General features: G+C 39.6%; 1 protein-coding gene across 3 annotated transcripts; it reads right to left on the bottom strand.

Moving 5' to 3' along the window:
- Positions 1 to 27,601: 27,601 nt before the first annotated feature.
- Positions 27,602 to 63,677, bottom strand: LOC139675506 (SAM domain-containing protein SAMSN-1-like). 3 transcript variants are annotated; one of them, XM_071563248.1, is made up of 8 exons: positions 63,502 to 63,677; positions 45,982 to 46,053; positions 45,230 to 45,385; positions 43,123 to 43,243; positions 41,586 to 41,737; positions 39,144 to 39,350; positions 38,017 to 38,167; positions 27,602 to 28,848 (listed from the first exon to the last, which is right to left on the bottom strand). In XM_071563248.1, the coding sequence occupies exons 1-8, from the start codon at positions 63,646 to 63,648 to the stop codon at positions 28,643 to 28,645; spliced, it is 1,212 nt and encodes a 403-aa protein (XP_071419349.1). In that variant the 5' UTR covers positions 63,649 to 63,677; the 3' UTR covers positions 27,602 to 28,642. The 3 variants fall into 3 exon arrangements, with proteins under 3 accessions (XP_071419349.1, XP_071419368.1, XP_071419358.1); XM_071563267.1 differs by lacking the exon at positions 63,502 to 63,677 and adding an exon at positions 61,346 to 61,365; XM_071563257.1 differs by lacking the exon at positions 63,502 to 63,677 and adding an exon at positions 58,270 to 58,289.
- Positions 63,678 to 72,089: the final 8,412 nt, after the last annotated feature.

Below are 72,089 nucleotides of genomic sequence, written 5' to 3'. Positions count from 1 at the left end.
CATAGTGGAAGAAAAGTTAGACAGTTCTATTGCTGTTACCTCCATAGCACCTGTTTCTCCTAAGTGATGGAAATACACATAACCTAAAATTTATTCCCAGGAGCTTGCTTCTTAAAAGCTTCTTCTATATACAAAAAAACAGACAGTACTTTAATTTAATAATATAAAATATATGCATCTTCCACTTATGGTTAACATAGTTATAGTGATGTGCTTCATTCTCAGCACGTGAAGGTGGAAACTCCTTGGTAAGGGCAGAGAAGGTTAAGCCATTCAGCCTCCTTAATGACATAATCTGACTGTTTTCTAATTACTTAAGTAACTAATTTCTTTTCTATATGTAAGAGTTGGATACTTTAATCATGTTTCTTGAAGTGGGACCATTGTAATTGTGCTCATTCTTAAATGGGGGGAAACTTTTAATCATTGCTTACAGTATTTCTTTACCCATATAACTCATGAGCAGGCACTTTTTGTTTTATGCAATTCTCTGTGAATGGTGAGCAATAAAAAAAAATGTTTAATATAAGCAGGGCATACAGTCAAACGGATTTTGCTCATAATTTTGATGTTTATTGGCAACATTTTTTGATACATAGGGGCTATCTGAAATACCATGCTGCACAGTGTGGATACATAGAAATATTTTTTAAAAATTATGAATACAAACCTCATTTCAGAGATTTATTCCTTTTCTAAAGCTTAGGCCAGGCTTTGTTTTTGGCCTTGAGGTTAAAACTCTGAAAGACCTTGGGATCACTTGATACCAACTGGAGTACAGAACTCAAATGCCCTTTCCTATATCATTTCTATTCTATTTTCTCCAAAGCAAAGCTGCTTAATGAATTTAGTGTATCAGTCAAGGCCTCCCCACCTGACTGACTCCCTGGAGGCCTGACTCCTCCCTGCAGGATTATGCAGCACAGACCACCTGCCTGGGAGTCAAATCAAGGAGAGCATCTCGGCAGGCTTTCTGCCCTGCAGCGAAAGTGTTTCACGCCAGAATCTACTTCAGAAGCCACTGACTTCCCTGTATTTGTCTTGAGGTTTTGTGTAGTTTGAAGGCTCAATCCACCATACTTACTCTGTAGTCCCTTGGAGGCACCATTTGGTCTTCAGTACCTGTGCTTAGATGAAGTCCACAAGTGCCTATTTTTTTTTCCCAAAATCTTGTCCATGACCTGTTAGGACCTGCTCCTGGATACTCCTAGACTCTGCAGAGAGATGCCAGACTTCTCTTGCATCTGCACAACTGGCAGAACTAATCCTACTGAGCTTGACCTTGTGTTTCTGGGCATTGCTGCAGTGTCCTCTGTATCAGCTTCTTTCACCTGCCCTCAGAGAGCTCTCGTTCAAGAGAGCAAGACCTGTTTCCATTTTCCTCTGTTATTTGAGGGAATGCTACACCCAGGAGTGGGTTGTTCAGGAGCAGAAAGGACCATTCAGTGTTTCTGGAGAAAATGTATTGATTTTACATAGAGTATTCATTGGTCAATAGACAGAGAGGCTTATTTGACTGTGAGGGGAAAGTATGGGTATCCCCTGCCCCACAGAGTGCCTCATGGGGAAACAGAAACGTGGTTAGGGACAGACACCGGAAGGCTGGTCTTTTTTTCCTGAAATAGTGTGCTCTCTCTACTTCCCTGTATCAGCAGGCAAGGCACACACAGCCATATTGAGTGTCTTTGCCTGAGGGTGGGCAATGCAAGTTCAGCAACTTCTCTGGAAAAGCCCATCCCTGTGATGAAGCTTCCCTGGATGCAGCAGAGTGAGGGCGAGCAAGGTGCAGCAGTGGCATGGGCTGCTGGTCCTGCACAGCCTCTGCTGTCTGCTGGCCTGGATACCTGGGCTGTGCCAGCTGTGCCACATCAACTGGCCCTTGGCCACCACCCACCAGGCCCTCAGCCCTCGCCTGCCACTGGCTGGAGCAACGGGGGTGTGCAGCTGATTCCTTCCGAGGGTCTTGGCCAAATGCTTGTTTATCCTCCTTCGTGCATCTGTTCACTCTGGTGGTAAACTGTTTATAACATTTCAAACGGTTTTCAGGGATTAATTTCCTTCAAGGGGCTGTTCGTTTCCCCTGGTGCTTTGATAGGTGGAGGTAAACATGTTTTTGTCTGCAAGTAGCTTCAGGGAGAGAGTTGTTCCTACAATGTAAGAGCAGAGGCTGGTTTTAAAACAGTCTCCCATCAGATGTGAACTGGTGTCTGCAGGAAAAATCCTACTACACTGGGGAGTATTGCTCAAACCATAGACCTGTGATGTGCTAAACATAGTTCAAGCATTCAGTGTGTGTGGAATCAAGTACAGCTTGTTTTCATTTCTAGGATGCTTTGCGTCAGCTATAGCCTCACACTTGGAGAAAAGGGAATTGAGTTTGCAAAACATCTCTTTCCTGCTGTTGTACAAAACTGGACTTCCTCTTTCTGTGGTTTACTCAGTAAGTGCTTTCTGCACTGCCTCAATCATCTTAAAGCCAGTGTCTAAAACTGAAACACAGGGTTCTGGGATATGGTCAAAGCACAGTGTGATCCCAGCAACGCAGTATGATCAAACTGTGCTTTCTCACTGTGAAGGAGGAAGGGAGAGAGGGATTTGGATCCACTTTGTAGGTGGAGAGTGGAGTCAAGGTCTGTCTGAGAAAGGAGGTGATTGGTGCTAAGAATTTATGAGATGACTAAACCTGAAACCTCATTTTCAGTTTTTAGCTTAGGTAATAAGAGGTTCTTAGCCTTAGTGCAATCGCATTGTCAAAATTACAGAGGCCACTGATAGTTCTTTTCCCTAATTAAAACATTGATCTTCCCCTGGTTGGGAAGGGAAGGATTTCACCCGTGCCCAGCCTTCCTCTGACAGTTCAATGTCAGACAGCTGGAAGAGGAGTATAACCTTCAATTTAGATGCAAAAGTTTCCATTTAAATTCCAGCATATAGCCTAAAGATTTTTGGCTCCCGTTGAGTGGCTGACTGGCCATTCCCAGGCAGATGTGTGCTGAATTCTTCATTAGCCAGAGACCCACTCCCGAGCCGGAGGCAGCAGGAGCAGCTCGAGGCTGCTCCCAGGATCCGCAGCCCCAGAGAGCTGAACCAGGAGGCGTGAGAGGAGTGCGAGGAGCGCCCAGCAGATGTCTCTGCTATGCAGCAATGCTTCCCCAGAGCGTGTTAAGTGTATGACAGATACCTGCAGATTCATATAAAGCATATTAACCTTTTGCAATAGTTATCCAAAGTCTTGTAAAGGCGTAAGTCATGAAAATGGTGCCTCATTTTTCATTACAGTTTATTTAATTGCTTTAACATATCCATTTGACTGAACCCTCATGAAATAATTTTGAGGTTAACAAATTATTATTTCCTCTTTCATGAATACAGTTGCAGCAATACCAATATAATGTAACCCAATAGATGTCCAGTCTGGAAGAGAAATGAGATTTTCACAGGTGTCTCTGCCACTTCTCTACTTGAATTTCAGTCTGTTTGAATGCTGATACAGATTTCTGTAGTATGAATAATAATAAAAATTTTTAAAAAACCCGACAGACTTTTTATTGAAGAGACAAAGCATTTTGGCTCTTACTAGTCTGGCAATTGAGAGTTACTCTTCCTGCTTCACAATAGTGAGGTGGGAAGATGTTGCAAGGCCAAATGGCAGCTGTGAGATTGGCTGAATTCTCCCCAGTCACGACAACCTGGGTTAGTGGGGCTGAATCGTGGCTTGGCTTGGATTTGTGCTGATGTCTGGAATACATCATCCACCTTCTGCTCAGCTTGGGTGTCCTGTGTGGAGGCAGGGAGAAGGGTCCCACAGGGGGTGACAGGAAAACTGATTGCTCGCAGGACTGTTTGCAGAACTTCATTGTACAAGGTGCTGCAGAGTGTAAGTTATAGCACAGGGAGGATGGTATGGATGGGAGTCTCATCATCTGCACAAATCATGACAGTGATAATGATAATAAACAAGAGTCCCAGCAATCTCTCAAGAGGCCATTTTCTCATTCACATTGTTGCTGTGCATATGAAATCCATACAGATGTCAGTCAGGCTTGTCAATTTTGTCTATTATAAATGACAACAAAAGGATAAACAGAAGAACTCAAATGTGGCTTCCTTAGCAGTGAGCTCCCCAGGCAAACAAGAAGAGGTTTTGCATTATGTGTGGATAGAGAAAAGTCTTGGGTTTTTTGGTTTAATTTTTCTTTTTCTTTTTTTTTTTTTTGTGGAATACTGAGGATGAACTATCAGAGTATCTATTTCACATTTGTACTTTTCATGAAGGTATCACCTCCAGTATTTCAGTGGGTTTGTGCAGTGGATAAGAACTTTTGGACCTTTACAATGAGTCTTTTGAATGGCACAGAAGATCTGTTTCAGTTACCACTTCAAAGTAGTGTTAGGGTACTCCAGGAGCAACTATGCTATGCTTATTTTCCTAGAAAATCTAGTCGCTGACCCAAATTATTTCTAATCCAAGTATAAAGGAGAAATAGTAGTTTAGAGCATACATTCCTCTTTCCACAGTCTGAAGCAGAGGAACACAGAAGGTCAGTGAATCAAGACTAGATAACAAGCCTGGAGGGCCAGTACAGTTTGAAGCAAGATTTCTCAAGCACCGTTCCAGAGCACTCACAACAACATCAGCCTTCCTCCATTATTTTAAGGTAAGAAATCTCTATTAAGGAGGATCAGCAAAGATCTGATGGGATAGAAGTGCCCTCATTTATAATTGCTCTTTGGGCAAAGTGATAGTGACATTTCCCAATGATCTTTAGAGTACATATCTGTCCTGCAGAAACCAGAGTTGCCATTATTGTATAAACATCCAATGGATATGTAGTTCAAATACAACTAAGATATGAGCAAGCTCATCCAGCATTATACAAACTCAGGTTTCATTTCTGAGTGCAATTTGTGAAACCAATAGCACTTGACAGCATATCCCACTATGCTTCTTTCATACTCTAGTCCATCTGAAATAGGGAAAGAAATGTTGAGAACATAGAAGAAGAAAACTATGTCATCAGCCCAAGTCAAGGTCCTTAGTGTTGCTTTGTACCGTCCCAGAACCTCTGGTCAATTGGCATCCACTTCGCATTAGTCGTTGCCTGTGCCAAGGCTTGCAACGTACCTGGAGGGCTCTTAAACCTATTTCTGACAATATTGATGGAATCATTCCGACATTAGTCAGATTACTCTTACAAGACAAGCAAAGATGTTAGCCACAGAATGTCTTCTTTTCTCAGCATCACTCAGCCGTGCACTGTCGTGTGAGTAGCAAGTGTCTGTTTAGCCTGGAGAGAAGTTTGTTGCAAGCAGATACTGTAAAGTTAGAGCCATTCCAGAAGAAGTGTGCACTGCTAGGGAAAGTGATCCATCCACAGAAGCAGAAATTAGTCTTTCTGTACAATCACAATAAAATAAAAGTCCCATGCCAGCTTTGTCTCTCTTTCTTGAATGATTGCGCTGTGTGTAGGTCTGCTGGACTGTATCATGCAGCAAATAATTCATTGCCATGCTTTTGGCTCAGTCCTGCTGCTCAGATATGCAAGTGCTTGAAAAATCAGCTATTGCTTATGCACACCCCGGCACAGTCGTAGACTTTACAAGATATGTGAAATCTGCGTGCCAGCATATTTGTGGGCACTGAGCCCTTAAGCTTCAGAATATTTTTACCAAATACAAAATACTGATAAAAATGCAACAGTATGTTTACGCTGTGTTCTACGAAACATTTCTGGCTGTGTGCAAACAGTCTCTTTGGGCAGAACTGGTTTGTGGGTTTTTTCCTGTATGCAGCACATGGCACAAAGGGCGCTGGGGCTGTCAACATGCTGAGGTGCTCCCACAGTGCCCATAATTGCAATTAAACAGCAGTGTGAAGGAGGGATCTCACAATCTCAGAAAGATGTAGTAGAAGGATATTAATTTCTGCTGAATTCTTGGGGCAGAGAATGCATCTCTTCATATGTTCTGGAGAAGCCCCAAATGTTTCCCATCTCAGTATAATGGCTCTTTTCTTGCTGTCAGTCAGGCCCAAAGTGAGCAGAGCTGACAGATGTCGATTCTCTCAGATTTCCCCTTTCCTAAGGACCTTGACAGCTTCAGCTGCTGGAACAGCAAACTTACTCCTTTTTTTCAGTTCATACCTGTTTACTGTCACTGTAGCTGTCCCCTCTCTCACAAGGAGATGTAGATCTGGTTCATATGCAACATCAATACTTAACCCTCACTTTGCTGAGAAGGATCCGAGGCACAATAAAACATACTACTTGTCCTCTGTCTGACATTTACTGCAGTAACCATCTTCCATGCTTTCGCTTCAGAAGCAGCTGGGTATGACAGAAGAACTGTGGGATAGATATATATTACATATTGATGTGCCACTCTTAAAGAATATAGTTAGGCAACTCCCACGCATCTAAAAAACCTGCAGTGTGCACATCAGCAAAATAAAACAAAAATTTCAAAGAAAGCTTTTGCAATTTTGGTGTTAATGAATAATCCATATTTAAGGATCTGTGTCTGAATCTGTGTTGCTATTACATTCATTTAAAGCAAAATAATAGTTGTGTATCATCCTATGTATGGACACAGTTACTAACATGACATTTTTGAAGCTGGATTACACATTCTGGCTCAATATGTGGAAAATATAGGATGTCCGGAGAGTTCCAAGGACCCAAGTAGTTAAACCTCTCTGATAATTTGATTTTGTGCACTAGATTTCCTATAGAATAACACTGAGTTGATGGTTATCTGCAGTTATTGAGGGCTAGTTATTTACTAATATTATGTTTCTTCTTTCTGATTCCTGTATGGAGGTAAGAATTCTCTGGGTAACCCTCTTTCTATGTGACTTTTATATATTTTAGTTTTGAATTGCATGGCCCTAAAATCTGACCAGGACAAGTAAAGCCTTTTTTTTCCTAATGTTTATTAGACAAAAAGCTTTACTAACCTTCCCCAGTTCTCAGAACTCATCTTTATGGTTTTTTAGTGCAGATTGATAGATTTTAGCTCAAGGGTGTGATAAACAGTAGCAGAGCTCTTCCTGTAAAAGGCAATCCTAAGAAAAATGCAGTTTAGTTTGCAGTCTGCAATAATGAGATCATTCATAGAGGGCCTGACAGGAAAATCAGCTTGCCATCTCTATGCCATTTTTAAGCAATGTGTATTATCTATGTTCTTTTCCCTTCACTTTTGACATAAATGAGAAGCTTTCTCTGTCCTATACTGAAGAACGGCAATGGAAATAGCAGGGAGGGGGGAAAGCATTTTTCTTGTTACACACAAACATTTGGATTGACTTGGAGGAAGTGATTACTGTTGGGAAACAGATACACATGTCTGCTCCTCCTGCTGCTGATCTCCATCCATCTGGGTGCTTTGAAGCTTCCCTTGCACTCATGCTGTGTGGCATCACTGGCTTTTTCAGGTTGTGGAGCATCAGCAGAGTCCTACACATGGAACACGGTGAATCATGCGTCCCTCTGGGGGGGATGCACAGTCCAGTAATGGTGTCTGGGAACATAGTCTTCGGGGCTGCTTTTCAGCAGTTAACCAAAAAATCCATTGCAAACACATCTATGCAAGAATATTTACTGCTAAACAAAATTGAGAAAGTCAGGATTGGGAAGAAAACTATTCATGATGAAAGAAAAAGCATGCATTTGTTGGATAGTGCTTTAAGCAGCTGAACTGTTTGTTTCAACCTGCTCTCACCACTGTTGTGCATTTTGAATGTCTATTTTCCAGCTTTTATTTTTTTATTATAGAATAAATGTTCTGTCTGTAATCACTTTTAAGTTATTCTATGTGACTATAACATTCTGCTTGTCTATCTCAGCAGGCTCTGTTCCATCTGAATGGCAAAACAGATAGAGGATCTCAGTTGTTAGAGAAGAAAAAGCTGCATTAGACTGGAGTTCATCATCCTGTAAGGGTATGATATAACACTGTGCCAGAGGCAATATCAGATATTAAACTGCCATAATACAGAAGTGTTTTACACTGTCTTAAATTATAACGAGAGAGAGCAGCCCAGGAGTGGATTTCTTGTTGGTGCAATATCCGGGTTACCTTAAGAGCCAGAGGTAATACACAGTCTAAGGAACAGACCTCTGGGTTAGTTCATGCACTTAAACCTTCTCCAGCATCAGCCCTGCACATTTGGGACTGCAAGACCCTGGGCCACGTATTCTTGCACCACTGGTACATGCTGTGATCCCATCAGCTCTGGCCAGCCGAATGGAAGAGCCTGCTTCAGTCCTTGGGTCTTGAAACAAAATTCATCAAAGCCAAGGGGGTTGTTTTACAGCAAGGTGGTGCCAGGCTCTGCACAGCCCCGGAGGAAGGACTCGGTGTCGCGGTAGGTGGCACTCTGTCCCCAGGCAGCCCTGCTCGCCCACAGGATGCACTGGGCAGCTGGAGGTGGTGCGTTTGTGCTTAGTATCTAAAGGCAGCCCTGGTGTCTTGCTGGGAGGATGAAAAATCCCATGGTATGTTTGCAGAAGAGATATGGACCTTTTGGTATCCTGGCTTGTCCCAAAATTAAATAGGTCTATTTCTCTTAGTTTCTCCTGCATTTTAATTGACACAGCTCTAACTGTTGCCTTACTTCTCCCAGGCTGAAGCAGGCTTTGAAATAGCACTTTAAACATACATTCCCTAACCCCCACCCCCAAATGTGAAATAAAACAATATTGAACAGTGCTTGTTAATTTGTACTGCACATTAATGCAGTTGTGTAAACTGGCACAGTACAAATATCCTCTCTCATAACTTTATTCTGTAGATTTTTTTCAGTAGAATATGAAATCCTGGAATAGAAATGCTTTTATAGTCTTCTGCTACTGGATATTATTGAGAGACAAGGAATATCTTTAGTACATGCTTTAAACTCTCACAACAGGTTTTTTTTTATCTCTCAAAACACTTGTAACAAAAATACATTGCACCAGGTGCCCTGGTTTCATTTCTGCATGCTCTCTTCTCAGAGGTTTCACATAACTCAGAAATGGAAAGTCAAACTACACAGCGTGAATTTGCTGCTGATGGGCATACACAGGGGTAGACTAATAAAAATACTACATTTCTTTTCAATACAGTGTACATTTCCAGTGCTGAGTAAATACTAAATACTAAATACAATGTCTGAAAGATCCTGTTACTAAGGCAACAGCCTCCCATGTTATCTTTAAATATATATACATAGTCCTTCTGCTACTTGAAAAGAAAACTTCTTGTCAAGATTTGGTGAACTGAATTCTTGATGAGATCTGTCTTATAAAAGGCTAAATACTGTGGATGCCTCAGACTGGACTTTTGCATTGACAGTAAGAGCAAGAACAGAATCTGATGGAAAGGATAGTGATTTTCAAGTTGCAGAGTGATGGCCAACTTGTACAAAATGGGTGTTACGACAAAACTTTTCTAAGACCTATGTATGCCATAAGTGCCTTCAGAGAATTAATATATGTAAATATTTCATAGCACCTCCTTCTGAGACAGCTCTTTTAGCTTGCTTCTTAGGCAGACCAATATATCTGTATGGTAATTCTTGTACCTAATGAGCCTAAGCAGAGAAACGCCCAGTGGAGTGTGGTGTGTAGACTGTACATCTTGCTGTTAGTATTTATTTCCATATACATATTTTCGACATATACGTCATATACTATAGCTAGCAAGTGTTCATAACTCAGTGCCACTCCAAAGGAGTAAGAGTGAAGAGTGTTCTTGAGGCACTACATGCACAGTAGTTCTCTTCCTCTTTCTCAGCCACAACTGACTGAATTTTGTCACAAATGTTTGTTTTGAGGGTCACTCAGCTGTACGTTTTACCCAGTGTAAAAAGAAGAGTCCCCTCAGTGAAGGTTTAGTTCTCATGCTTATGCTGCTGCAGTGGCAGTTTAATTCAGGATTTAAAATTACCTCAGTAGCAACACCCCAGCAGAGACGGTGTCTGAAAGCCCAGAAATTCATGGCTGACCTAAACCATCCTTGGAGGCAATCTGATCTCATGACATGTGGCTTGAATAGTACATATACATCAGTGGACCTTGGACTGGACAAATTTGCAGCTTCTTACACCTCACCATGCTTTCAGCAAAGTACTACACATATTAATAAGGTCTATATTCAGGGTTTAGGAGTTACCTTTTAAAATAAAGAATATCTAATTAAGTCCAACTCAGTGTCTTATCCCAGTGGCTTTGGACACTAAATTAAGTGCTCTATGATGGTGTTAATCAGCCCAACATTTTTCTGTAAAGCAGGTATGAAAGCAGGTATAAAGGGAGTCACAGAATATGCTTGAGAAACATTTAAATGGTATTAGATGAGACTTTCCCTTCCAAGTGAAGTCTTAACCCCAGTCTGTCTCTCATAGATGTAAGTTGTGAGGCAATTTAGAAATACTTTTCCCATCTTCTTCATTAAATCTAGGAATTTTTGGCCAGAACTGGGGAAAATCACCTGGGTGGCACAAAGATCTCTCACTGCTTTTCATTCTTTTTTTTTTTTTTTTAACATTGAGAAAAGCATCTGTCCCTTCTCTCATATCATGTAATAAGGTTAGGAGGTCCTTATCCATATCCCTCAGCTGGGTTTCTCTCTCTCCATGGGTTGAGTCCAAGTACTTCCAGCTCTTTTTGGCGTCTCAGAAGTGACACCATTCTGTTCCCATTTTTAGAAAATACCAGGGATACACTGAGGCTGAGAGAAATCCTTACTCCTAAATAAGCTGTTCTGGATGAAACTTTTCTTGTCTCATTTCCTTCCCAGTCTTTTCAGAGGTTTCCCTAGTGTGGTCATAAAGGCGGTGCTTGTAATTGGGGAATCTCATCATTCCAAGCACAATTGACACAGTCCTTTTGTCAGTTATCCCCCAATAGGGATAATAGTATTTTATCCTTAAATCCAAAGGTTAAATGCGTTTTAACCAATGTGCCTAAACCCGATGCTTAACTGCAATGGAAATGAGGTCTGTCCATACAGTCTTCTTCCTGGCTCACCAGCAGATGCTCGAGGAATGCACCCTCCCCTTGGAGGCCTCCATCCATCTGGAGTTCCCAAGGAGCCCTTAGGCTTCACTTCTCCCTTTTCATCAACGATAAGCTCCTTGCTCTCAAACCCTTCAGGGAATGTGGATTACACAGGCATGGAAATGGGATTTTTAGTAACAAGTGGCCAAATGTTCAGACATCTCCTCTAAAGACATTTGTGCTTCTAGTGAAAAAAAGAGTCTGATTCCAAGGAATGTATTTCTAAATTAATAATAATTTTTAAACCCCCTCAAGTCTGAGATGCATTAAAATACAAGGTGACATTTGAATATGTACTGTGGGTCAGACTCTGATGCTCTAGGGCACATAGAGTACTGTTTTACTTGCAAGTAGTTCCATTAATTTCAGTGACCCAGTTACGGAGTAAGACACCACTCAGCAGGAGAAAAGATGTTTTAAATTTGCCCACAATATTTGCTGATAATTTGATTTCTGTACTGCTTTTGAGATGCAGTCACCTCATTCTGCTTTTACCACAGTGCAGCATCTCTTTCGTAGATACTGACATCTCTAGATGGCTGTCAGCCTTTGTGATGAGGAATATTAGAATAACATTGTAGCTGTGTCAATAAGGCAGATATACATCCTTTTATGAGGAGGGTATTTTTTGAGTGATTCTTGTAAATTTCCTTGGATTTTTCACTTTTAAGTTGATATTCTGGTTTCTGAGACTATGGTAACTTCTGTATATTTGCTTATTGTAGGCTCTGTAGTCACAAATGGAGATAATTGATTTTCTCCCTGACTAATTTGGTGCTGTTAACTTCAGAGATCATCCTTTGGATTATCGACTCCTTATTATTAGTCATTTGCATAATTATTGCTATGACTATGAGGTTCATAGCCCTGCCAGACTTCTGGCTTCTTCTCTGTGAGGTTTTCTTCCTGACCAGGAATGTTTTAATCCTCATGTACTTGAAAAAAAAAAATGTCCAGCTAGCTGTGCTGGCACCTTCTTCCATAGGGCTGACATTTCAAATCAGTTCTTTATCAGCACATGCTTCTTGCTTGCCTTTATGATAGCCTCAAAAAATGTTACGAAGAGCTTGGTCAGTGATGATAACCTCTCCAGAGCACTGACCTACAGCAAAGATAGGAGTGTTTCCCAATGACTGCAGTATGGTAGCAAATAAGTAGTTTGTGCTTGCACCTGACTACACTGTCTCCCTTTTCAGTGTTTTACAGGTAGACTAACACTTCACTCATGATAGCTCTGCCTATTTATTTTTTTTTTCTGTTTCAAATAAATTATAACTTCAGCATAAACCCTTGCTCCAGGCTAAATGGCACAACAACATTAATTGTGTTATTTAGTCCAAGATTTTTGAAATTAGCAGAATAGCTTTTGAAGATCCAGACTAGACCTAGTGTGGTTTGGATTGGATATTCTTTTAATGACAAAAAGTGAAATTGATGTTTTAGAAAAAATTCACTGAATGTATTGATAGCTATTAAACTTTTGAAGTACAGTGGCTGCTTGTGTTGATTTTCAAAGCACTTCACAAAAATTTTAGAGATAATCTAGATATAAGGTCACATTTGAGTTTCAGATATGGGTATTTCTGTTTGTACTCTATTTTCTTAGCAATAAAAGTGGCATTTCTCGGGTTCTGCAGTGTTCTAACATGCAGGTTGTAGTAGGAGTGACTCAGTGCTTCCATTACCATCTGTGGTTCTCAACTTGTGCTTGCAATAATATCTGGCTTGTAGTTAAGGTAACCATTGAGTAGGAAGGACGTGGTTTTAGTTGTGCAGTTATATCTGAACTAGGGAGAGAGGTGGAATGATGGAGCTGTCATGGTAGCATCCATGGCTGTAGCATGGTTGGCCATCCATGGCACTTCCACATTATTCTTTTGGTTGTCAATTAAGCTCTGTGAGCTTTCTGCCAAGCTCACCATCCTGTGGGAAAAATAATGTACAACTGGAACCCAAAAATGTATATACGGTTTTGCTGATGTACCAGTCATAACTTCCTTAGTGTTGGAGAAACACTTATGTGGACACATGGTGTTTTGGGACAAAACATGGGATAACAGTATCAGTGACTACTGATAGCATTTCTTATGTTTTTTAGTGTTAAGTTCAGCAGTATTCATGTACATGCACATCATGTGTGAATACACAAGCCCCTCATTTTCTGCTGAATTTGTGTTTATTAAGAACCCTGTGAGGGGCTCAGGAACACCTCTATGCAATGAAGAACAGTTCTGTATTTCCTTAGTCTTAGCTTAGCCCCAATAGACAAGTCTTTCATCTCAGCCACATATTTCACTGGTAAAGATGATTCTGCAAACTTTACTGTAAACTTGTTCCATCGCCTAAGTTTTCCAATAGTTATAACATTTACCTAATATTTAATCTAAATTCCCCCTTGCTGCATCTTAAACCCATTATTTCTTCTTCTGTCCTTGTTCTCTAATGAGAATAATTGGTCTACGTCCTCTCCATAACAGCCCTTTGCATATTTGTAGACAGTAATGCTTCCCCTCAGTCCTCTTTCCTCCAGACTGAGCAGCCCCTGCTCTCGTAACCTTTTCTCAGAGGTCTTATTTACTAACTCTTAAATCATTTTTGTTGCTCTCCTCTGAACTCTCTCCAATTTCTCTGTCTGTTTTAAAATGCAGTGCCCCAAAATGAATGCCATTCTCTGAATGAGGCCTACCCGGTGCTAAGTAGAGCAGAATAATTATCCTGCTTGTTTAACATGAGGTATTCCTCAGCACGGCTCTCGCCTCATCTGCCAGAGCTTGGTCCCCTGGCCTCTTCATCCATTTTTTATCCTTTGTAAACCCTGCAGAAAACAGGAGCTTCCTAATGCAATGTTTTAGGGCAAAAGCAAATAAATTAACTCCTGATGTCTTAATTACTCCCCTTTCCAAATGGGAGGCACTCCTCTCTCCATCTACTTACAGCATGGAGGAGCACCCAGCAGCCGAGGTGTGAGGTCTGGAGGAGCTCCAGGAGACTCTGAGGTCCCTCAGCCCACTCACAGGTGCTCCTTGACACAAGACATTGCACTCCAGACTTGCCTTCCCCTCCCCCATGCCTGGCCGAGGCTGTGACCTTCCATGTCTTCCCCTCCCACATGTCCCACCTGCCTCTCATGGTGGCCCCTGCAGCCAGGATTCTTTCCCTGTGTGCTGGTAATGAAGGGAGATCAGCCAGGCCATGACCCATGGCTGCTGGAGCTCCCAGCCCCCAGAAGGCTTTCCTTGGTGAGGTGGTCCCAGCTTGACTGCCCCTCACAGGCAAGTGTGAGGCTGGCAATGCCACCACTGTCTCCCCACATGGCCATGCAGTTCAATGCTACCCTCAGGTAAAACCAAGTGCCAAGCTCAGGATGGCTCAAGCAGACACACATCACGGAGCGGTGCATGGGCAGCTTGGCTTCACACCTGGTGGCTCACTGCTGATGGCAGACAGGCACACTTTTAAAGCTCCCTTGCAGGTAGAAGCTGAGAGGTTTTTTCCAAATTCTGGGCCAGCTTATACCAGTGAGAGCTGAGATGCTGATACCCAGAGAGGTGCATGATCCAAGGTGAATACAAGCAAACACAGGATATCATTCATAACTTCTACCACCACTGTTTTGTGTAGGAGCCTTTAGCAAAATTTCTATCTCTTTACATTACTATTTATGCCCATAATACAGGGACAGTGATACTTTCCAAGTTGTGCCATGTGACATACTTAAAATGTTTGACAGACTTTGGAGCTGAATCCAGAGCCCCTTCTTTCAAACATCTCCTTTGCCTTTGCAGAGCTTGAGTTCTGCCCTGGAGACCCTCTGACTGTAAGTGCTGCTGAAGATGATTACTTTCTTCAGAGAGCAAGACAATACCTGCTGACACACTGTTTTGCCTGCAAAGAATTAAAAACTCAGCGAATGAATTCTGCATAAAAGTTCCGGTCTCAGACTTTGAGAGAGAATGGGAGTGGTAAAAATACACTAGCATCTCAGGCTCTGTATTCAGCAAAGGCACTGGGCCAGAGCTTCAGCTTTGCTGAGTCCACATTTGTTGAAGCAGAGTCAGGAACTAGTTATGACTTCCTAACTCTGTGTCTGGCTGCCAGCCCACAGCCAGGTTGGGGAAGCCAGGGAGCTGCTCTGACATGAAGCATCTAACAGTGTGTCCCAATGAATACGGATGGTGTAGCCCAGGCGCATCCCCTGTGCCCCTCTTTCCCTTCCTTGTCTCTGCCTCTCCTGCTGACATGCCTCTCAGAGCACAGGTGGCAAAGGAGCAGCAGCACACTCCGAGGGAACATTTCAATGCTGGCAATCAGTCATGCATGCAGGTATAGCACAGCTTCTCTCTTTTACCTCGGCATCTCTGAAGCGATGCAGAGAATGTGCCCAGGATTTACGAGGCTCGTGCTGAATGCAGCCAGCATCATTGCCTGATACATTTTTCCAGATCGGTGCACCAGTATGCTGCTTAATAGACCTCTGGCATAATGTGCAACAGTACCAAGCTCTGTACCTTAGAGCTAAAAATGAGGAGGCAGGAGGAGATGAACAGCATAGTTGTTTTTCATGCCGCAAAAAGTGAAATTACACAGGAAGTAAGTCACCTCCTGAAGAGACTAGACACAAGTGGAGTTATCTTTCTTGGTTAAATTAAAAAGGATGATTAAATGCCAGATAGTTAGAGCACGTCAGGCAGATACTGCACAAGCACTTTTCTTGCTAAGAAAGTAACTATGTAAGTTACCAACTGACTTAAAAATGATTGAGAAAATGTGGGTGTAAAAATCACTACTGCTAATTTACCTTCTGTCTGGTGTAGGAGAAACCATTTTTGGCTCAGAGTAGTATTTCATGCAATATTACAGTACTGCAGCTTGTAAAGAGTGCCTGAACATGTGAGGACATGGTCTCTCGGTTGCTCCATGCTTGACTGCTGCACTTGAATGGCCCTCACAAAAGCTTCACATATTGAGCAAAGAACTGTGAAACCCAAACCCAGTTGACAGCACAGTCTGCTGTCTCTTCTGGCTTTGCAAAGCTATGCAACACTGGATTCACATAAGCTGACTGAAGGACTGTACACTGGAGCAAGGTCTCCTCAAACCTCTTTTCAAACCCGCATCTCTTTGGCATTTCTTGTTAGCCAGGGTCAATACACCTGCCAGATTAAATCCTTTTCCACAGGAATTTCTCTTGCTATCTCAACACCAACCCTGTTCTGCCTCAATCACAGCAGGTAAGCTAGACCAGAATGGTCCCTCCAAAGCATTAGAGGGTTTTCAACACAGCCTACATAGCAAATATCCCTATATCAGATCTTGTACCTAAGGAAAGATATTTTTTTTGTCTTTCTATTTTCATCCCATTTACTTCTCACTAGCTAGTACATTACTCATATTTAAAGGAAAAGTACAATTCATTTTAAAGACAGTCCCACTCAGTATGAAAACCTTTCCATTCATCTCAGAAAATGTCAAGTTGTAAACTTAAATGCTAAGGGATAGTCCCATAGGAAAAGGGATTCATCCCATCTCTATGCTCTCTGATTCTAAAGTTTAGCAATTTTCTCCTCGTGAAGATTTGCCTCTGCCAAGAAATATGTGCTAGGGTTTTGTAATTGGGGTTTAATTGGAAGTGATCGGTACAAAAACTTCCCCACAACCCTAGATTCTTCATAAAGAGGAAAGAATTGCTATATAACTGCAGAATAAAATTGTCTGCACAGAGACCTGGCACAGTATTACTACCCCAAATGGGCTATTTCATGCAATCAAGCCTTAAGTTAGGATCTAACACCTATGTGCTTTTCAGCTCCCCTGTCAGTGGGAAATTTGGGGGAATTTCTTCATAGGCTCTGCTCTTTCAAACTCCAAGCATTGCCATGAATTTTCTGCCTCAGTGAAACCGTAGTAAAAATAAAGGAGAGCGGTGTGAATGCTTCTCTCTGCTGTCCCAGGTTGGAGAGAGAAGTAGAAGAGCTATATTATTCAGATCAACTGCTTGTCTCTAGTTTCTGCTCTGACTGCTGCCTGAGGGCAATAGGGGAAGGAGAACAACACAGCCTAACATTTTCAGTGCATATCAAAAGCTGACCAAACCAACTTATCCTCTCTCTCCCCCACCCTTATAAATGATAGTGATAATTTTTATGGGATAGGATAGGAAGGGATCAAACAGCTGTTATTATACCTTACTCCTTTGAAATATATACTTCCAGTTGCCCATATCTACTTTGCTGCTCAGCTCCTAACAACATGATTGGCTATCCATAACCCTTTTTAAAAATAATCTTTAAAGGATGAGTGGGACAGAAAGCCTCTATATCTTTTAGAGACCGAATCTAAAAGAAGATTCCCTCTAAATCCATCTATTCCCGTTAATAGGGCTTGGCACAGCCACTCTGTCTACTATTCCAGACCTTAAAAGATAATTTATAACAGAACTTTGAATGTTTCCTGGCTCAATGCATTTTTTAATATACTGGATCATTTGCACTAGTGTCTCTGTTCACCTTATATTTCATGAGTAAGTAAATTGTGGAAGGTTAACCTTTTCTGTAAAAAAATAGGACTTTATGTGGAAGTCAATATTGGCACAGTCTGTAGAAGAACTGTGTCTCATCTGTCTGGGTGAATCTTTTGTCTGGCCTTCATTGCAATTCTTTTGGTTTTACTCAGTCTTTCTTTCCTTTGTCTTTTTTTTTCCCCTAAAGGTAAAAAAAGAAATTTAGTAAACTAACATTACAATCAAATTCTTTAAATTGTCAAGTCATGCTCTGGCTGGCTGTTTAGTGCTGTGCACCATGGCTCACAGATTTATGCTTACAGCACATCCCTTCTTGACTAATTTATAGCATTTAAAAGCTTAGTTGATCTCGTGGGCTGCTGGGTTCCTTGGTGCTTAAGTGGACTCTTGGCTCTGTAGCAGTGATTCCAGGTCTAGCAGGCAGCAGCGTGCCCCCTCAGTGTTTGATTGCTACCCTACTCATCCAAGGACATAACTAGCAGTATAAAAGAGTTCTCCAAAGACTGATGCATGCAATTAACTGAATTACTTCAACAGGGTGTAGATAGGATAGATTTAAAGTGGAACCTGTTACTGTGCCAGTGGCTGGATGAGGATCTTGCTGTGCCAGTCAAGGGGGAAGAAAATCCTTGTCTGCCAGTTCTCAGTGAAGTTGTTCTTGCTGTGACAGCAGATCTAGCTCACACGCTTGATTTAATGCCCTCAATTACCATATCTTTGTAATTATCATCCATGTCTTATAAGTCTTGTGGAAACTATCAGATCTTGAGTAGAGGATCTAGGAGACTCGTAAGAATATAATGTCTTGAATTGATCTTTCTGTTTTGTGTTTCATCACTCTACTACTGATTGATCATTCTTTGAATAAAATGATAGCATAGCTGTATGCCAACACTTGTGATTCATTTTCACTTAGCTAATCAAAATGTTGTTTCACAAGACCCTGATGATGTTCAGGATGCCTTTTAGGAGGTATTACCTTACACCAAGCTGGCTGACTCAGATGGTCTATTTCTTATACTGTTACCAGACCAAAGCATGATTTATGAGGTGCAAGTAGTTCTTACAGGGGCACAGATCTATTTGATTGCAAAGTTTTTCAACCAGTGAGTAAATATTTTTTTTAGTTGAAGGAACTGCAGCATCTCTGCATACCCTGGATCAATATCTGCACATTTTCTCTTTTTTACATGGAACTTAAGGGTTAGTAGAAGATTCTAGCCTGGTCAGTACAGATCAGCCACTCACATTAGCTGGACAAGCCAAGCATATTGGTTTCACTCTATCTCATGCTGGAACCACAATGTTAAGATTCAGACACTGACTTGTTTTCAGGGGGGCTTCTTTTAGCAGTGTGAAAAAATGAAATAATATTTTCCTCCGGCTTCTGTAGTCATGAACTCTCTTTGAGTTTGTAGCTGAATTTTGAAAGCACATCAGCCAGAGATGAGACTCTTACTTTTTAGTGAATGTTAGTTGTTCTTTTTACTGCTGTAGCCCTGGTAAGTTAAACAGTGTAATGCAGTTTGATGTTTGCTAGAGCAGTGAAATGGTAAGTAAAGATCACCGTTAGGAAGAATTAAGCACTGAAGTAGGAAAAAGCACTGAGACAGGATAGTCTAAAGTAGTAAAGAGACCCTGTCATTTTCAGACTACAATTGTAACCAAGTATTTCGTAGGCCTTAGGGACACAGGTGAATTTTACCCAGAAAACAAAACATTTTCCTACTGGTTTGTGTCTGGTATAATTAGGTTCTCAAGTTTTAGCTGTTTTTTTGTTGTTTTTTTTTAGTATTCCATGAACTGCAGTAGCAGTAATATCAGAAAAAATTGCACTGAGCACTGAACACTGTCTGCCTACAGCAAAGACAAAGTTCATAAAGGACACAGAAAGCACAGAGCCCCAGTTAACCTTCTGAGAAAGAAGGTGTGTTAGTAGACACCAAGAAAGCAATTTTTCCCCCCCTAGGTCATTGTACAGTTTCATATGTTTTCTTTTCTAAAGAGAGAATACACCACTGTAGTTATTTTGTAAATATCATCAGCTTCAAAAAGACTGCAGAAGCATTTGACAGGGCCAGAATCATGATTCATGATATCAGCCACCCCTTTTTCCATTATTTTTTTTAAGAATTGACTTAAACAGCCTCTTAAACACTGTCAGATCGGATATAAGCCTTAATCAATGGTCAGTGTGGTCAATGGCTGAAATGACCACTGAAGGATGTCCTGCAAAGTGATCAATAATCCATATTGGTTCTTTGGTTTTTGGTTTCGTTTGGATTTTGTTTGGTTTTGCTTTGGGGTTTTTTTATGTCTGTGTATGTGGAGTTTTTTATTAGCAATGTAATAATTAGCTCCTGAGAAAACTAGTGTTTCTCTAAGTCCAGTGTTTCACACGTGTTTTTGAGAGTGATCGCAAATATTCTTATTTGAAGTGTTATGCATATGCCTTTTTCACAGACCAATATGTCAGACTTCTAACCACCTGCCTTTGCTTTCTACAGCATTGATGGTCCTTTGAGTGAGTGATGCTTGTGCAATTCCATATGAGGGCTCCCACTGCTCACGTGGTACCACTTCTTCCTGATTAAGCAAAACAAGTGAGCACCTGATTGACTTTTACCATAAATGCTGACATTCTGCAGCCAAAGGGGAGAGGGGGAAAAAACCCCTTTGATAGTGTTTAAAGCACACAGGCCGTTTTCAGCAAGGATTTCCATTTCAAGAGATTTGTTAGTATAGTCTTGGATTAGTGTATGCATCGAAAGCTTTACTTAGGAAGATTTTCATCCTTTGAGGCACACATATACCAAAGCTCTTTGTTGTTCTGAATCCATGATTATGTGCTGAATAATGAATATTTTAAAAGCCTTATGCAGCCACACTGTGACACCTTGACAATTTCAGCCAATCTCACTCTCTCTTTTTTCTTGTTTTTTCCCTTTTTTTTTTTTTTTGACATTTCCTAACATAAAACCTTTAGCAAAGACTTATAGCAGTTTAGAAGTTCTTCAATGCCAGGCAACTGAATTGCTGAGATGCTCATTAAAAAAAAAAAAAAAGAAAAAAAAAGAGAGAGATCTTATGCTGATTTTGTTTTAGAACAAGCTGACTAGCTGCAATTGAGGTTAATTGACCTTTATAATGGATACACAGGACAGTACTAAAGCTGTATACATAAACTGCAAGTTTATTTGATAGCAAATTGTGTTAATTGACATTCATTGTGCATCTTTCTGTTGTTTATTGCTAGTTGCTCATGTGAATAGTTTGTTGATATTATAGATAGGACAAACATTTGTTTCAGATAAATAGGATTTTCAGTTGAATAGGTTTTAATTAAATGATCCCCTGTACTCAATTTTGAAATTATGAAGTACTGTACAGTATGTACCTAAACCTGTTTTCTAGCATCTTATATTGTTGAATCATGTCTCACACAAATTTGTTTCTTTTTGTCAAATAATGTCTAATTTCTCTGCCACTTTGGCAAGATTTAGGTCTTTTGCCAGAGTAAAACACAAAACTACAGTGTTGCAGAGACTAATTTTATGAAAAAATTGTAGGTGTTGGGTCTGCCTCAAAGGACAAATCAGCCTTACAGTAAACACACATTCATTGCTATGTTAAAACTATAAGTCAGAGAATACACACCTTCTCTCATGCACAGGTTCTGTTCTGTTGGACACTCAGCCATCATCTTTCCTTTCACAGACCTCAGCAAACACCTGTAGGGCCTGTCCCATATAACCAGTCTTTATCCTTTTCATAACATACAATGCTTTTAATCCCTTAACTAAGTTTTAAATATGTCCACAAATTCAATTCAAGCCAGTCAATTTTCCCATTTTTTTCTCTAATGAAATGAAGTCGTAGCTGACAAAGTCACTCTTGTGACAGAACTCCTTCCACTGATGATGGCTTTCCCTCCACTCTGAAAGCAAAATGAAAAAGCAACCCCTCCAAAGCCCCAGATGGAAGCCTTTTCTGGGTTACCAAGCACATTTTGCTTAACAAATTTGAAATGAGCAAAGATTGCTAGTTCATTTTGTCTAAAAAAAAAAAAATCAGAACTAAGACAAGTAGATGTCCTATAGGCAGGCACATAGCATTAATTGAGTGGTGCAGTTATTGGCTATTGTAGTCTTTTAGTATTTTTGATACTTCATCACTGTCTTTAGTTAGCCATGTAGCTTGTAACATTGACAAGGAAGTACAATAAGTATTTGCTGTATTTTTTTACCACACAGAGGTTTAAAGAGAAATAACTCTTCTTGAGTAAGTTACATTTTATTTTAATATGCTGGTGTAAAGAACGATTCTAGCCATTCACGTCTTATGTTAGAGATGAGAGCAAAATTAGGAGGCAAAATAGTTAGGTAATATTCAGGAAGATTTCTTTAAACCATGCAAGTTCCTCAGTTTTGCTGTATTCATTTTTTTCCAAAGTGCTTTTCCCCCACATGAATGGCTTTCTCTTTACATTTCTTTTACATTTACACTCTCTAAAGTCTAAGGTTATTGCCAATAGTATTTTAAGAAGTGCTTTCCCTGGAGTGTTTTTTTTTGATAGCCAGCAAGGGACTGTACTCGAATATGAAGGTGAACATTTTAGAGAGATCTGTGATATAATGTGCATCACAGTCTTGAGGACCTTGTTTCTTTTCACAGAAAAGTAACAAAAGGCTGGGGCCTGATTTTCAGCTGTTTGAGCTAACCAGCTGCAGGAGCAGCCACTGAGACCAGGTATGTGAGCGAAGCAGGTTAGTAGAGTCCAGAGGAGGGTGCTTCAGAAACTGAGAGCAGAAGCAGCACAGGCTGTCTGTCATGATGGCAGAGTACACACTGCTGTATTCAAACTCAATCCCAAGTCACCAAGTAACTCTCAATGCTGGTATGTTTGTTTGCATTCAGGGGAGCTATGATTCACACAGTTTGGTTTCAGTTCCTTCTGCAGGAAAGATAAGGCTTGGGAATGCTTAAGGCTGAAATCCTCCCATGTCCTCCATTGACCATATGGACTTGACTGGTAGCCAAGCAGTGTCAAACTGCTTGTCCACAGCCTGTTAAAACCATTCTATGGCCCTGCACATTCTTGAGCTGTCTCCGTGTCCTAATGCTGACTTGTACATGTCTACACCTTTGGTGTTCCACCCTAAAAACCCATGTATGGCACACAAAAGAGAGCCCTTCCATACATGGAGATCTCCTCCAGAAACCATGAATGAGGAAGGGAGACAGGTATTCTGGAAAACCTGGGTTGCACAGCTTCCATAATGGGAAAGTAATGAGACAGTAGTAAGGGTTTATCTAATCCTCACTCACTGTAAGCACAGAGGACCCATGAAGAAACAAACTTCGAAACCTGAGATCCCTGAACATGGGTCATTTGAGAAAGCCCAGGTCAGAGAGAGGGACATTCATATATTTGATTGGCATGAAGGAATAGGCCTTAGGAGGTTGAGGACATTGTGGGCTCTGCCCAGGGAACATGCACACTGTGGGACACTGGCCAGATTTAAATTAAGCAGCCAAGGTATGTGAACCGTTAAGGAACACCACTTGCCCTCCAGTCCTCTTGTCCCTCATTTGTGTATGACTTCTTGGCACAGGCAGATTTTCTGTGTTCTTGCTGTCAGCAGACAGTTCTCATGCCTAGCAGAGATTTCTAGGCATGTCAGAACAAATTCTGGCAAGATACAAAAAATGAAATGACCTTCTCAAACCCTCCAAGCCTATCATGGACCTCCTCCCACCTGTTTCTTTCTTCTAGAGAACATGTATTTCCCAAGAAATTCACATTCATTGCAATGACTGCTCTTCATACATAATGCAACTCTGTAGATTTAACAATTGTGTTTGCCTGAATTTATTACTATTTCCCAGTCCCTTTTGCCATGTGCTTGTAGTGGAATTTGTTGGCCTTTCCTAGGCAGGAGAAAATAGAAGGTTTGACATCACTTCTATTGGTTTTGCAGGGAATAGAACAGCCCTTCTTCTAGGGTCAGGTAATCACAGAATTATAGAGTCATTTGCGGTGAAAGGGATCTTAGAGACCATCTATTCCAAACCCTGTGCTATGGACAGGGCAGCTTTAACAAGACCAGGTTGCTCCAACCTAGTCTTGAACATTTCCAGGGGTGGGGCATCCACAATTCTGGGCAACCTGTTTCAGTGCCTCACCACCATCACAGAAAGAATTTCTTCCTAATGTCTAATCTAAACCTGCTCTCAGTCAGAAGCCATTCCCCCTAGTCCTGTCACTACCTGGTCTTGTGAATAGTCTCCATCTTTCCTATACACTCCGTTAAGGTACTGGAAGGCCACAGTTAGGTCACTTTAAAGCCTTCTCTTTTGCAGGCTGAACAATCCTAGTTCTCTCAGCCTTTCCTCCTAGGAGAGGTGCTCCATCCATCTAATCAACTGTGTGGCCTCCTCTGGACTCACTCCAAAAGGTCCATGTCCTCTTCTTGAACTGAGGACCCCAGAGTCTGATTCAGTATAAGGCTTGACAAAGTCACTGGTGGATTATCAGCCTGTTGCAAATATTCCAGACAGTGCCAGGCCTCTGGCCAGCCCTCAGGACTTTAGAGGAAGATAAGGAGCTACAGGCTGATGGGTTCATCACTGGGAACATACAAATAGAATGTTCTATGCATTTTCCTGAGTTGTAGGCAAGAATCTGCCCATTGCCTATCAGGAACCAAGGATCAGTGATGCAAGCGAAAACTGCATGCAGGGACTCTTAGACAAAAGAATATGTTTATACCATCCTATGTCACATATTCCTGGAACTGACTAAAGAGCATTATTGCACAAAGCAGTAGTACAACATACACAGCCAGCAGACTTCTGAGCATGACGCACATAGTCTCTTCAGTGGTTAACATAGCCCGAAACCTCATCTTTGAGCTGTGAAAAAGAGGCAGGAGGTTTGCCAGGCTGTTACCAGACATGTAGAAACTACTTCCCTCTGACATGACAAAAGACCCAGGCATCTGTGACATGTGACTCAGTTACACAACTGCCATTGAGGCTGTCTTAGGGCAGATACCAAGCTGCCAGTGTGACCCAAGGCACCCAGTCAGTCTATGGCATGTCTTCTTTTAACTGTTGACCTCAGATTTGTATGTGCATGTATGTGTTTGTCTGTGGGCAAAAAAAAACTATACTCAATGGAACAGCTAATTTCCAGAGAAAGGGTGGGTTGCACTCATCCTGGGAACACAGTGACATCTAGAAACTGGCCTTTCTGTTTCACAGCACACAAGATACCCTTTTCTTCTTTCAAAATTGGGTTGTTATCTCTGCACCAGCCTTCTAAAGATTCTACCAGTGTGATGCAGCTCTGTGACAATGGAGAAATTATTTTAATTACCACTACCTGGGAGAAAGCACTATGGTATGAAGGCACATTTTAAATCACAGCTGACAAGCTGTGGGCTTCCTCACATCTCAGGAGAGACTGACCACTCTAGTGGTAGGGTTGGTGAAGTGTGAGATGGGAAGCTGGACAGTAAGCTGGGTGGAAAATTGGCCGGACTGCTGGGCTTAGAGAGTTGTGTGGGTGCTGGAAAATGCAGGTGGCAGCCAGTAGTTAGTTGAGTCCCTCAGAGATGAGTCTTCTCCAGAATTTCCACAGGTCTGCCCACATTTTGCCTTATGCCTTCTCTGATCATTCCAAACTCAGCAAAATGAAAGCAAACTCCTCTTTGCTTCTATCCTCTACACTGATGCATTTATGTCCTCTGACTTTCAGAAGTTTTGTTACAAAGCCTGGAGAGCAGGATACTGACTCCTGGGATTTGCAGGCTAGTCCACATGGTTTGAAGGGCTGTAGTCTGGCACTCAGCTACCCTCTTTGATGGTAGAGCAGCCCTCATTTAATGGGATGCCAGCTGTGAAGAGCAGTCAAATGATGCTGAGCATGAGGCAGTGCTGCTAAATGCGGTGTTAACTTTGACCAGAGGTTATTCTCCTCTGGGGAGGAGTGGGCCCACAGCCACCTGATTTTTTCTGTAGGTCACCAAAGTCTTCCTGATTTAGCTGCTTTCTGCTGTGGACAGGCAGCAGCACACGTGCCAGCAGTCAGCCCAGCACCCCAGCCCTGGGGTAAGTCTGCTGCACCTGCACCACAGTCTGTGTGGCTGGGGAAAGCCCCACTGGCTGAAGGTGAGAAAGACTAGCGTTCCTAGTTTTGCCTCTGCTGTCACTGACTGCTCCTGCATCCCTTTGGAACTGCAGCAATGGTGGACTCTTGGTTACCTCCAAATAAGAGACTTACAAACGTTTTAGTGTTCCTTAACTGCAGAGGAAGGTTAATAAAAATGAAAAGGGACGTGACACTGTTGAGCAAATGGCAGAGAGGAGCAAAACCTCTACTGCTTTATTTTCTTCCCTGTGTCCAGGACATTTTAAAGATTACTCAAAAATAGCTCAGATCTACATCAGACTTTTTCTGACAGTTCCTAAAATTATCTTTTATTAATATTACCTAGCAGTAAAGCCAGCTGGAGAAATATTTGTGCTATTACAAAGAGTTTAATCCATGATCTGTGTGATTAATGAGATCACTGAGACATGAAAGAAAGTAGTGCATGCTTCTTGTAGGAAACACATTTTTTTGCTTTGTGGGACAAAATTTCCGTATTCTTTTTCTCAGAATAATGTGAGAGAACGGAAGTTTCTCAGTCTAAGATCTAATCTGCTCTGACTTTGCAGGAAGTCACAAAGTGTCTCAAAAAAGCCTTCAGTTGATACAGTTGTCTAAATAAAAGCCCTTTGGACAAGGCCTTACTGATTAGAGACAGAAGTGGTTAGGCCAGGGCTCATGCCCTTCATTCCCAGCTAGTTAACCTTGCACCTTTATACTCTTGCCATCAGCCCAAGCTAGGCAGACTTTAATTCCTGTAAAATAAATCAGTTGTTGGGTGTTTTGCTCTGTTGAAAGCTTTGCCTGTGTCATTGTAACTAATTAGGGAGACCTATGTTTTTTCCGAGTCTATGCAAATTAACATTTCTCAGAGTATTTGTGTCAGGGTACATCTCTGGCCTCTGCAGCCGTTAGTCCTTGACCAAGCTAACTTAGCTGTTTCCTGGCAGTCCTAATCATATTTAAACTCACCTCAACACATTTTTCAGGTTCAGCAATTTTACAGATGTCTAGATAGAAGCAACCTGAAGACTAAGCACGTCTGCCACAAAAGCCAAAAAATAAGCCGCTCTTAGAGGAATTCAGGCTGACTGTAGTCCTCCTCTAGAATGAGGAGATGATAGAAGCCAATCCAAATACATTATTTTGGAAGTTTAGTCATGTTAAGCAATGTCAGTACTGCATGTCATGGCACACTACTGGCTAGAAAAGCATTAGCAAGTATAGCTGCTTGACACAAGCTCTCACATCCTTCATCCTGGCAGGGGATTCTGCATCCCCACTGTGCCTGGCAGTATGGGGTCATTGCTGCTAAATAATGAAATTTTTTGCCAGTGTATAAAGTAAGTTAAAACCAGACACAAATCTTAGTAGCCCCCTTTCTGGGTTATTTTTCTAAACAGTGTTTTTTTACTCCAAATCTTTGAAACCTAGTTGACATCATTTTCAAAAATTACAATTTTTATACTACAGCCTTCAAAGCAGATCTGTGTATTAGGAGTCTGACAGAAGTAGTCATTTGAGGTGTCATGAAAAGAACAGAAAGCATTTACATTGGAAGGAAAAAAAGAGAAAAAGAGAAAAGCTTTCCATTTGTTTATAGCTTCTTCCAAAATATTCTTTTTTGGGTGGAACTTTCTGTGTTTCATCTCTTCTGAAGGTGATTTTATTTCATGCTGTCAGCAATATGTGGAAATTCTTTAACATAAATGCAAAATGCCTTAAATTATGAAAATTGTGTGACTAATGAATGCACAAAAAGTCTCTCTATTGATTTGATACACAGATTACTCTGCATGCTAAAAATGCTCAGTGGAATTGCCATTTACTGTGTTAGTCTTAGAAGAGAGCAGCCTTTGAAATGTAATGACCACATTAAAAATCAAGTAGTTTTTAAAGGGCTTAAACACATGATTCTGTTTATTGTTGAAGAAAGTACTCTAGAAGAAGACAGGCAGATAAAATGTGTATTCCAGTGTGAAATATACTGGGAAAAGACAATAAAATCTCATGTGAAAGACAATCATGCACAATAACCATGTTAGTTTCTCAGTTCTGTATACAAACAAATACTCTATTAACAAACTTCACACTACACACAAAAGGCAACAGCTTCACAAAGAACTTATCATAAAAACATAGCATTGATACTGATTTTTTTTTCTCCAAGCTTGCATTCTCTGTCTAATGCTTGGGACAAATGAGAACAAGTGTGAAAATTACCATAAAACATTGTCACTGCATAAGCCATCCATGTGGCTGTGTTCTTCTAAAAGATAAGGAACAGAGAAAGCTGAATTCAGATACACCCTACAGTTCTTTCATGCCTCCAAAATAAAGTACCAGAGGTGATAGTCTACTTTAGAGCTTGTTTTGGAGAAGAGTGGTAGGAAAAAGTCTTAATATTAGTGAGAATTAGCTTGGTATTTTTCAAAGTTGAGTGTGAATGTATCCACTTTTTTATTATGATGATATATCAATGAAAGTATATTCTGTACATATATCAGCAAAACACAGGTGAAAATAGACATGGTGTGATTAATCCATATATTCTTAAAATAAATATGTACAATATTTACATTTTGGACAGTTCCAGAAATGAACATCTCCAGATTATGAACCCCTACCTAAAAAATATCTCTATCATTATAGAAAATGCATTTGCTGTACAAATATTTATAAATACTTATGTGTAAACCTTTTTAATGAAACATCTGTGAATTCATTGACAAGAAAAACATGAGATATTCGTATTATAAACTAACATTTAGTTATCAAGTGTCCACATATTAAACAGTCTAGAGCATCATACATCAGCCCAAAGTAGATTTTTGGTGTTAAGAATATTTTGTGTTCTACTTCTGTGCCATCATGCTGCCAAATCTGATTGTCTTTTCTGAAAATCTGCAGCAAAGCAGCAGGACTGAATCAGTTTGACTCAGTGATTGTTATTGACTGCACCATGTCAGACAGGTCTTCTAGGTCTGCTTCTTCTTTGCCATTATCTGAATTTTCTGATGAGATGTAACATCCAGAATCTCTTGGACAGTCATTTAACTGTGATTTGTCAAAGTCTGGGTGAGGGCTTAAGCTCTGCGTCTCCTGACCGTCCTCACTTTTCTGCTGTTGTTCAGCTAGAAAGAAGAGGAAATGAAAGAAAAAACTTGTCAAAATAAGTATCTTGGGAAAGAGGTTTGAGGTAATGACTGATCTTGAAGAGCTTTAGAAACAGAGCTGGTAATACACACATGACTAGATAGTATCTTTTGTCCATCAGAAACAGAAACTTCAGCATCAAAGAACTAAAAATATGATTACATGAGTATAACAACTTGTGAGTTGATATTGAGGCTGGTCTTTATCCTTCTGTATGTTTCTCAGAGATTAATCTGGAGAATTTGGCCTCATCCTTCAGCCTGAAGTCCTTTAGGCTGTCCACAGTCACCATGTGAGTTCACCATGCTCACAATAGAGATGGCAGTGGAGATGCCTGGTGGCAGATACACACCTACATTCATGTATTCCAGAATCTACTCAGGCAATTTTATGGTTATAACATGTTGCATTATAGATGTTGTGTCCTTTGAGTGTCACCTGTGACCTACGCTTTGTGCTGTGTAGGGAGATAAAAAGCTCTGGTCTTCAGAAGTGCTCAGCTTAAAAATGTGGTAACCAGGTTTTCTAAAGCCCTGAACTTCTCAGGGGTAGTGGGTGGCTGATGGAAACTTCCTAAGTTTAGCTTGATGTCCAGAAGGTTATTTTCCAAAACACAGAGACCTCAGATAAAGCTGTCTAACTTCTTCTGTATGGTTTGTTCCAAAACTGAGTACAAGCAAATTATCTTATAAATAATCTGTCCTTGTTAAGCTGCTGTATGACTAATCAAAAATGCAACTCAATGAGAGTATCAACAGATCTCTCTCTCTCTCAAAAAAAAAAAAAGCTCAACAAGATAGGACATATCTGTATATCATGACTCTAATATATCTTGGTTTTAAATTTTGTGTTCCTCTTTTCTGGCTTTGAAATACAGGGTGTTTACTCATAGTAAATTTCTGAAGAAAATAAGCTTTGAAATATAAAATCTTGTTACTCCATGATTATTAAATAGTTAGCTTTGGGTCTTGAGTCATATTTAAGCTGTCTCAATTCAATTCAAGCAGAATGGAAGTCCTAATATATAAAGAGTTAATGCTATGTCAAAAGCTAAATCTAGTTTAGGTCTCAAAAGTTTAAAATTTCCACAAAGAAAAGTCATACTGTCTTTTGTTTCAACTATTGGAAAGTATAAGATTTGGTAAAATGGTGAAGACTTTAAATTTGTTTGTTTTTTTGTTTTTAATCTTGTACTATATAATGAAGCATAAATTAGAAATGAAAAATTGAAATGGAAAAGCAGGACAGTTTCTTCAGAGACGTTTGTCATTGTGTGAGATTTCAACGAACTTCTTTAACAAACCAATGTGATGTATTGAGAAACATTTTGAGGTCCTGATCGAAGTCTTGTAGATTTGTTTGGCTTGTTTAAGTCTGTTTAATATTATCTAACTTTCAATTGCCTAAATAAGTTGAAAAACTAAGCTGATTTTTGAAGGAAAGGATCCGAAGTCTCATCTTTGCCATTTTTGCATTAAGCCTGTGGTTATAAACATAACCTGATGTTTTTTAAAAAATAATTTAAAAATTACTTTAAATATATTCCATGGAATAAAAGTTCCACCTTGTTCTCAAATAAATTAATGGCTAATTGTACTTGCATGAAAGAGTACACGTTTCAGCAGATTTAATTGATATCAGTAACTCTTTGATCTCCTTCTCACTTTCCAGAACGCAGTTTGTCATGTCAAAAGTTATCTGACTTTGCAGGGAAAATGTTTGATCATGTAGGGTCCAATTGATTTCTGATTTAAGTCAGGAAGGAATTACAAGAGGCATTACACCACTGAAGGCATTACTGCTGCTATTAGTAGCCACCGAAGTAGTTTAGCACAAAGAGCAGCAGATGCCCCAGTAAAGCCTTGTCTGAACTGTGTCATGAGCTCCTCGCAGCCCATCCCACGGGCGTGGACACGGCGTGTCCTGGGCAGCACATGGAGCCTCCTGCGCGGCCGTGGGCAGCGCTCCCTGCCCACCTCACCCTAATCCCCTCATCAGCCTAATGCTGCTCCCCAGTGCTTTTATCTGCTTCCCCAGCATCATCTGCTGCCCTGACAAGCACTGACCTAAAAAAGTGTTAATCCTGTTTACATTTCCAAGGTCAGAGAGGAGCCTCCATCTACTTTGTTTGTTTTAAGACCAAGAACTAGTAGGTTAAAAGGAAAATACAGTTTCAGTCAGTGTATTAGTGCCTTGTAACTAGTTGTCTAGATAATCTGAGTAGTTCCTATGTGAACAACTAAACCTAAATGTCTCCCATGTGTGTTTGTAGAAAAAAGGTACAGAAAAGCCTGGAACTTAGATTTTTTTAATTTTTACATTTTTTACTATTTAAATCTGAATTTAAGTCAATTAGGAGAAAAAAATCTGTTTACAAAGCATACAAATATGTAAAACACTAGTAGAATTTTCTTACACGAAAATCTTAAACCAAAAAATATTCAAGTGCTTGAGTCTGTAAAAATAAGAAAAAAAGACTGGAAGCAAACTTCAGCATCTTTTTTTCTCTTTAAAGCAGCCTTAAATATTATGTAGTAAGTACTAAACCACTTGAACAGGATGCTGAGTATTATAAATATATGCAGCATGCAATTTTAGATGTTGCTGCATAGGAAAAGCAAAGCAACTTTTGTTCTTTTTCTTTCTTTCTTTTTTTTTTTTAAGCTTGTGGCTCTTATATTCAGTTCTGCTTAAGTCCTTTCCCTAACATGTACGTGTTCCACGTTAGTAAAGGTAAGTTTGCTGCCTTAATCTTTTGGACATCAGAAGAAAGCTACAATGCACAGAAAACAGGAATTGATAAAATTAAACTGCCGTTAGATGTTGTGGAATCATCAGAAATAAGTATCTTATCAACGCATGGAAGTCCTATCATTTTTCTACAGTAAAGCAGTTTCACATAAGATAAATAGCTTTCAGTCACTCTTGTCTATGATATGGCCAGAAGAGCCCAAGATATGCATCATTTTGACACATATATTCCAGTACTACTTTAGACGGTAGAATTATTTTTCAGACTTCTGAAAAAAATGTGAGGCCTTTAGCCTTGGTAAGAGATGTGTGATGCATACTTATCTTCCTCGCTCTTTAGATCTTTAAAATGAGGTTTTGTTACTCAATGACATAGATGTGCATGACACATGCAGGGATAGACTTTTTTTTTAACTTCACCAGAACTTTTCCCTTCTTTAATGAGGTTAAAGTCCTGAATAGGAAAGCACTTTAAGCTCAGGTTTAAGGCAATTCAGCTCAAGAATACAGAGGGGTCACACTGAGTCCTGTGTGGTTATATCACTTTAAACCAGATGAGCAGCAGAAGGCTTGAATTTTGTCTTGGGCAAATGGAAGGTCACCCAGCAGCAAAACATATTTCATGAGTATGCCCTCTGTGAACTTGTCTTCATGAGTTTTGGCCAGAAGGAGAACTGGTTTAGGAGCACAGTGCTTTAGGCTAAGTCACTTGCCTGCCTTCCTGGAAGGTGCAGTGGTGACGTGCTGAGCAGCATCATACTAAATAGCATCACAGAATCATAGAATTTTTAGGGTTGGAAGACACCTCTGGAAGATCATCTTGTTCAACTACCCTTCCAAGGGTCACCTAGAGCAGGTTACATTGGAATGTTGTGTCCAGGTGGGTTTGGAATGTCTCCAGAGAGGTAAACTCCACATCATTCCTAGGGAATTCCAGTGCTCTTCCACCCTCAGTTGAAAGAATTTCTTCCTCATATTGAGGTGGAACTTCTTTTGTTTTAGTTTTTGGCCATTTTCCTTGTCCTGTCACTGGGCATCACCAAACAAATTGTGTCTTCACAGATGAATTTAGACTTCTGCCTTGGTTTGAGCTGGCAAAATGCCAACTGCCCAACACAGAGTGTCAGCCTCCCTCCCCTCCCTGCACCGAGAAAAGGGAGGAAAGGGAAAAAAAACCCTCAAAACAGGTTAAACTAACTATATATATTTATACAGAAAAGAGAAAATTAAAAGAAACTACAATATAACACACACACAAGTTAGACATAACAAAAAAATAACTCCCCAACAAACACAAACCCCACCATTCTAACTACAAATCACTCTGGAGAACTCAATTCCCCAGAGACAGACCCAAGCAGAAAGACTAAGAAGAAACATTTTACTTCCCTAAGATAACATGGTGGTGAGCCGATGCTGAGCGTGGGCCTGCCATCCCTCCTGGGGTGGCACGGTATGTCTTACTGGGACCGCAGCCATGAAGGAACTGACCAGGCCACTCCTACACTGGCTCCTACGCTTCGAGATGATGTCGGAATATGGTATGGAATACCACTGGCCATAGTAGTCAGCTGTCAGCTGACCCAGCCCAGCTCAAATCAGCTGATTGTCTCAGGCCTAGTCTAAAATCTAAAGCCTAACTTTAGGCCTACCTAGGTAAACCCATAACAACTTCCTAGGTACATTTGAAGGCCTTGTATTAACCTGTAGTGTCTGTAGCTGTTGGACCACTGAAGTGTTAAAATGAAATGAAAACTCACAAAGCATCAAACTCAGAAAGGATCATTTTGAAGAAGTAAAGGGCAATAATTCTTGAAAAAGAAGGAGAGAAACCCGAAGAGGTTTCTGCAAGACTTTGGGCATTCAAAGGAGTAAACCTTTTGTGGATGTACAGACATGCAATTTAAAATATTGCTCTCACTGAAGTCAGTGGCATAGCTTTTCTGGGAGGGAAGAGTTACTGAACTGATATGAGTTTATTGTGGAAACCGAAACAAGAAACTTCCTTTTTCTCCAAAAATCTAGAAGCAAACAGATGTGCCTTTAAAAAAGGTGAAAAATACGAATACTCATGCAAGGATGGTCTTCTTTGGGAAACCTGGAAATATTATATCCAGGCCAATGAGTTGTACCACAGTGCAGAAGGGGAGATTGTCTTTGAGCACTATTTGACCTTGACATGAAATTGTGTGATCCCATGTATTTAAAGGGACTGCCCAGTGTGAAATGATACTCTTGATGCTTGATTCTCGAGTAAGGAATGCAACTGAGAACTGAAAGTCATGTCCTTAGCTACCTACTATCTTGCTGTCCAAGTACAATAAATAAGAACAAACCTTATCTAGTAGTGGCAGTGGAATTTAGAGTATGATCTGGACTTAAATATGAAAAGGAAGCTAAGGAAATGGATTTGGGGAGATAAGTGTAAAATATTATCCCCCAAACTGCACATGTGCACCTTTTTTGTCAGAAAATGAACTGCATGCACATATCCAATGAAGTCTAATTCTTTTTTAGCTTAGAATAGCTTCAGACTAATGTAACCGACTGGACTTTAGGGATGAACCTCTTGGCTTAAATCATCTAAGTGAGAAGAGAATCAAGCCTATTATGCACACAGAAAAACATGTATCCTGGGAAGCAGTCAAAAAACCCAAGAAGTTGTTCAAAACTTCTTTTATTACTTTATTCATTAACCATCCAGCAACTGCTTCACTTTAAAAATAGCATCCTACAAAAGCACAGACATCCATCTCCTGTCTAGAAGCCATCTGGGAGAAGAATAAAAAGCTATTAAGAAATACTTTACAAAAAAGACCTTTTTTTCCCTGTCCCAGCCATGAATTCATGGAAACCAATCATTTTGTCTGGAATATATAGATCTGATCAACTTATAGAAAATCTAAAAAGAGATCTGTGAAAGGGGAAAAGTCATGAGGAGCTTACAAGACCTTGCAGTCCTAGGATAGCCTTGCTTCGTTAAATACTTGAAGGTGATGGATATGTTTCTGGACTCCCAGGAAAGGTAGAAAGAAGATAGTGCACTGCTAGGAAGCAAAATCTGCTTTAAAACACTATGCGGTAGCATTTGCTAAATAAAACTTACTTTTAAATTCCTGGTATAAGATGGCTAAATTTTTTCATTTCAAATTCATTCAGGTCTAGATCAAATGTAAGATTAAAAAATTCTCACAGCCAGAAATCCTACATTTTGGATGGCTTTGAGAAGCATATAATGCTGCAGGTCTTTGGGCTGGAAAATGTTCTGCAAAATGAATTCTATAGCCACAAGTATGTGGCATGAAGAAATCACTTAGTATAATACAGAATAATACCAAGAAAAAGGCAAGGAGTGAAAAAAGAAGTTAAAAGTCCTGTAAAAACATCTGGGCATCTCAAAAGATCAGATAACACATTAAAGAAATAGAAAGTCTTGTTTTACTACATTTATAGTAGACTCTAGTAAAATGAGGCTATGTTCCAGCACACTTGGCTATTCTGAATAACAGCAGAGTCACAAAAACTCAGAAACCCTTGTATTTCAACTCTGGATCATTCCTGACACTCCATCCATTAATCTAACACATGCTTCATGGAAGTATGAATGTAATGCAGAGACATGGAAGTCTTTCAAGCTCTGTGAAAAAGATGGGCTTCAGCAGTAAATATGGACTTAGTAATTTGTTTTTTTCACAAGGCTTGTAATAAAAGTGAACTTCTACCTGGAAAAGTGCTGAAATTCTAATTAGAATACTGTTGGCCAGTAAACAGATTACCTTGTATTTGTGGGTAATTATGCAGCTCACTTCTAAGCAATGCAGAAAATCAATTTTAATTAAAAAATCATTTATGCCGGACTGAGCCATGCCTATTTAGGAAAAAAAATATTGACCCATGAAAGTTCAGTTCAGATGCAGAATTCACTTTCACAGTAGCACCCAGCTCTTTCAGCCCAATTTTCCAATCTGACTGACAGAAGGACAAAGAGGTCAAATGATTTGTACAACGTCAGACTCATGCTGAACTTATCCCCAAGATCATCTTGACTCCCCGTCTTTCATTATAAGGACTTAACAGATAAATTCTATCCATTTTAGTCTTTAGTATCTTCTTTTAAGAGCAGGTTGTTAAATTCCCTTTTGTCCCAACCAATCACATGACAAATGCTATGAGCCTTTCGCAACCAGGCAAGGCAAGGATTTGATCCAGTCCTGATTCAAGAGTCAAACTAGGGAATTATTTATGCATGGCTTACCTTAAAATATACATGAGTCTCAAAAAACTCAACTAGACTTAAATGAATGTTTACAGCTGGCATGACATATAAAGGTGTTGTGGTTCTGGTCCCTGTGAGTAATCATAAATTCTGGGGAAATTACTTTGTTGAATTTGAATACTGGAAAGATTTGTTATACCTATCTAAAATGCATGTTAAGCAAATGTTCATTTCACCTCTTGAAATAAGACTACAGTGCCATCACTGATTTTGAATCATGGGCCACTTTAGAAGATATAATGTTATTATTTCAAGAACCATTACAAGAATTTGAATTATTAGACTACCATATAGCTAACATCAAGAACACTGTTTTGTCTGGAGAACTGACTTAGTCGCAAGATGTTAATACAGGAAGAACCCTATTTGGGTTAATAAATAAATTTATGAATTTTCAGTATATGGGACATGTAAAGACTTGTTAGGTTTGGTCCTTGCACAGGTGTATGTAGAACATTAACTGTTAAGACACCTTCAGAAAAAAACTTTGTGCTATATTCTGAAAAGGTTCATTATCTAAGGCTGTTTGCTGTACATTTTTTTTACTCAAGGAATATAAATAGTAAACCATATCCTCACTGCTACAGAATAGTTTGACACTCGTGTGGTCTGTTAAAACCATTATGTTTTGGTTTGGCTTTCACACTGATGCTGAAATTACAGTCTAGCATTTTTCTTTAGTATCTTTTTGGTGTTAAATATTGAAAAATTTATCCAATAAAAGGTGCAGAAAGCACCCCAAGGCTAGTTTTCACAAAGTATCCACTAATACATGTATAGTCAATATATGCATTTTCAGATGATTTTCAGGTAGGTCCCTGTAACAAAATTCTTGTAAAATATAAGCCTTTTTTTCCTGGTTTCACTCTTTCAATTGCATTTTCTACACAGACAGCCCTTCAAGAGTCCTTTTCTAGTCTGTCATCTCACAAAGCCATAGACCAGAAAGAACTTCTGAACCTGGAGGGCAAAATACTCCCTTCTAATGCCTCTCCAACATGTTTGCAAGAACCTTACTCACCTTTCCCTGGAAGCTGAATAAGAACAGGAAAGACTGAATGTACAAAAGGGGTTCCAAAGAAGCCCAAAAATTCAGAAAAAAACTGGAAACCTGCCTACAAACTGAGGAGATAACAAGTGAATGCCTGACAGTAACTGATATTAAAATATTCCAGGAAGACATTGTTTTTCCTTCTCCTGCTTTCACATGCTTCTCAATTGCAAGTGCACATTTGATGAAATGACTGCTCAGCATAGGGGTGAGTATACACGAATATTAATGAAGAGGAAAACATCTCCTGTGTTGGCTGAGTGTCTAATTAAGTAGATGCTTAGCTGTAGTTTCTACAGATTTGACATAAATTATTTAAAATTGGAAGCCAGACTGGAAATATCATTAAAATATCATGAGAAATGTTTTTCCTGCTCTGTATGCCAGCTTTTCCATTCTTCCGAAAGGAACAAGGGAAGAAAACAAAATGGTGATGAATACACGTGCATATGCACACACTATATGTTCAGATTTTGGAAGCTTACAGAAATAGCACGTTAGATAAATTTTGAGAAAAGGATGCAAGCCAGCTATTAGTGTATATTTTTTTTTCTTTACAAAACCTTCCTACAAAAGAAACTACCTTGGATAAGGATTTAAGTGTGGGATGAAGTGAGTGAAGGAAAACCTGTATTTTTCTGCAGAATATTCTTAAAAAAAAAAAGAAAATTCTTCACTGCAGCTATTTGAAATAAACTCTGTTTTGGTTAAGATACTAGTGCAGAGTTTGGGAACTTTTATTTTCTGCTCTTGCACAAATCTTGTGACTTTTGGGAAGTCACTTAACCTCTTGGAGGGTTCATTCTCCAGCCAGAGACAGGCTTCTTCTTAAGCAATAGTTGCTACTAATCTCCAGCATAGGACCTTTAAAATCTTTCATGTGTTACTAATATAGTAATCATACACGTATCTAGAAGAGGTGTACAGCTTGATATCTGAACAAATAAAACCATCTGACTCCATATTTCATATTTAAAAGAAAAATCCTTTAAGAGAGCAGTGTGAGAACCACTTTTTCTTTAAATATGTTTCAGCTTGCACGACACTTAATGAAGCTTAAACACTTACTGTCACAATCCTGTAGATTTTCAATTGCTGATAACAATCTTGCCCTGTCTTCTGGGTTCAAAATATTTAATTCAATCAGGTGGCTTTCCTGTAGATCCTTTAAGTCCTCTAGAGTTTCATAGCCATTTAGCAAGAGGGTTGAGGTGTATTCCTACAAAAAGAAACAAGCAAATGGAAAAAACCACTATGTTTAGTAGAGGAATAGGCACAATTTCCCTTTGACTTTTTTGTCAGGTTGAAATGGGCTCCATTCTCCAGTCTGTTTGACTTGCCTTTGGCATAATACCAAAGCTGGAGAGCAAGAGAGGACAGAGGCAGAGGTGCCTGGGGGTTCTCCTGGCCATCCCAGCTTCTAAGCCTGAACTCTTTAACACAGTCCAGGAGCATACTGGACCAGGACAGAGCTCTGCCAAAATTATTTGATCTCCAAAATGTCTGGACTTCTGTGGGTCGTTCCACAAATGCCTCTTATACTGGATCAAGGAGGGCCTCTGAGGAAAGGTGTGCTCTGTCTTTGCAAAGAAGGAGCCCTTTGATACAAGCAAGGGTGAAGATCTGGGGTTGCCCTCAGCAGTGTGGTGTCACACACATGGTTCCCCTTGAGCTGTGTGTTGACTTAGTATGAAACTCCGTGCATACTCCAGGAAAAGAGTGTTTGCATCAGCAGCAAAGCAATTACTGTTATTAAAAATGCTACTTGTAAATCATGACCCATTACGCTTTGACGCTCAGTCAAGAGTTGGTGTTGCAGAGAGGGGCACAGGAACAACATAAGCGCAAGACATTAGAAACACAAATTCTGAATTTTGGCACTGGAGTCAGACTGCGGTCCTGTCCCCGAGGTGTCTCAGTCACACACCTCCTACACTTAGGCACACCATTGCAGTCAGGATACAGTGAGCAGACAAGTCACCGCTGTGCCTCTTTGTGTGAAGCCTCTTAGCCTAACCAAATGAGGTGGTAAAATGCAGCTCTGTAAGCCACTCATATCAAATAAAAGCTGCCTTGCTTTGCTGACATGAGAACTGCTGAAACTTGCCTTTCTACTCCTGTCTGTAAACGGCATCCAAACCTGAGTGCAAAGAAATGAAATGTTTCACATAGAACTGGAAAATTGGCTGGCTGACCTGCAGGTGAACATATTCCAGGAGCTCTTGCAATGTTTTAGGCTTGGTCTTTGTGTTTTCTCGGTGCAGGTTTATCTTTCTGGGTGCAACTTCTTCTTCCAAGATAATATCCACGTAAATGAACTTGAAGTTTCCTACTTTCTTGTTCAGCATGCCCGTCCATATACCCATGGGGGTTTTACAGATGATATCTATAATGTCTCCCTTCTAGAACAATAAAAAAAAAACACCACTGTTTACATCTGTGGTTTGGTATATGTAGCTTTTCCTCTGTGGGCCAAAACAAGCACTAGTTAGTGGAAGTTATGTTTTTAATTTACCTTCATTTAGTGCCTTTGCTTTTATAACATCCCAGGAAAATAATTACAGAAAATGGAGCTAGTCCTTATCTCCAAAATTTTGTGAAGGAGAAGTGAGCATAAGCAGCCCCTCTCATCATTTTTGTGCTCCACTTGGATACAGTTGCATCAGCAATTGACTTTTGCCATGGAAAGTCGGTGCAGATTTTGCAAAAGGCAAGGGATCACTGTGAGGTTATTTTCCGAATATGTGCCAAAGCATTCACACAATAATCGTATTATTCAGCCTCTAAAGAGGCTTTGAAAACCAATAGTTGAGCTATGTGAAAGGTGAACCTAGCCATTTTACAGTAAAAAACACTGGCTACATTTCTCAAAGGCAATAAAGATCAGTTAACTTCCTTAATATTTTCCTATCTGTCCTTCCCAAAGGACTGGCAAATTCTTCCACTATTATTATCACAATTGACAGAGAAAATAGTGAACTGAGCCTTAGCAGACAGATCTGGAGACTTCAGCTCTCCACACTTGTGTACTTACTAACAAGTATGGGTGCTAAAAAGAGTGACAACACAGCTACATCAAAAGGGCTTTTTGGTAAAGGTGTTCACAGCCACACTGTGGGAACCAAGGTCTCAGCTCAGCAAAACTGTCATTCTGAGTAATTCTCATAGCAAAATGGCTCCCTTTTATGTCATACACCACAGACAACTTGCTCCCAGAACCTCAAAATGGAGACCTGTCTTGAAAGGCATCACTGACCTTACAAAAATGTTGAAAGTCTTTAAAGAGTTATCCAAAAAATGCCAGCTGCATTTGGCATTCTGTTGCAAAGTTAGAAATCAAAATCAGTTTGTTAAAATATGTGTTAAGAACTCCAAGACTTCTAAATCTTTTCTGGTCTGCTCAAGAAACTGCAAGTCAAATGGTCATCCTAGTTTTGGTACAAATGCAAGTATGAAAATGACTGTGTTCCAGTGAACTGGTTGTGTTAGAATATGCAGCTCAGAGCTGTGAGCATGTTTGAAAAGGAAACTAAACAAACATTTGTTCAAGGCTCTATAAGCACACATGTTATTCTACACACTCATGTAGGCTCAGGAACTTCAGACATGGCTGCAGATCAGGATGAGGTAGTGACTCTAAGCCAAGCTGCAGATACGCTTTGAATTCAGATTCAGGGTACTGAAATTTTGTGAAATAAATATAGGGGATTTCAACCTAAAATACGCCACCCTAGTAATTAAAAAAGGGACCTATATGAACCAGCAGATGTTTGCTGTTTCATGACCAGTAAAACAGTTAAAACAGGTCAATTGATTTAAAAGAAATGCCCTAGACGTGAGTGGAAGTGGCGAAGTCTGCCAGTACTGGAAGAGCAATGGCTGTCACATAGGCCAGAGGAGAGGGAGTCTTCATGAGATACAGATGAGGATTTTGAGAAAAAAAGAGGCTGTGAAGAAGAAGAAAAGATGTTGAAGTGTGAATATAATCTGGATACAAAGGTGCTTATAGAGAGGGAAAAGAAATCCAGATTACAGGCATGAGTAGTCAGAAGGATGATGATATTAAATGTATCTGTGAATGGAAGGAGAAGAAAAGACCAGGGATATTTTAGTAATGTTCAGCTAGGCCTTTTGCTCACTCACACAGCCCAGACACCCCTGCCATGTCTGGGCCAAAAAAAGTTCATAGTTCAAATGTAGGCTTAAAGAAAAGCTTAATGGAAAGGTAAACTGTTTCTATTAAAGCCAATGGGTACCACTGAGCTTTTGATATATCCTCGTTGTGACTGAAAAAGCTGGGGACACAACTTCACATCCCATGAGACTTTAGTCTTTCCTACTCCAGACCTACTATGTGGGAAGCAACATGTATTTTACTCTGAGGAACGCTGTGGTATCTACGTATATACCATGAGGTACCTACCTGGGATCTATGCCATAAAAAGCCTTTAGCAGCAGCTGGTTTTGCAGCATTGTCTGAACCAAGTCCTTGCAGAAGCATTGCAAAACCAGATCAGTCCTGCTTTTAGGGGGTTACACATGCTTAACTGTTAAAAATGCATTTTCAAGCGTATTCTTCACATGTAAGAAGTAACCCCCTGGCATTTCTGAGAAAGAAGTCCTGGTGGTTGTCTTACCTTGATTTTCAGAGAGTCAGTGTCATAGGGACTTGGTGTGAAGTCGGTGTGGACTTTGGCTCTGCCACAGAAGGGGCCACTATAGGGCACTTCGTCATCAAACCGGAGGCTGTCCCTGTTGCTCGTTCCATCTGAGCAGCTGGTCACCCCACCTGAAAGAGGGTCAGTTGAGAGATCTTCTGCACCAAATGCCCAGACATGCAATTCTGCACAGCAGCCAAGAGGAAAGTGTTTCAAAACACAGAATCAGTGACAGAGTGTACTCTGTGTGGGTTTTACACTTTCCAGGATAAGTACATTCAATAAAAATCATACTACAAAAGTCAGAAGAAAATATCTTTCCCACAGAAATCTTTTGCTGGTGATGATACTAATAGACTACACATTTTACTTACAGATTTTTTTGAAATATTACCTCTGCAGATTAATAAAATGTATCCTAAAAGTACAATTTAGGGAATTAATTCTGCTGAACTTCTCCTGTTTATTCAGAGAAATGAAAACAAGTACTGTAGAAGTTATTTTATTTCATTATGGAGCTAGCTGAACATCAAAGTAACCTGCATTGCAGAGGAAAATTTTAATCTTATCAACATTTCTGCCTGTCATTTTATCCAAGTTGAGCAATAAAATATCAGCAGAGTAATTCAAGCAAATTTGAGCAACCTCTGCAATATCCTGTCCAAATATGTTTTTAGATAAGAGCAGCAGTGTGTTGGAAGTAAACTTCCATACACGATTTTCACAAATCACATCATAGCAAATGATCATAAAAATGGTTTTGTTTGACGTGATTGCTTAAGTGCACAGCTCCATCTCAGGGCCAGATTAACTACTAAGTGCAAATGGTGTGGACTGCAGCTCCAGTCTGCACTTGGGGCTCAGGTGGTGTCTGCAGAGGTGGCACTACAATGTCATCATGGGTGACTGTGGCCTGCCACCCAGCAAATGCCCACAGCAGACCAGCACATGGAGAGGTGAATGCAAACTTCTTATCCAAGATTCATCTGCCCTCTAACAGAGACTACCCTGTTGGGAGGTCAGTGGGTTTCAAGTGGTCTGTGACATTCTGTGTCAGGACCCAACGCTGCCAGGTCAGACCTCCATCACCCATTATCTCAGAGAGACCTCTCACTGTCTGTTTCACATCTGCAGGGACCAGGTGAACTCACAGCCCCTGACCACAGAGAGGATGCTTTTGTGGCTGCACCCAGTGGTTGCAACCCCATGGGTGACAACACTAGAGCAGTGATAACCCCACAAAAAAATTGTGGCATATTTACCAGCAACATCTTCTATAATCCGCACTACTTTTTTCTTCCGTTAATATTTCCGCTCTTGAAAATGCTTAGCTTATTTCTGGAGAGAGGTATATCTAGCCTAGCTGCTACCCATTTAATCAAATTACACTTTTGTCTGCCAGACTGAAGAGCTCTCTACAATCACATTTTTGATCACCAGCTCTGATACTGCAAACTTAAACAATGGCCATATCGATCCAGTGGTTGAATAAGAAGCATGGATATCTTGTACTTACTAGATGAGCTCTGGCCGCTGTTCAGACTATAGAGACTTTCCAAGGAGTCACTGGTTTTTAGGGAGACCTTCTCAGCGTGTATTCCACCACCAGGATCACTGTCATCTTTTCCTTCTTCATTCTTTAACACAAAAATCAGATGTTAACCTCCAAAAAATGTATTTTAGAGAAATATATATTTTTTGCTTCCTTCCATAATTGCAGATTAACTCATCTTTTCACTTTATTGAGAACCATGCTATGAAGCAAAGCATTTTAGAAGTTTATGCCTTTACCATGGATGCCCAGCACTCACCCTTAGAAGCTTATGATCTTGGAGAAATTCCAAGATCGTCTCTGTCCTACTCACTCAGTTTCACCCCTGTTCAAACAGCTAAACTAATTCTCTCAGAAGATTGCAATATACTATGGCAGAGAAGAAGGCTTGTAATGGGAAATTTATAGGTAGCCAGATAAGGTGGTTTATTATGCTTGTCTCAGGGAAGGAAACATAAAGTTCAATTCTGAAAGCACGTGGTGAAGTTGTGGCTGACAAAACTGTGATTTACATTGAACTCCTGAAAACCACGACCAGGGCATTGAGGAGACAGCTCTCACACATGTATGACATCAGTGTGTTCTAGGACTGTGCTCACCACGCTGCCTGACCTATGCATTGGCCTCAAAATCCAGTGCATCTCACAACTAACAGATGCAGGTTTCTCTAATCTAATGGTGTACGAAATTGGCCCCTTGGGTTCATACCAATAACTCACACCTCAGAAATCACAGCCTGTTCAAAATAATAAGACCCATATTTTGGTTACAGGTAAGTTAGAGATGATATAACAGCTAAATGAAATAGTGATGAGCTTTCAAAGGAAGGAATTTCTTCAGCAGATTTCGTCACATTGTTAGTGTGCGTGATATGCTGATGCAAATGAAACTTCCTGAAGTACATAGGATGTTACATTATGTTTGGGGAAATACTAGTTATTTGTCAGTTGGATGATGAAGGGAAGCAAAGATGACAGTGCATTTATGAAGTAGAGACCCATACAGGTACATATCAGGCACCGAAATGAGACTATACTGGTTTTCAACAAGGCCTGTGCTTGTTACACCAGTCAGGAACACAACCCATAGATTGATCAGGGGGCTGGTATTGATTGTCATCATCTGCAGGAATGAAGATCATGTTATGTGTGTGTCCAGCCAGATAATCCATTGAATTTCTGTCATGGAATTGTCTCTGTAAACGTGCGAAAGGTAAATATAAAACTATAATATGAACAACAAGGATTGCAACCTCTTAAATTTTAGGAGAAACACCCTCCCCAAACCCCCTAAGCTAATGAAATAGAGATCCTTGTCTTTGACCTCCAAAAACTGTTTAGAGGTATCCTGTGGAACACTGCTTTCTACTTGTGAGGTTTCTTATTTATTTTCACTACTTATTTGATATTGACACATGTGTGAGATAGGATGCAGACTCACTAGATGTTTTAGGATTGTTAAGTGTGGCAAGTTCTTTTTCCATTTTTTTTTTTTTGATTTGGAACTCTGACACAAGGTATTGAGAAAACAGGGTTGGCAGTCTGAGAAACATGATGGCTTTTATGTTTAATAAGGACAGTTTCACTAAGATTAGATAAAGTAAAAGGAGATAAGGCATATGAGTTGTCATTCTCTAGGATGCTGGCTGACCTTTACAAAATGGACTTTGGAAATAATTTTTCTACTGAAAGATAAATTCTTCTAATGAGGCTTTTTTTTTACAACTTGAGTGTGAGACTGATGATGGGGTTCAGCAGACACTCCCCTGTGTCTGTATAAGGAGATTCTTTGTGCTGCTTATACAAATGGTCCTTGATGAAAAAATGAACTTAAATGATGTAAAGCTCCTCTTGGTGCCTTACCCTGTGATGTTGTGTATGTGTGTGTGTACACTAACATGCACACACAAGAAAGGGTACCTACCAAAAGCTGGTTTAATTCAGTATGTGTCACCCTGTTTTCATGGATTCCCATAATCGATGACAATTAAAACATGAACAGGAGAAATGCAAGTAACATTTTTACTTCACATGTATTGTCAACAAACACGAGGCTCTTAGGCTGTATTTACCATCTCCTCAGAGAGTGCCTTGATGTACTTTTTACCCATCTTTTTCTTCATGGTGAGTGAAATGGCTCTCATCTTCTTACTTAGACTTCCTCCATTATTTACTGCTTTGGTTTGCACTGTTTCTCCAATGTCACTTATAGTCTCCAGCTCTGATATCTGTTTTGAAACGAAAAAGTAAGGAACCACTCATCATGAAAATGAAAGGGAGTGTAGTGGAATAGGAATTACAGGGAAACATTAAGGACACTAATACAGACAGCATGATGAAAGTCAGTCATGGCCATTTTCCTGGGAAATTGTGTACCTAAACAGGTTTGCAGCACAACACAGTATGTGTGAATGACAGAAAGAAAATACACTTTATGCTAGAAAATGTTATTTCCCATTATTTATTGCCTCTAATACAAATAAGAATTAAGGGGATTTTTGCAGGGTTCTTAAAAACGAAAGTGACATATCTGTAGGTTACTTGTAAAGTGCAGGTTACTTCAGGCATGCATCAATGTAAAGTGCACTTTTGGGGTTTTTTTTTGCAAAATTGTTCCTAATCTTCACATCAAAGTGCCAAAGTTTAGGTGTGATTCTCGTGTTGGTTTTGGCAAGTCTTCAATCACCCAGGTACAGAGCTACAGACCCAGGTACACGAGCAAAGCTCTCACCAGTGTAAAATGCACACAGTAGTTTTCCAATGTTTTTGCAAAACTGCCATGGGAAAGTGAACTGAAAAAATTAAAACTTCATGTTATACAAACCTCAGCTGAATCATCTGTCTTAGATATTGAGTGATGCCTGAAACGGTCAAAGCTTCCAAAGCTGCTTGTGCGCTGTAAAAGAAAAGAAGACAAACCTTGAGTAACTGATGGTAGTTTGTTCTGCTATTAAGACTTAAATACAACCACCAAGTCACCTCTTTGTGTTAAAAATTCCTCCCACATCAGTGGACAGTGAACTGTTACATCTGACTAGAAACAAACTAGAAGGTGACTATAGGGAAAAAAATTGTGACAGTACAGACAGAAGCAAAAAAAATCATTAAGAGAAATAATACTGCTTTCAATACTAATTAGGTAATGGATATGGTTAGGAGTTTTTCTACACCTGTTTCACATTACTTATACTCGGATACCTGTGTTACTTGTAGGCAAGAAACACTGCTGTCTAGGAGCTTGGGAAAAAAACTGTTCCCATAAATATGATACAAGCTATAGACTCAGGTATGGTGGTGTAAATTGTGACAATTTATACAATGGACTTTTGCAGCTGGAGAGACTATTTATGGTTCTTTACTAATAGGAATCAGCAAGGAGTGATGAGGATTATGAATACATCTTGCCTAAAATGCATACATTGCAGAGGGAGTAGCAGAATAATCAGGCAGACTTCATATTTTTTCCCAGTTTTCCAAATAGAAAGTCTGATTTTTAAACATAAATGGGCATGATATTTCTCTGAGCCATAGCTTTACTTGGCATAAGAAAAGCTACATCACCTGAGCTTTGCATTAAGAGACCATGAAGGGATTTCTCTTACTTCCCTCTAATTTTCACCCTTTCTGTGTGTGGATAAGTGGCATAGAAGAGAGGGAAATGGCCCAGCAGATTTTAGGTGAGAGGTCATACAGAAATACCTGTCAGACAAGCCCAGGCAGAGCTGTCTGACACTGTGCTGCCCATGGTGGCAAAATGCATAAAATTGGCAGTGATGACAAGTCAGAAGTCCCTCTAAGTGCAGCCCTAATAACAGCCAGAATTTGTACATTTATCCACTCTACAGTGTCTTTAAGAGCTTGTTTTATGTCTTCACAAATACTCAAAGTTAAATCCAGAATGACTTTTTAAAGTACTTCACTCTTCCATAGTAAATGAAAGTCTTTAATGCAGTATCAGAATTCCTGAACAGGACTTACTATTATATGTTATATCATCTCAGCCTATTTTTGAGCATTCAAAATCCCACTGGAAGAAAAGAAAACCTGAACTAAATAGCCAACCACAAAATAAATACATCCTGACTCATTTAATAAGTGATTTCAGACTACCTGGCTACAGCTTTTCCTGTGCTTATTCATCCTTTTGCCTTTCCCCTGTGATTTCAGCCAAACTAGTTCCTTGTTCCATTGCTCTCTTTCCCCACCCCTAGCCACATAAGTCATGTTTTCCTCTCCCCCCAGGTTTTTAAGGCATCCATTGTGCCCTCTTCACCTGGCATTCCCAGCTACCTCCTTCTGTTTTCCATCCAGGAACACCAAGGCCTGTGAGCTCCTGGCTCTACTATTACAGAGTTCCAATCTTCAGCAGACAAGAATTTCCATGGGGTACCCTCAGAAGAAACTGAGGTAGATCATCCTTTGGGCAACAAAAGACAAGTAGAAAAGGACTTGTTTAGTAGCCAGTCCCATTGCCTGCCTTTGCACTGCAGTCACACTTAATGCCAGCATGGACCTGCTTCCAGGGAAGTGAAGAAGAATCTCAGCGATGGCAAGAGGAGCAGAGTCACCCAAATTCTGAGAGCTGCAGGGAATACTTGCTGTGCCACCCTCCCACATCCCCACCCAGGCTTTGTGAGTGCTGTCCTCTGGAAAGCTGGAAAACCAAAGTCCTGTTTCAGCTGCTGGTAAGTTTCTGAGTGCAGACACAACGCTGTAGCTGTTCTGCCCACAGCTGCTGAGCTGCTGTTTGCTGCTCTGTCCTCTTACTCTCACCTCTCCTGGATGCAGTTACTTCCCTGTGGGACTCACCAGTACCACTGTCGGGCTCCTGATGCCACACAGGGTGGCAAAGTGGCATTCAGGCCTCACAACCCTGACCTTAAGGAAGGAGTTCATCAAAATGATACCAGCTAGTCCAAGCATGCACATACCTCCCCTGGTGTTTCCATGCAGGAAGGACCCCATCATAAATCACAGGCTTACTCTCCATATTAGTTCCCTTATCTCTTGCATGCAGTCACTTTTAAACTAAATATAGTTTATAGAGTCAAAATAAAACAAAAAACAAAATGACAATGAAAAGCTACAGGAAACCACATGAAAATACTTAGTCTTAAAATCTCCATCTGAGAAGAAGAAAATCAGCATCCTCGTGGAAGACAATTGAAAATAAAAGCTCCTTGATCTCATATTTCCCTGTATTCCCATACTTATTTATTGACCAACTCTGCCATTTCCCCCCAAAAATTAATGTGGACATAGTGATGGGAGAGGCCTGAGCCCAGCCAGATGGAAAAGGAAAGTGTACCCACAATTCAGCTCCATGTTCTAAGCAGTGCAGCTCAGGAGAAAGAGAAATAACATTTTTTTACACCCCTACATTTCTTGGCACACCTAACCTGAAAAATATTTCCAGCCAAAGGTTATTTGAAGAAACTGACCCAGATTTGTGAGTATTTTTGGACAAGAAAAATGACATTTACTATTCACTGAGGGGGGGGGGGGGAGTGGAGGGGGGGAGAAAAGAAAAGAAACAAACATACAGCTCTCCTCTTAATTGATTGCAATCTCTCAGGAAATCTCTGTTGGCTAAACATTGTGGGTTTATTTGTTTGTTTTTACCTTGTGAAATTGAAAAGGACAATTTGAATTGCACACTTTAATTTTATCTAAAATTCCCATAAAGAACTTTGCTATTAAGTAGATGAACAATATCCTGTGACAAGGGGTTAGCTAAATAGTATGATATAAAAACACAGCCCCAAGGATTATGGTTCTATTAGACAGGATTAACACCTTTCACTAGCTTGTCAACCCAGCCAAATGTGCCCTGCAGCAAAGTGGGAGGGATGGAAAGGGAGGCTGGGATTCATAGCAATACTGAAAAAGTATAAAATAGTCTCACACTGAGATCTCTAAACATACACTGACCTTTCTGTTGCATTCAGTCACTTCAATATGTCTAGTAGGAATAGCTGTATATTAAAGTGCAGATGTGCTGCAAATACTTTAAAAGGAACAAGAGGGAAAACATTGTTTATTGTTGGTGTTACCTCTAAAAAGCTTGAGCACAGGGAAATCAGTTATTCTTTTTCAACCCTAGAAACAACCTTATATCCTACATGTGAGAAGCCTTGGGCTATTTAATAGTGTACTTCAGTGTTGCTTCAGCCTTATTAAATATTAATAAGGGTTACAGGATGATTTCCACTGTTCTAGATAATGGTCTTGCTGCACTGGAGAGCACTAAATAGGGCTGCTTCAGCAATTCTCTATACTAACTTTTTCCATTAAGTAATCAATAGGCACCACCTTTTAAAAATGTATCCAACCCCATTATACTGATAACAAAAAGCAGATTGAGGAGCTCCTGGCTGCAAAGAGAATGGAACTATTACTTTCAGGAGCATCAGTCACTGCATTAGTGTCAGGGAACACCTACTTTGTGAAGATAGGGGCAGGCCTTATTTCCAGGTGAAGGGAAGCTTTTAAAATAAATGCAAAGCTGTAGAAGAAAATATGCTATTGACTTTTGATACCAGGACTCAGCATCCTAGAAAGTTAAGTGTTTTTTCTCACCTGATTCATGCAAGAGCTACCAATGAATATGTTAAGCAAATACGAATTTGCTCAGTAAAATCTAACGGAGGCATGGGCAGGGGAGAAAAAACTGTGTTTTCCCACATGAGGACTGATCAAATAATTCCTATAAAGCAATGCACTACCTTTCATCCCTTACCCTTCATTATACCAAATCAACATAATAGAAAATATCAAAGATGTTTTTCAGTATTTTAAATCCTTCTTCCATCTTCTCTTGTACTGTTTATTCCCTGAAATCCCAGAACTTTAAATAATCCTTTTAAAGGGATAAGTGCTATGTAATTGTTGTTTATTTTAATTTGGACAGTCTGCAGTTGATGGTTGGGTTTATCTGTAAATACCCTATAATTTTCCCCAGAAAATAATATGGTATGGTATGCAAATAGTAATACAACGATAGGTTCTTAAATACATGTCTTTGTTATAAAACATCCTTCCTTCCCTTGTAGGACATATCATAGGAGAAGTCAGTTCTTATGAGAATCTGGTCTGAACTTCTCTGTGTCTAAAGACAACCTTTGAGCCAAAACTGACAGCAGTTATCCTGCTAAATAATCATTATGGGTGATATTCATCTCATATATTCCATTGCACATTTCATTCTGCTCAGCGATCTGTTTCCCTGCTGTGAGAAATTCTGCCCCATTATATTTTGCTTCCAGCCCTATTTCAAATATCTTTTAAGTCCAGCATGATGCAGTGGCTTTGTACTGACCCTGTCACACAAGTAAATCTCTTCAAAATCCCTCATGCATTTGCATTTTTAGCTTCAATTCACCCCTAGACTACCCAAATTGTGTCAGCTGTACAGGGGCAAATGTGGTCACTGGGAGTAACAAAAAGAGAACTCATGTTGCTCAATTTTTTTGCCTGCCACAGACACTTGTATTCTTCCCTCTCTCTTGGAAGAAGCCACAGCAGTCCTCAAGAGAACAGCCTGTTCTTGCTTCTCTGATTGATGGAGATAAGTGGAGATCAGAATTTGATTCATTTCTTCTATTCTCTGATGGTTCTAGTCCCTTCAGAAGGAGGACTACTCCGAAAATGAAATTAAGAGTTACCAAGTAGGGATAAATATTTCCTCTCTGATAGCTTATCTTCTTGCATAGCTAATCAAAAGAATTATCTCTTACTTCCCCAGATGTAAAGATAGCAATTTTTAGCTTTTGCAAGGTTCTGTGAAAAAAACCCAACAAAACAAACCCCCAACAATACCACCACCAAAAATCCCCTCACTTCTGTATAAAGAATGAGAATTTGCATACAAGATGAAGCAACTCTCAGAAGAGTAAGAGAAGCAACAAAAGAAGAAATTGCGACCTTTCTACCTCAGGGATTTTTTCCTATTTACACATTAGTTACACATAGAGAACTTCTGACCACTAACCAATCTGTTAATATAACTTTATAGCCCACATGAAACCTGGCCTAAACCTTGCACTTCACCAGTCAAAAGCAATAAAAAAGATACAGCTTTTTCTTGCTAACTCAAATAGAGCAATCTTCAGAATTGGCATTTTTAACTGGCTTAAAAATGACTCTATAAAAGACTGGTTGTTATTGTGGCCTGGTATTCAGTAACTGCATGGAGGTAGAGAGAGAGGGGGGCAAAGTGGACTTTGAGCAAAATTGCCACCATGAAGCCCCAGAGTAAATTTTAGCAATGGAAAAGGATTGGAAAAGAAAAGCTGGATTAAAGAATGAGTTAATCATACCTAACACTCCTCCAGGTGAACAAACTACACTCTCCAAAGTAAACACCAAGCAGATGTTTTATCAGTACCTCTATCTGGTACCAGCCTCGGCCTCTCAAGCCTAAAGCTCTGCTGACACGTCGTTCCAGATAACTCAGCTTGCACGTCAGAGTTTCCACCAGAAACCCGGTCTCGAGTGCTTTCAAGGGGCACCTCGCACAGGGGCAGCTGAGAGCAACAGGGAAACTGTTATTCCTGAAGCTAAAGGAGGCTGAGATGGTTTTTAAGGTCTGCAAGTCTTCCTCAGGCAGAGGCAAGCCACACAGGATGTCTGAGCAAAAAGGCAATTTCATCTGGCAAAAATTGTGCTGGGTTGATTAAACAAGTTTGTGAGGAACTAAATAAAGAAGCAATTTGAGAAACATCAATCTTAACAGTAGGAAAGTTTTGTGCAAGTGAGTGTTGCAAAATGTGCAAGGGGGGAAGGGATCTGACTCCTCTTTTTTTGACCCTGAATTTTGAGCGCCATCATTTCTGCCCACTTGCTGCAGAGCACTCTCGGTTCCTGGTGAGAAAAGTCACTCCAAGTGCTCTGGCAGTCTGGCCAATTTTGGGAGTGTGCACACAGGTATTTGCAATAATTATGTAATTAAGACTTTATTATTTATATGACATTTAATTAAAAGTGACTTTCAGTGGCACACAAAACCATGAAAAGAAAATGACTTTAAAAGAAGGTTAAGGATGTGTGACAAACTCAGAGGGGCTATGAAAATGACAGTTAAGGATTTGGCATGATGTGCACTTCTACCTCCCTGCTATCCTTTTTTTACCCTTGATTTCCACATGGGCAGAAACATTATTGTGTGACAAGCCTTGAAATCCACTCTCCACAAAACCATCATTGCAGTATAGGGGAGCACTGCCTGGGAAGAGATTGGTTAAACACTATGCAAGCATTGCAGGTTTTGATCTTTAATCCCTTAAATACCAACATCTTTCCTCTCCTGAAACTTTCTCCTCTTCAAACCAGATGAATTTGCAGATGAATTCTCATACTTCAAAACCAAATCACCTAATTTCAATTAAACTCCTTTCCCTGCTTACTTATACAGCATGATTTTATTAATGCTATGTGCTATCTAGGTCCTGACCTTGCAGGGTTTGGCTGGATTTCCTGTGCGAGAGAAATTACTCACAAGCATGTTTGCAGGCTTTAAATGAAGACAAAAATACATGTGCCCAAAAACAAGCTTAGAAGGATATAGCCCCCAAGGACTCAGTTTAAAGGGACCCCCACGCCTGTGCAGCACACCCGTAGCAGGGCAGCCACTGTACTCCCCCAGAGGAGGTGGGAATGTGACTGCCACGAATGCTCAGCAGAAGGGGCCACAAAGAACCTCCTGCCTCATTGTGCTACCCCCATAGACCACACTCAAAATACTACAGGGAGACATAGTGTGCTCAAGGGGTTTCCTGTTCCCTTCAGAAAGCCTGAGGAGTGGCACGGGATAGGCAGAAAACACTTCTGCCTGGTGGGACAGTAGTTTGGTCAGAGCCGCTGCAACTTGACCGTTGTACCACAGACACACAAGATCCTTCACAGTGATTATTTCAACAGCAGCAAGAGCCTCCTTGCCTCTTTGCCTCCTGTTAGGCTTTGCTCATGCATGACATGGGAGCTGGTCCTGCTCCTAGAGAGTCACTGAGGATGAAAAGCAGCTTCTGCATTCCTTGATGGCAAGAAGCACATTTTCAGTAGGTGTTCCTTCAAATGACCTTCCAGATAGAAACAAAATTAAAAGCTTAACCTCTAAGTCACAGTCAAAAGTGACCATCCTAAAAGCTTGCTTATTTTTTTTCTGAAGTGTAAGCAAACTTTAGAATACCCTTGAACAAGTTTTACTGCCATACTGCAGTCTTACCCTTGACAACAGGTAATGACCAACAATAAGCTAATTTTAAGGAACTTGGGGGATGGGGGGAGAAAGGAAGTTAGTTTTTATTACTTTTAAATGAGTGTTTGATACATCATGTTGGTTCCCCTGATTAATGTTCACAGCAAACTCAGCCATTGGAGTTGTAATGTTTCTGCAAGCTTCCCTACAGCAAAGCTTAGCCATTAATTCAGTGGCATATGTCAGCTCAGCAGAGCAAGGTCACTCTTCTCTTTCAAGGGGAACCTTTTTAGAAATAATAAAACTGACAGAAAGTTCTTTTTTGCATGCTTTATGTCACCTGAGGTTGAGTGCTGCAGTTAATATCACAGAGCTTATAAACATTCCCATCTTCAGCAGTCTCCAGCCCCACCAGGCTCTTAGAACCTCAACATTTTTTTTTTAAGTTTTTTTTTTAGGTAATATGGTGACAGCTTTATGTGGGGCAGATATACAATATGTAATTCTAAATGAGTAAAAAGTAAGTAAAAAATGAACAAATCTTTTCTTAGGCTCTTTAGAGGAGAAGTTTTGGAAGGCACTAAGGACTGCTGACACTGCAGTATGCCTTTAGGATGTTAGTGCTTAGAGAAAAGACATAGGATTAGGGACTTTGTCTCCATGGATGCTTGATTCTTTGGATAAAGGGAGGAAATTTTAAAATTATACTGGTCCATCTTGTTTCCATGTCACTGTTAACTGATACCGCAGGCTGGAAATCTGTTTAGGCATGTGATGTAAAGATAACACAAGATTAATTCATCTATTTAGGAAATAATTTTGAACTTGTAAGTAAATAAAAATAGCCTAGTTGTCTGTTATGATGACTAATTTCAACTGCAACTTATTTATTGGGGTACAAACATTATGCAACATGATAAACAGACTTACTACCTGAAGAATAAGATCCAAACAATAAGCCATTTTTTCCCCCTCATTATCTCCCTTCAGACATTCTGACTACACTTGATTAATGAATCCATAGCAAGATTAGCTGAAATTGCCTTAATGGAGATGAACTACAATAGAGAAATAAAATTCAGTGCGGTATCTATCATCAGTCACTGTGAATTTTAGTGTTTCATCAGATCTATATGTCCATTTATTTAAATTATTTTTATCTTAAAAAACAAAACAAACAGGCCAACAAACAAATAAAATAGTATATTCATTACAGTGGGTTAACTTTTGACTCCTTTGAAATGTAGACCAGGGTCACCATCTTTTCCTTCATGTATCCTGCTTTGTCAGATGGCTGAGTTCCAATGCTGGCATATTGTCATCCACAGGCCAAAGTTACCCTTATTGTGCATCTGAAGAAAGCACATGTGGCACTTCATGGCAGCCTCTCAGGCTTCAAAATCTGGACATGCTTGCACAGGTTATTCCTGGGAATCTAAAATGTGCTCCTTGGAAATTTGAACTCATAAGTTCAGTAACCTTTTAGTTTTGGACCACTATGAAAGCTGAAAGAAGGTTGCCAGCTCAGAGTTTTCTTCTGATTTGGGACTGTGTAAGAATAACTCTTAGTTTAGAAGTTAGGATGTGTTAAATTCTGTGTTTTATTTGTAGTATAGGCTCTATAACTGCAATCTCAGGAAAAAATCTAGTCATCTGAAGACAAAATAGCATCCTGATTCTATTCAGGTCACTCATATACCAGAAAGGAATGAATACAATCAACAGCTCCCTGGGGTACTGGGCACAGAAAATGGTAGCAGTTTGGGCACATCAATTCCTCTCTCTCAATTTGATTTTCTCTCTGGCATGGGGTTATTGTGATCACAGCTCAGTGGAAAATTACAGCTTCATTACATGAAAAACAAATATACCAGATGCATGAAGTGTGTTTTTCTTCTGACATGTGACTGAGCTTTTCCCCTTTCCCCTGCTCCTGCAACCTCCATGGAAACAACAAGTGGTTGAGAAACACTCACCAATGAGATAATGATACTGAGACAGAGACAGCAGTGAGGGCTTTGAGGTGTTCTCTGAACCATGAATTCAAGGCCCTACTCCAAATACTACTGAAATCAGCACTATCACTGCAAAAGGAATTGTGCCTGCTACAAGGTTTTAAGCTTTTACAAACAGGTAGGAAGATGTTACCTCTTCCCATTACTTCAGATACTGGCTAAAATCCCAAATACAAAGTTTTCAAACATTTCACCACAATTACCAAGAGACAACCAAATCAAATCAAATCTAAACTCCATTACACAGGCAGGAAGAAAATAGTGGAAGCACACCAATGACAACATCAGAAGGGCCTTGCCATGTGCTTGTGACTAGGTCTGAATGCCTGCTTTACAGTCATCAGTCATTTCATGCACCCTCTACTGAGGTTCTGAGTTTCTCATCCATCAGTGAACCATGACCACTTTCCAGTTCTGTGAACTGGTTTTTAGACTTAACATCTGATCTTAAAGAAAGAGGCAGACAGAGAGAGGTATAAGAGAAAAAGCACAGCTGTGGTGAGTGAAAGCAGTTCATGAGTGGTAAAGCTCAGCATGCACTTTGCACAGGTGAAGGAAGCAGAGAGTCAGGTTGGGAGAGCTCGTTCAGCTGTCTCAGCCACTTTGTCATCTCACCTTCCCACATCTGCTTTTGGCTGTGCCATTGCTAAGTGAAGCTGATTTCTTTATCTCAGGGCTGAAGCCATCAGTATCAAAGCTCCATCTCTATCTCAAACATTGTGGTAGAGCACAGACATGAAACTGCACCATAGGCTTGTCATGATTTCTGGTTAAACAGAACTCCTCTAGTATTTTTTCTTCTCCATGAGAAACACTGTAGAAAAACCTAAAGCCTCGAGTACTGCTGTAACATCATGTCTCACTTCTCTTTCCACATACCTGAAAAAACAGCAAACTTTCTGAATGAGGTCAACATGACCAAGTAGAAGGATTTCCAAGTTCCTACAGTTCTCAAGGAAGTAACCATTCAACATCTCTTGGAAATATTCAGGAAGGTGAGGTTATATGGATGTTCTTGTGAAGATAAAAGAAGTGAAGACATACAAGAGTAGAAATGGAACTAAAAATACAATCCAGAAGACATAATGGTGCAAAACAGCAGGTTGATCGCTAGATCTTCCAAGAGAAAACTTGTCAAATTCTGTGCTGGGTAATGATTAGAGATACAAGACCCTTTGCTGATGACATTCAACTTACCAGAGAGGTGTCAGAATTGCTATGACTGGTAATTAAGCAGCCTGTACAGGTGTACAGGTGAAGTCATTATCCAGCTTTCTGTGTATCCATGGAATAGACCAAAGAGGGCCAGGGGAAGAAAGTAGCAGTAAGGTATGTAATATGTATAATCAAAGAAGCAACTTCCTTGAAGCAGTCTCTAAGCTTTACTCTAAAGTGGAATTTCAGCCCCAAGTCTGAGAAAAAAAAAATAGTAAGAACATGGTCTTGGGTGCACTGTGAGTGGAATAGGATTTTTAAAAAGCTAGAAAGGTAAGAGCATGCATGGATACATAAGATATTTCACTTGGGGAAAAAAAGAAATAGGTAGTCATTTATACTCCCATGGAACATCACATATAGAACACACCTCTACCTGATGCACGAGACAAAGTTTTCCACTAGGATGGTTTGAAGGACATAAGACATACTAAATATTCGGAGCATATATAATCTGTAGCCTGGTGCCAAGCAGCAAAATGTCTAGCAAAAACACTGACACTAATATTTGTGGAATGGAGTATAACTGTTTCTAACAGCTGTAGTAACTGCTGTCTTTGTTGCAGCATTCCAGAAGATAAGGGTTAAGGGATATTGTGACTATAGAGACACAGAAGAATTTTTTTCCCTTCGCAGGACTGGGTATTCCCAGGGGGTTTTGCCCACACACCAAGGGGTTGTTTCCTCTCTAACCACCCACAAATTGCTTATACAAACTGACAAGCGATGGCTTTATAATGTCTTTGGTTTGAATTTATGATGTGACACAAATTCCTAGAAGAGTATTGAAAACTACAGAAAACTGTAGGCCACATCCTCTGCCAGTCCTGCCCATGAGTAGCTACTGATTTTTTTTCCCAGCAATGACAGACATCCTGGCCAATGTTTAATTCGGGGTATTTTAAGTTTCCTAGAAACAAAATATTGAAGTCAACTGGTCTATAAAGCTAATTAAAAAATTAGAAAGCAACTAATGCTGATTTATGTGACTTTGGTAGTTGTGCTATGTATTTATCCGAGAGTACAGTTATAAATGATGTGTTTTCAAAAAATGGCTGGATAAGGTTGTTCAGACATACTTCTTGAAATGCTCTTACTAGCTTAGGAAAACAAACAAAGAACTGAACTGGATTTGTTACTCTAAGCAAAATGAATATTAATGTGTCAATATTCCCTTCAGGAGATTTACTACGGCTTGTTTTAAAATATTCTGCTATTAAGGACTTAAGCCTGACTAGTGAAGCAAAACAAAGACAGGAAAGAAACAAGAAATTACCCTAATGTTGTGCAAGGTTGGTGAAAATTTAAAAGGTGCTGTAATCAAAGGAACACAGAAAAGGTGTCAGTACTGGACCAGGCCACCGATACAATTTTTCCTTTGACACAAAAGCTAGTCAAGAGTTATGTGAGCCCTCAATGAGCCTATGTCTTCATGTCAGCATCAAAATGTAGAGTCTAGTCATCCTAATCAGGCTTCTGCCGAGGCAGGTGAGAGAGCTGTACTTTCCCCACAAAGCCTCTGGACCCTGACTTTCTGGTGAGAAAACAAAATTCCTCAAATTTCAACATCACACTACGAGAGATATGCTAACATATATGTTAAGACACAAGCAACTTTCTGAAATTGCTGTTGGGAAAAAAAGTCTGATGAGCAAGAAGCATGATAATATAAATAAAGAAAAAGTACCAGAAGTAAGAGGAGCAGTAATATGATCGTAGAGTCTTCCATTCACAGAAGGAGAATAACCCAAGGTTAACTCTAAGCTTGTTCTAGTTTTTTATGAAGCCTAAGGGAGACAGAAAACACCTTCTGAAGTGTCACCTGTAATCTCTTCCTTCCCCATCTAGACATATATGGTTATTACAAGTATCATTTTTTCTTTCTCTGAACTGTCCCTGATAAAGGCCCACAGGTATTTACACTATAAACCAGGTTCTTAAAAATACTTCCCAGATGTTGTCATCTGTTTCTTCTTATTTAACAGAGTTCAAATGGATTTTGACAAACATTCTTTCTGCAAGAGGCAATGCAGTAAAGACCTTTAATGACAGAACTATGTGTCATCTTTGCCTATAAGCATAAATTTGCACAGCGGGCAGTATGGTGAAAACAGCTTATCACCAACTCATCACCTCTCATCATTGTTAGAATGAAATGCAAATGGAAACGAACATCACTTCAGTCCTGCTTGTGAAAATTAGCATCTGTGACATTAGCAGTGGCTCATTTATTATGCACTTGAAATTTCAGGGGGAAAGAAAACAATATAAAACTTCATAACTCTACCAGTCTTTACCTTTGAAATAAAATTAAAACCTTCAGCTTTCCTCACTCAAGGATAAATCCTAGTTAATATTCATTAACACTGAGCAATCTCTAGACTGCAGATCTTGTCCTACAGAAGATCTAATTATGTCTTGAATTATTTTTGGTGGCTAGGTTTGCTGTACCTATTTTCTATTTTCTTTTCTTCAATAAGTATTCACCACTGGAGAGGCACAATCCACTGTCTGAGAAAAATACGGCACCAAAAAACTTGCTTATAGCATCTGTCTGCACTACAACTCCAAACACTTGGGCAAGCAATAAACTTTACTCAGATAATCCCACTGAAATCAATGGGATCACAGCTAATTTATTCATTTAAGTGTTTTCAGAATCAGGATCAGGCCTTCTGTGAAGATTTTATAAAAAGGGGAAATTCTGTCCTCAAGTCTATGGCAAAAACGTGCATTTATTTCTGTGAAGTCAGGGTTTCATTTAAAGCTTATAAAAAGTAAAACTACTAGTATGAAACTGTACTGTGGAATAAATTTGCATATTTAAGTGTTTCCTCTCATTGGATTTGTTACTATTTTCTTGTAACCCTGAAAACAAATAATGGTTTATCACCTAAGTAAGTGAATATTGATTTAATTAGAAGCTTGGACACAATTTTGCCTAAACAAAATGTAGAGGCATTGACCCTGAATTGCCTTACACATCAGAAGTAAGCTGAGTTTAAAGCACCAAGCACATTTGGAAGCAGAATAAGGAAACAAAAACGTCTCAAACCTTTAGCATAAACATAGATCAACTGTCATGTAGAATAATGACACAAGACTTTCTTCAGTGAAGCCAGAAAAAAAATGGCACAAAGTCATCTTTGTCTCATGTGGAAATAAAGCCAAGAATCATCAGGCAGTTCTCAAGTTTGCTGTGTCCGGAGGAATGTGAGAGAGAAAGGAATAGGTTCTGCCCAGCACATTTTGTCCTGTGAAGTGTGCAAGACAACGCAAGGATGTTTTACAGATTATTTGCACCTGGTCAAATGTGTAAAACAGTGGAATGCAGAGTATCTGTATGGTGCATGGTGCTGCCTGAATTGTATATGAAGAAAACTAGGTCTTGTATAATTATTTAAAATGCTATTTTCTTACCATAATTCTAATTCTGCTTCATTCCACTCCCCAGATGCATTGACATTTATAAGGGCCAAAGAGGTTAAAATCCATCTGATTTCAGGGGTCTTTACTTCACTCTTCAAGTCAGCTGCTCTCCTCCTCCCCAGCTCTCTAAGGGGTGGTGGGACAGACTGCACAGACCCACAGGTGAAACACATCCAGTAAAAACATCCTTACCCCCACTGCTTTCCTGCTCTGCAACAGTCCGTCAGTGCACACAGCTCTCCCTGCAGTGAGCTGACTCCGGCCACCAGCGTGACCATAACCTCAGGGCTATGAGCAAGACCTGGTTTGTTTGACCTCACTTGCCCACAAATAATTTTGCAGCTCAGAACAGCTACACGATATAAACCAAGCCATGTCTCATCTGGCAGAAATGAAAGGAGGGCAGGTAAGGACTCCCTAAGGGAAGGGATGGAAGGTGCGCAGGCTCTGTCATGAGAGAAAATCATTCAAGGTCCTGAATAGACAGATAGGTTAGATTAGATAGGCTCAAAATAGAAAGCTTGATCCTTCAATATTAAGGAGGGTAATTTTAACCCTTTGGACTTCTGCTTTTTATTTCTGTTATCTGGGATCCTCAGCTGATGTGCAAAGTATAAATACACAGTTCCACACGAGTACTTGCAGCTACAATGATAAACATTTGCCAAGGTTCAGAATCCTTTTTCAGTATCTCTTTTGAAAGCATTTCTCTCTCAATTTTCTCTTGGATGACACCAGGTGTAGATGTAATTTTTTGCCTAACAAAAGAATGTTTGTTTATATAGCTTACATAAAATGCATTCAGTAGTTATATGCATATTCATACATACACTAAAGCTGCTAGACATTCAAAAACATTACTAGTGTGACTGCAGCACTACTGAAATCCTGCTGCATAACAAAAAAACCTGCAACAATACTAATTATTAGGATCAACCTTTTCACAGCAGACACTGAGTCCTAAGACAGACTTTTTGTCTATGCAGCACTTACCATGTCTGCAGAAGCCCCTTAAGCACCACAATAATAAATAAGATAAATGCATTGCACATAGAGAACTGGCAGTTAGATACTGAACACCTATATTACTCCTGTATTTGTCACTTGCCCAGCACTATGAGGGGCTTTATCCAGGAACAGTGAATTGCCTGGAGAAGGGCTTTAACACCAGCTTTGCATCGTATTCCTTCATCCTTATCAAAAGGCATAACTGGATGCCAACATTCTTCAAATTAGAAAGTAATAAAACCAAAGGGATTAAAAAGAAAATCTTGGTGAAACAATTTAATTAATGCACAGAAGTTCATACAGTTGTGATAAATACAACTGCTCACCATCGTTAAGATTCAGTTATCTAAAAGATCTTCTTGGTGTCCTCGGAGGGTCTAAGATAGCAAACCTGATTTTCATTTAACATTCCAGACGTTATGGCTGTACCAGACCTTATGGCTCTCCCATGGGTCTTGTGCTGGCCCTGTGTGGATGTGTTGGAGACACTGGGATGCCTATGCTGCCTAAAGGCAAGGTGAGGTATTCCAAGATCTTCACAGTGACCGTGGAATCCTGACCTGTGAGTAATAGGAGGTACCAAATGTTGTCTGCTCGGAGCAGGGCAGGCAGGACATGACCTGAGGAAGTCACTTGTGAAATGCTGTAACTTCTGTTGGGAGGTAAGGACCTGTGCCCTGTCTTACCCAATTCAGCATTAAGCAAGTTAAGTATTTACATTGCTTCCATGGGACAAGTTTCAAAATATGCTGCAGCAAAGTAAGATTTCTATTCTATGCAACATGGGGCTGTCTTCTCCAATGCCTTGTTTGTGGATAGCATATTGAGCAAAAGCATGGAAAGTTTACACAGTTCTGTGCAAAAGTGGGCTTACAGTAGGTGAAGTGTTTCAAAGGACACGACTGAGACAGAAAGACATTCTGAGACACTTCACCAAGACCTTCCACTTTTGTAAACACAATAAGACAAAGACAGCACAGCAAAGTCAGCAGCTTTGACACTCAGTCAAGTGGTTGGACTCCTTTTATCCCTGCTTTACACCTACAGAATCAAACCCATGAGCATTATATACATACATATTATATATATGTATATATCCTTGAGAAGCTACAATGCCAGCATTTTAGTAGCACAGAATGAATTAATGAATGAATAACTAACTGTGATAAAAAAAATGAAAATCAGATCATTGTTAAGGAATGTCTTAATCTGGAAGGCTTTTGAAAGTATTTAGCAGATAGGAAAACAAAGCCCATCTACAGAGTCTTTCATGGTAATTTCTTGTTTAATCTATAGTGTAATTAGATATTAATTGTACTTCTTTTCTGCCATTAAAAAACAGTATGATGACTGAACAGAAGAAAATGCATAGCAAACCAACCAGTTCAATGGTTTCTAAGAAAAACCATTTAAATGTGGGGGAAAATGGATGCAAAATAGCTTCAAATCCATGGTAAAACCCCACTAATTTTAACTGTTAATGAGTCATAGTCTAAAACTGCAAGTGCAATATGGAAAAGCCAGTGCTGTGTAAAACCAGAAGACATTCTTGCTGAAACAGTGTCTGCAATAACCTTTTAGGACACGGAAGTTACTATGGGAGGTGTATTCCCAAACAATGAGAAGATAGATCTGTAAACTTGGAGATGCCAAGTTACTGAGAGCAGAGATATACTAAGAGGCTTTTCCAACCTCCTTGTTAAATTTTCAGCATGGATAGATTGAGGAAAAAATGGATACTGAAGCACTGAGGTCAAGCAGTAGCCATTTCACTTCAGCCTTACCATATACTTGTACAATACAACTTGTACAATACAACACACAGCGGTAATTTTGCACTCAGTGCAGGGACTGAAAATAAATTTCTAGAACAGTATACATTGTTAAGCCTCTTGCAAAACTCTCCCTTCCTTTCTTATAATTCCAGATTGTGCAAAGTGTTCAGTTTAGCACATTATCGATTTATTCAGAGTATTTCTTTCAGGCTGAAATTTTAATAATTCCCACAGAAATAAAGATGACAAACACTGATTGCCAAGAACCCTCTTCTCTTTTGGTTATGATGATGCAAAAGCAAATTTATGAAAAAAAAGGAACAAATTTAATAGCTTTTCTAATTCTTCCCGGATTCTCACACTCTTTTCTGGGACATCTTCAGTTGATCATAGATCAAAGAGAAAGTGGGGATTTTGTGAGCCCCTCTGTTAAAAGACTGATGAAAAAATAAAATAATAAAATAATAGGTAAAGTCCAGCACCAGGACTCTTTAGCACACCTGTAGCAGCCTGATAATCATGATTACTTGAATTGGATCCTTACTGTTACAAAGTATATACAAATAGATTCCTGAGCTTATAGCACTGAGGCACTTGCTAGCACATCAGGAAATCCTGAAGCTAGGATTTAAAAGGAAACCTTCCTTTTAAAAATTGGTAAAAAATGCTGTTATTATTTATTGACAACAAAAATGAAATGATCTTACCTTTGGTTTTTGACTTTTCTCCTTATCGGACACGTTAGATGGTTTTCTCTTCAACATGTTTAACACACGTTTATCCAGCAGATGTGCAACTGCTGCTGCCTTTGTGACCAGACTGAGTGCAACAGGGGGTACTACAAACATGTACATTGGTTACTTCCTTGTTCTGTCAGGATATGACTTCATGAAGCTGCTTTGTTTCTTGGGGAGCAAACTGAACACTTCTTTTGGGGAGGGGGTGAGGAAGTGGGGAAGGAAGTGACTGGGACAAGAAAGAGAGAGGGAGGTGCACCAAGGAGATGAGTTGTAAAGGAGGACAGGGTTCAAAGTGATAAATGCTTTAAAACTTATCTTCCTCTGTGCCACCATCAGGCTTCATTAACACTTTGGGCAACCTCTGGCAAATCATTCTCTTTTCCTCTTTCATTTTCCCCCTCTTAGCCTTATGGCACTAATTGAACCTTTATTTCAATGTGTATTGGGATTCAACTGTGAAGAAGGTGTGCTGATGTTCAGAAGACCAAGGCATATTATTGCCCAGCAGATCTGCACTGCACTCTGGGTGTGTGATCCAGCTGATCCCCAACACCTCCTTCTTCTCTTAGCTCTGCATTAATGCAATAAAAACAACGAGATTAAAGGTCACTGTTTGGTAGAGAAGTATCTAAAGCCATCTTTATCATTTGCATGGTGGAATAATTTTTTGTCATTCATCACAGAATTTGGACTTCCTGAAACAGCACTTTTCAATCCTCCATTGTCCTTGATTTGCTGACAAAGTCGCACGGAGAAAAGGCAAGACTTAAAACAGAAGGCTTATAGCAAAGAGACAGAGAATGGCAGGGGTCCTTTACACCCACTTGAAAAACAGCCCAAAGGCTAAAGGAAAGTGGAGGTATTAAGATAGCTTTGAATTTCTGCTTCATTTTGCTTGATATTATTTGCCAAAGACAAACAAAAGTGTTGAATATCCTAAGTAAAACCTACTTGTTGTGATTCATAGGTCACAAAACCTGAAACCATGAAATTCTCCCAACTTTTTGCTGAAAGATGGAGGGAAATTCTTAATTTCAAACACCCAAACTCTTGGGCCACAAACAGAATTTCAACTAAAGCTTAATTTATTACAAACTAAAAAAAATATATATATATATATTTCTCAGTAAGTTGCAAGATAAAGATTCAGTAAGTGTCAAGAAAAAAATTTCAGTAATTCTTTTCCATAGTTTTGATAATATATTTTCTCTCCCTGCCCCCCCTCCACCGTAGATATATTGTAACCAATCTTGTAAGTTTTGCATAAATAAAAGCACTTTTAAAAAGGCATGCCACTGTGCAGGTCTCTTGCACCAAATAAAAATTCTAAAGTCCTTGTGAGTCCGAATCAGTGCACAGACCTGTCTTTCTTTATGTCATTCTTTTAATATTAGATTTGATGGAGCTCAGATTTTAAGAAAAGCTAAAACAAGAAACCATCCAATCTGAAACCACAAAGAATGATTGTTGAAAGCTGGTAAGAAATGCCCAGGTCTTATTTTGTAGGATTGCCTTTCACAGTCCCACAAACACCTCCAACCTTTGAAAACATGCATGAGAGAGTGCTAGATAGGCAAGTATTCTCTTGGCTGAATTACTCCTCTACCATATGAATACTCCAAAGGTGTGCTCATCAGTTTAATTCCCACATCAGTTTGCTATTTGGACTTCTATTTAAAGGTTTAAGAAAAGTTTTGGAGGGTTTCTTGGATTCTGATGGACAGACAACTGAATGGACTGAGACTGACTGATGAAAGAATAGTTATTGTACACCAACGTTATGAGGTTTTCTTTTCTTGGCCTTATAAGACATGGGGTTGGTAAGATGAAGGGGAGGAGGAACTGAAGATAAAGTACAAAAATTGTGTCATATATAACAAAAAACTTTTTAGGTTAGAGAGTTGCAAATAAGTATGTGTTGAACCTTAACCCATTAACAAAGATTTTCCCTTCACGTGTTATTCCTAGCTACACTAATTTAAAAGAGTTAAATGTGGAGGGTTTGATTATTAAAAACAACATACCATTCATAGTTCATAGTAATTAATATTAATATTATTATTATTATTAATTATTATGAATTCTAAGATATGTATTTCTTTTCTATATTTGAAAACACCACCTGAAGTGTCAGTTTAAGTTTCTAAGCATAAGGAGGTTTTCCCATGAGTATTTAATCAGCCTTAGTAATTCAGTAGAGCCATATGTTGTTATAAAAGCTACATATATATTTAATAGTAATTAAACTTGATTATTTAGCTACCTAGACTTATATTGCAGTATATTGGGGTTTTTTTTTTAATCTGATCCAAACGTGAGGATTAAATCAGACTCTGCCGATCATTACACTGTGATTTCCTGTCTCAGGCCACTGTTAAAATCTTCATGATTAATAAAATGGGAACTCATCTGAAGAGTAATATATGAGCTTCCTTTCTGTAGAATATTTATTGTTAAACAGGAGGAAAGAGGCTATTTCAAGAGATATAGTACCCACCCATATCTATTTCCTATCCTCATCCACATATCAGAAAAATTATAGCAGCTTGAAAGCTGACCTGATTATGTTCTTGCCCTTGGAAAGGTGACCCACACTAGTTTTAAAAAGTAACAAAGTGAAGAAAATCAAACATATATGGCATTAAGTTCATTTAATTTAGTTAACCAATATATTTCAAAAGGAAGTCTTTTGTATTAAAAATTAATAATAAGCTTGGTGCTTATATCCTCTGTATTTGAAGATAATTTTTCAAAAGGGAATGAGTATCTATGTAAAATTTAAAGAAAAATTCTTATACTTAGGTTTCTGTTGGACATGATTGCAGGTAACTTATTCTATTTCCTTGCTGGACTTTGAATCTGATCCAAACCCCAGTGAAATAAATAGAAGTTTTTCAGGTGAATTTTATGCGGCTTGGATTGACTCCTCTATTCTGAAATAACCAATGTCACTCTCTATCTGGAAAGTATTATGGGGAAAAAGGCTATCCACTTAAAAGTAATTAAGATGACCCCATGAGAATGATTCCCACTGTCATTATATTTATAAAAGACAACATAAGTTATAGCTTATTATTATCATTACTCATTTTTAATGAATGGACCATGAGGAATGGTCCTGGATATTTAAGTGCATTATATGCCTCCCTCCCACATGATATCAAAGTGTTGCAACAGCTCCATATCCCCTCAGAGGCTCCATCCAGTAACCTTGCCTTGAAAGGAGAGATCGCTTCAAGTCTAAACTGCCAGTGTAAACTTATCCTTTCAAAACTTGATTATTCCAATAAAACTAGAAAGTAGGGTGTGAAGTAGATTGAAGGGTTTAGCATACTGGCCACCTGTCAAAAAGCAAATGAAATGAGACTTTCTTCATATTAGCAACTCGTTTTTCATTGTCCATTAGACAAATCTGGTCCAAGTTTAACTGGAGACTCAAAGATACCTTGGGGCTGTACATTTCTTTCCCTAATGCTAAGCAATCCCAGAGTGTCTTAGTCTGTTTATTTTAATTAAAAGAAGATTTATATTTTGTACAAGAAAGGAATCATGCCTTCAGCCTCTGCTTTTATGGCCATGCCTCTCCCTGAATGATCTAACTCAGATACTGCAGAAATCTCAGAATAGCAAGTGAAGCTGAGTGAGTAATTTGCAGTGAATAATTTACTTAACAAATTTAATCTTTATTTCCTCAAGGAATGTTCATGAGCAGAACACAATTTCCTCATATGTATTAATTATGGGCCAGAATTTAGCTAGATACTTCCCTCTCCTGGTCTGATTTGAGCAAGGGCCGGCCACAGATTCAGTCACTGCTAATCCCCAACAGACTCTCTCCATGAACTACTACGGCAAAGACTCTATGGAAACTAAAGGGAACAAGGGTGAAAAAGTGAAGTTAAGCACTCCCTCCTCCCTCCCCTGACAACATCAATCCATGAAGGAAGACAGCGGTTACAGGCTGGGCTGTTTATAACTATTTAAACAACACACTCACTTGTATTGTAACTCCAAAGATGGAGGCTGTGATTCTGAGATGCTGGAGAGTGGAACTGGATGCTTAAGGTCCTGTCTTTGAGACTCCCACACTCACTGCAAACTCATCACTATGAGCATCCAGAACCTGATATTGAAAATCAGTCCAAAATGCTTCAGAACTTCATGTAACAAGGCGTGTAATTTCCTATTGAATAGGTTCCTATGTGCTTTTTTCATCAGGAATAGGAAATGGAGAAGCTACAGAAACTCAGAGTGTTAGAGAGACTAGACACAATGAAAGAATATCTCAAGCTTACACCTTTGATTTGGCAGTTTGTTGATACTGTATCAAGACTTCTATCCCACAGAAAGTACAATTTTTACGAAACCTGCAGAAACTGCCTATTCAGTCAAGTGAGTAACTAATAACCGAATTTTGATCCAAAAGCCCAGTCTTTGCTAAATAATTTACATTGAGGGGGACTTTTAATGACATATACCCAGTGAAAAGGCATAAGACACCAACAAAGAGTCAGAGTCTAAGCTTGTTTAAGCAACTATGAGGGCACAAAGCAGCAGGAATACTCCCACCATGCCAAGTCCCAGGAACTGTGAATTTGGCCTTTCTTGGACTATTGGTCTTTCTTTTCTTGAAAAAAAAAATTCTTCCTTCTCTTATGCTAATCCCTTGGCTGTAAGGTCAATTAAGTCATGAGGAAATATGGCAGGGACAGGCTAATAGAGCATTACCACAGGAGCTCCTACTGAGTTTAAAGAGGTGTCTGGCACAAAAAAGTGGTTGTTACTTTGTGAGTAAGAAAAAGTGTCTCATTGCCAGGGCCTCAGACTGTGTCCTTGGCATGTTCCCAACACTGCTTGGTCTAAAGGGAAAATGATGTACCAAGAACTTATCTCAAGCTTTGATCCCAACACATTCTCTTGCATTAGCAGCAGATGAACAGATCAGTCACACCTACACTATGTCAGGTTAGCACTAACACTAATAAAAATCTATACTACTGTGACAAAAGGAGTCTCAAGGAGATTGGCTTTCACCTATTGAACAAATCCCTTTCTTATTACCTTGAAGAGTAAAAGCCAAAGTTGTGTCTATATCTTCTAGGTATTCCTGTTGAGAAAACTCTTAAGTCAGCCAGGTTGGTGTCATGTAAAACACAGCCACAGTCTTATCCAGAATCTGTGTAATGATGTCCTACAGAAATGTGTGTGTCACTGGTGGTTTTCCTGTACATTTTATCGTAAGCAGAGTCAGTGATGAAAAACAGAAAGTAACTGGCAGGATGCTGCTGCTGTGAGTTCAGACATGCAAGCAAAGAGCACACTGTTTGTCTGGGTGAACGTTAAAATCAAGGCTACGTTCCAGTGTTCATACCTAGAACATCTCGATGGATTCCATGAGTGAGCACTGTGATTACTAATCAGCTACAAAGGCATTTTATGCCACATAATTTGCATGTTTATATGACTGTTGTTTTATAATCATTCAGCTGAAGCTCAGCCTCCCAGAAATGCATTTACAGATAAAGAGTGACGATTGCCTCGTACATCTATTCAAAAAGCTCAAATATCAGATTTTCGATAAAGGAGACTGATATAAATTTAGGTTCTGTGTTTTAATCTCATACACAAAACATGGCATGCTTCATTTGGTATTTAGACCAGCTTAACGCAGGAGCGCTGACAGTGCAGCAGGGGATTTTTTCAAGGTAGGCACATGAAGTCTGCCAGCCTATCTCTGATTAGAATCAAGATCAACAGAAGTAAATTCTGATTAACTCTAATGCCAGCCTGCTGTCAGAAAACTCTTTGTAGTTTCAGCCACCTTTTACCAGTAAATATCCCCTGCTGAATTTCTTCACTGGTGTCAGTGTCACATTGCTGTGCCATCACAGCATTAGGACTGCTGTGCAAATACTGATGTGAAAAGGAATAACATATGGCATACTGCATATTCACTTACAGAGATTTGATTTCATATGGTTTCTAAGGGAGAATACTATTCTTCCCTTCTCCTTAAATACGGTTTCAAGTGGGTGAAAATCATTTGGAAGTTACAGAGAGGGACAAGATGGCTTTATTTGTAACTGGCCTTTAAACTCTCTTTCTATCCATCTAACTGATTTGTTACCTGATGGATAGTCAGCAGAAATGCAAAAAGTCTTCATCAACAAGAAATGGTGATAACTTTATTTTTCCTCTTTTCTTTCATTCATGGCAATACCTTAAAAATCAAACAGGATGTGGGTCAAACTGTCTCCATCAGCAGACCTGCCAAATAACACATATTGCTAATGAGACTTGAGTGGTTGATTTTCTCTCATTTCCAGGCCTGAACCTCACTGCAGGGAGGTCTGGCTCCTTCTCTGTGCATCTGTCTGGCAGGTGTAGGTGGTCACCTCGACCCAATAGCTCCAGGGTGGAGGTGATGGAGATTGGGAAAGCTGCAGCTGTGCTGAGCTCCCCCATATAAAAGAGGCAGCACATTTTCTGCTGGATTTCTGCACTGAGTGCCCCACTGGCGGGGGGGGAGGGGGGGACTGGCAAGATGATCACTGCACCCTGTCCTAGTCATGGTTATTATCCTACTTGCCTCACTCAGGATTTCATGGGACACTTCAGGCTGTGGCTGAATGGTCACAACTGACTAAGCTGCCCTGGGTAAGCTGAGCCTCGCTAGCAGGGTGGGAACTTTTCTCTTAGCCCATCAACAAGATGAAGTGAAGCACAGTCACATAAATTTATTTCATTAAGCGTTTAAGACAACATGCTTTATCTCGGGCTGTAGGCTAAAAGCACTCCCAGGGACAGTCATGGTGCTCAGTATGTTTAAGGTGATTACTTATGTGTCATAACTTGTCTTTGGGGAGAGAAGGGAATGGAAAGAGGAGACTGTCTGAGAGTGTTCTGTGGAAAGAGATTAATGCTTTGCCTCTTCACAACACTCCTCTTCCATATTCTTTCAACTAATATTGACAATTTTTCATTGTATTATCATACTCCTTCCTCTCTCACTTCCCACAAATGTGTGAGTTTTTGACTCACACCTTGAATACCCCTTCTCTAGAGAATTTATTTTACCACCTATTCTCACCTATATGATCCTTTTTACTTCTGTCATGTGTGTGTTTTCTGTCTCTTTTGTCTTGCTGCTGCTACAAGAAGCAGAGACTGATGGAAAGGCAACAAAACTACTCCCTTCACAGCTCCATGATCTGCTAGAAGTTCTACTGAGCAAAAGTAGTAGTAGTTCTATACCAAACTGGAGAAGATTCTCACTCTAGGAGCAGTAAAACTCTGAAAGGTAGATATAGGACTCCTAGTTTACCGCAAATGTTGTTTGAGGGTTTGGCTTTTTTGTTTGGTTTGGTTTGGGTTTTTTAATGTCTGTACAAACTGGTGAAGAGAAATATTAATATTATGCTCTTCTAGTCTGGGAGGGGAAAGTTCACCAAAAAAATCTTTGAAATATCTTTGTTATCAAAGGCCCCTGAAAGCCCAAGTAATAATACCTAAACCCCTAAAAAATACCACCCTTATGTAGCATACACACACACACACACAAATTGCACTAACAGAATAAAGTTTTAAAGTCAAGGGAAGGCAGAATGAATGCTCTGTGATACCTGAATCTCATCCCTAGGTGTGTATATTTTATGATGCAGTTTTAATAATGTAGATTTAATATTTACCACATTTTCTCTGCTCAATATCTGTCCGGTTCACTGCAAAGGATGCATCTAAATAGAAGTGTCAGAGCCTGCAAACAAACCGTTTGAACTCCTGCATTTCTGGTACACTGGTATGTGTATTCTTGCTCGTGCAACAACCATCTGATGTGCAGAATAACATTCTATCCCCATTTTGTAAATGAAGCCTGAGGCAGAGAAGTGAAGTGATTTGTCTAGTATCACACAAGAGGTCTGTAGAAGTGCAGGGAATTGAACCTGCATTATCTACTTCCTTAATCACTGGATAATGATTCATGGGGTTAAGGAAGTTATGAAGGACTAGAATATGGATTTATTTTGTTGTTCTAGTTCAGGAAAACATTAAGAAATTGTGTTAAAAGCTATCTACTTTGCAAGTGAACATTGACCACATGTAATTCTAAGATTTTGACCCTGTGGTTAGATATGCAGAAAATCTGAGCAAATATAGCTACAAGCAAAGTTTGGGGAGTTTCAGACCAGAAAATTTGAATACTATCTTGCTGTAATATTTAGGGGAATTATGTGAAAGCATAAATGTGAAGGAAGAAAGCTAGGTATTAAAACACCTACACAACCTAGAACTAAATATAGAATCCCTCAAGATATCTGCAGAAGTTTCTGTCTCATGATCTTAACTATCTGAACACTTGATTTTCCTACATCCCACACACTGTTTGTCATCATTTCTTGTGCTGTTCTATCAAATGTAAGTTGTAAGTAGAAGTGAACAAGAAGTTTCATGTCATTTAACCTAATTATTTGGTGCTTTTGCAAAAAATATTCAGCCAGATGTCTTCAAATGGATTGGAGTGAAAGCACTTCCAGCAAGAATTATATTATGTTCAT

The sequence above is a fragment of the Pithys albifrons genome, chromosome 1, assembly GCF_047495875.1.
Source record: "Pithys albifrons albifrons isolate INPA30051 chromosome 1, PitAlb_v1, whole genome shotgun sequence".
NCBI lineage: Eukaryota > Metazoa > Chordata > Aves > Passeriformes > Thamnophilidae > Pithys > Pithys albifrons.
Note: the sequence above shows the minus strand (reverse complement) of the source record. Positions and strands in the feature narration are given on the sequence as shown.

Excerpts from the sequence above, each read along its gene's own strand:
- LOC139675506 (XM_071563248.1), bottom strand. The coding sequence starts at position 63,648 with ATGTACATGTTTGTAGTACCCCCTGTTGCACTCAGTCTGGTCACAAAG. Across the intron at positions 46,054-63,501 it reads AGAAAAGTCAAAAACCAAAG|CGCACAAGCAGCTTTGGAAG; the intron begins GTAAGATCATTT and ends TTTCTTTTACAG. Across the intron at positions 38,168-39,143 it reads TGGAATATGTTCACCTGCAG|GAATACACCTCAACCCTCTT; the intron begins GTCAGCCAGCCA and ends TTCTTTTTGTAG.